The sequence below is a fragment of the Amblyomma maculatum genome, chromosome 11 (genome assembly GCF_055883805.1).
Source record: "Amblyomma maculatum isolate TAMU_Amacu chromosome 11, ASM5588380v1, whole genome shotgun sequence".
NCBI lineage: Eukaryota > Metazoa > Arthropoda > Arachnida > Ixodida > Ixodidae > Amblyomma > Amblyomma maculatum.
Window position 1 is genome coordinate 88,129,999 of NC_139354.1, and position 72,089 is coordinate 88,202,087.

At 46.5% G+C, this 72,089-nt stretch overlaps 2 protein-coding genes across 3 annotated transcripts in view; both read right to left on the reverse strand.

Annotated features, from left to right (window-relative positions):
• LOC146174335 (uncharacterized) overlaps window positions 1–6,905 on the reverse strand; it is a 24,763-nt gene extending 17,858 nt beyond the window's left edge. The window contains exon 1 of one of the 2 annotated variants that reach the window (XM_084585655.1): window positions 6,768–6,905. Coding sequence is in view for 1 of the 2 variants with exons in the window: in XM_084585654.1 (XP_084441780.1) it covers window positions 6,575–6,593 (19 nt within the window). In the remaining variant the exon portion in view is untranslated. The other variant, XM_084585654.1, reaches the window with a different exon arrangement.
• A 4,112-nt stretch (window positions 6,906–11,017) lies between these two features.
• On the reverse strand, window positions 11,018–47,415 carry LOC146174337 (uncharacterized). Its single transcript, XM_084585378.1, has 6 exons — window positions 47,357–47,415; window positions 42,340–42,559; window positions 31,884–32,063; window positions 14,642–14,830; window positions 12,174–12,411; window positions 11,018–11,310 (listed from the first exon to the last, which is right to left on the reverse strand). Exons 1-6 carry the CDS (start codon window positions 47,413–47,415, stop codon window positions 11,018–11,020), a joined length of 1,179 nt encoding a protein of 392 aa, XP_084441504.1.
• Window positions 47,416–72,089: the final 24,674 nt, after the last annotated feature.

Sequence of the window (72,089 nt, forward strand, 5' to 3'; positions counted from 1 at the left end):
TCCTATACCTTAAAATGCTTTTGTTAAAAACGGGCACTTGGTATAAGTCGCTGCAGTATGCACTGTTTATAGGGTCGTTTTTATTTTCAAAATTTTTATCCTTGCGAGCGAATCCTTGCAAAACAATTTGGAGTGCTCAGAGAAATACAGTACAGTAAACACGACAAACCGCCCTACCAAAGCCGCAAATCCCTGTGCTCAAAAAAGCCCTTGACAGAAGCCTTCTACACTGCACCAAAACTCCAAAGGGAGTCTCTTTCTATGACAAACTGTCAATTTTAAATTGTCAAAAAAAAACATATGACATCGATTGCCTAATGTTCTACTGAATTACCTACACCAAGCGAAGCTACTGAGCTAAAAAGGAAGAGTAATAATAATCAAGTGTTCATCTGGAAAAGGAACCTGTGTATTCACAGCAACACAGAAAGGAGCTCTAGCGTTACCAATTCATAGAAAGGAACCTTGCCGACCATTCACAAGGATGGCACGAATTGTGGTCCCCGGCTGAGAGATTATTTATCTAAGGAAGGGAGTGTTGAACGAAAGCCCCGTTTCGAGAATTTGGTTCTACACGTAGTGGGCCCCAGGCACGGGTCAGTTTCTATTAATTTGAGTGCCGCACAAAAATAGGGCGATCTGCAGACTGAACAGAAGCACCTTTACTAAGAGAACCGAAGACTATGACACAACCACGCATTGGCATATCTTTGAGTTCAAACTTGACAATCCTCTGGACTGGACAGGTTTCCGCAGCCTATAGCCTATGTTTGAACTAATCTTCCCTGCAATCAAAATGAACCGAACATTCACCGAGAAATCAACAAGAAATCATATGTTTTTACACTGCGTGCTCGGCGCCCCAATAATTTGTCGTCTTGACATGGGAAGAATACAAAATCTCACCGTTTCTTTCCCGAGCTACAAATGAAAAACACATCCTTAATGTAATTTCAATACTTCCTCAAAATGGCACAAAACTGGGCGCCTAGCTACGACCTTCAACACGTTTTGTTATGTAAAGGACTACTGATAGAAATATTTTCTGTCGCATTGAAACTTCTAAATAACAATTCTTTTTTAGAAAACTGGCCTATCTTCACGGTAGAAAAATACTGCACATTAGATGGGTATAATGAAGCCTTAGAAAACATTTTTAAAACTTTGCGTCTTTCGCGGATTCTTTTCGTTTTGTCTTTTGCTACAACCCAAGAACAGGAGATATTAGTAATTAAAAACATTTTTTTTAAGTATTTGTATGCAGCTCTTACATTCAGCCTGTGCAAGATTTTCCGCGTTCCTTAAGAATCTGAGAGTTACGCCGACGTATTCATTTTGTCTAAGGCTCAGGTTTATTGTAATGGCAAGTTCAGAGTTCTCTTGAAATGTTTATCTCCTTTATGTCAGCGCTACACGCCCAAGTTATAGCTCTGCTTTTCTATAATTAGTAAATACTCTGACTTAATATCCAAGCCAAAATTTTTCAAAATAAGTGAAGCGCCATCCTTCAGGACCTTTGATAAAAAAGTTTTACCAGATTTTCTCTTGGTAATTTGCAATTTGCGACGTCCTCTTGTTGGCCTAAGATAAACTACTTCTCGAATTCCAAATTGCTTCGTCTATCTGGAACTTTTTAACATACATAAACTCCATATACGACGTTTAGCGGACATCCCTATCCGAGATTCTAATTATGCCCTGTTTAGACGCTATCAAAGCACTCTTTGAGAAACAAGCCTTTTCTCAGAATACGTTGCACTTAGCAGCGATTTCGTTTTGTTTTCAGTGCGACATACAATGCTGTAGGTCACTAGTCTGATGATTGTTATTATAAAACTATACTGGACCTATTCAATCAGGATATATAGATTCATTGCTTTTATCCAACTTTTGAATATCCTCGTGAAAATCCTCTGCAAAAGAAGAGCGGGTTCGTATTTATTGAACTCCCATTCGGGAAAACATTCGATATAACACACTCCGCATAGTGCCCCTTCAAAGTGAGCCTCCCCGATGCCTCGCCCGCGATCACTTTTGTCATAGGAAGCCAGGTCGGATGAGCAATTTTGGCGCCTGCGGTAACGCTAAACCTGTAAAACTGACGAGGCGAGCATAGAGTCTGATTGCAAGTACTTTTTGTCAACGCAACAATGCTCATAATAATTTTGAAGATGCCGAAAACTGCACTCAAAGATATACGCAAGCGGAGAAAACTTGACAGTGCGCCCCCCTCTTCTCCCGGTACTCCGCATGTGCATGTTTTCTGAGGTTCCTGGTGCCTTTGAAATGACCGCGATCAGCTGCCAACTATCCCAACAAAAAGTTCAGTTAAGCAACACTGCTCTGGGCCATAGTTCATGCATTGGGTGTGCGGTGAAGCCAACCTAGGCTAGCAAAGTCTGGCGGAGACTCTTGCGTGGACTGCCTCGGTACTGCACGAGGAGATGAAGTCAACTGCGCCCTGTTTTCACTGCATTGAACCAAATAATAAAATTAGACTTGTTAGTTAATAAATACTAATAAAATATAATACTATGCAAACGACATAAAGTTTGTTTAAGGTTTCAAAGTCAGAAGAAAACCTGGGAGCCAGGTTCTCTAAGACGTTGAAAATATCGATGTGACTTAAACCAGTACCGCTTCTGCACCGCTTCTCCCAAGTCTGATTTAATTTTGATGCGTACTCGTATATTGTGTAGTCCTACTTCAAGAAGTGCAAAGGTGGTCCTGCGTTCGGAAATCAGTTCATGCTTTGTAGGTATCTCGTAGGGTTAGGCAAAGAATTCATGTCATTGGGAAGCCATAAGATGCATGAAGTATTGCCATAATATGCATGAACTTTCAGTCCCCTTCTGGTGTAACCTGTGGGCATAAGGTTGGTGAAAGTATTGCATAAATAGCATTTATGTTCTTCAGGGTCATCGTGTAATATTACGATTATGGTGTTCTTTTTTACCTGCAAATGTTAAAAATATCAGGCTGCGTTACTTGCAAAAGATAGGTAGTTAAAGCAAAATTGTGCTTAACGCATGTCTCGTAGACAGCATCGGTGCATTTCTCAGCGCGAGTTGACGTGAAAGTAAAATGCCGAAATCCTAATCCAGGTGCCTCATAAGTTTTACTGCTTATCTTGAGCTCCGTCTTTCACAGTATGTTACCGTGACAACGTCGGTCATCTGGGTATCTGGGGTAAGTCCATAGACACAATTAACCATCTTATACTTGAACGTTGATAATATCGATATTGAAATAGATGCAGGCGCAGTCACCCTTCTTGAGTTCCTGGGGTTTAGAGATAACAGTGGTCGGGTGAAGGAACCTGCAGTGGAAGCTAGCAAAAAACGAGTGAAGATTGGTGGCTTAAAAGCAGAAAAGTACCATAATGTTAGTATTGTAGAAACAAAAAATTCAATAAATGGCATGATGGTATAGTTAATCGATCTAAAACAATAATTAAGATATAGAAAAAAACGAGCACCACCCTCTTTCAAAGGGGATGTTCCTATATTCCATCCATCCATCTATCCACGCTCGGTACTGAAACGAAACGTATGCACCCAATAGTGACATACACGAAGCAGACTACGAGAGCCTGCCCGTCTGAGCATCGACATCCAGGCTCGCCAAAGCGAAAGTAGCGGCTATCTAAAAAGAAAAATGCATGCAAGCTCAAATCCGTCAACGCTGACTTAGGGTGAGGTCTGTGGAAGAGTGCCAACCTTTCTGCCTGCCAAATATTTCTAAATCAGAATGAAAGGAGCGATAGCACACACTTTGAAATCTTGATTGCAAGCACATCCAGTTCTAGGTTCCGCTTTCACATACCTATCCACAGAAGATATCCGACAAGCGTTAATAATTCACATAAAATGAATTCTGCTACTGTATTAGCCAGTACTCCGCATCCTCTTTAAGCTCGACCATTAAGGGCATGAGAGAAAACGTTACTGGCTCCGGTCGGAGACTTGCAGATCACTGTTCCCTTCCATGCACTTTGCAACTCGCCTAACTGATATTTCCCTAATGTTTAGTTTGGTTTGTGTGGTTTAGCGTCCCAAAGCGACGCAGGCTATAAAAGATGTCGTAGCGACCTTCGGAGATTTTGACCACCCGCAGTTCATTTACGTTCACTGACACCACATAGTCCACGGCTGCTTAATATTTCGCCTCCGTTGAAAACAGGCCTTCCCTGCCGGGGTTTGATCCCGCATCTTTGAGTACAGCTCACGAACCTTCCTAACTAATGTACCGTCAAGGCGGGAATTATTCCTTAATGCGTCCCAGTATATTTTACACATAATCATTGCTAAGTAGTCGTAAGCTGTATAGCTTCTCCTTTTTCCTTTTTTAAGAAATAAAACTTCAGTTGGTAGATTGCGCTTAACCTGAGCGTTTGTCCAGTTCTTTTGTTCATGTACACCTAATCAGCGCAGCATTTGTGAGAAGATGTTCCAACTAGCTCAATCTCAAGCACTTCTTAGCTATATAACATTGTGCCTCAGCGTGCTCTTTTCTGCCAACTCGGCCGAGCAGTGGCTTCTCATGATGTCATAACTTCACAGCCGAATATTTACTGGTCACGTTGCTTGCCAACCGCCGCCTTCCTAAGGCCGTCACGTGGTATCCGCTTGCAACGTCCACAAAGCCCAAAGCGAGGTGTTTGAAGATATTGTTTTAGAAGAGGTTCACATGCAGCAGGAGACATGTATGTGGGGACGTGGCGTTAATAACTGCTATAAAACTGAGAAATAAAGGTGATTTACTGCGCCATCGTTCAGCACAGAGCACCTGGTAGCGGACGGATTGTTAAGTCGAAAACCTTTAATGGCTCATAGTGTCGGCATTCGTTCGTTGAGTCACAATATAGCTTTCAATCAAATGACGTCATGATGACGTCATCACAAAAATAAAGGTTTGCCACCACAAGGAACCAAGCCTCCATCCCTTGGATCCCCACTCGGTGCTTCCACCAGGTGTGCCATGCCCGTGATTTTTTTTTATTGCATGCAAGTACTTCGAGCCCGATTTAACCAGGTCACATCCCGAAACCTGTTATACACAGTCGTACCAACATCGAGCTCTCACTGTGCCCACACATCGAAATTCCGGGAGACACATACATGCATCAAGTAAAGGTAACCGAAAACAAGGTTGGTCGTGCGTGGCATATACCCTGCACTATAGCACGCTGTTCTCTGAAAAGAGACTCCGATGAACGTGGTGGCTCTTCATTGCGATCTTTCACGCTGGCTCTTACATAGGCTAAAAAGTGCCATGAGCAAAAAAGATAACCTGGAACCTCAGAAGCATCTACTGTAGACAAAATTGTTTAATTATAGGGCGGAATATCAGTGTCCTTTTTGAGAGTCCGTTGAACATTGTCCTAAAATATACACTGCATCACGGCAATACACAAGGCAATGATCTGTACTTTCTGGTTGCTGACACTGGCGACAGTCCACTGACCATGGCACACAAGGCCCTTCTGCACGAAGCCGCGCTTTACAGGTAAGCTTGATGTGCCAAGCATAAAAAATGAAGTATTTGCAGCTGATGGTATATACATCCGTTCCACTCGCTTTAATACAATATTATTCAGATAGGAGAGCTAAGGCTGCATATATATCATTGCATGAAATAATGTCTCAATCAGAAAATTTCTCATCTGTCTGCCGGATAAACTGTATAGGTATAGTGAAAACCGTATGCTGGGAAAATGGAATGTGTCGGAAACTTTATTAGGAAAACCCCACAAAGGACCCCCACTGCTACGACCTGTGGGCGCAAACGAATTACTTATATGGGCACTTAAACGTCTAATAAACATAGCTAGGAGGAAGGGATGGCTTGCTGTTTTAAAAAGATAAACCGTGAAACAAGCTAATGAACAATCAAGTACTGAAGGCCAGCTTCAGAGGCCTCCAGAGGGAGAAACAAATGGTCTCGACGCGTAGGCTCCCATTGAGAGCGCCACACGAAAGTAGCGAGAATTCTTTAGAAAGACGGTACTTTGCACATTGCAACACCCGAAATACACAGATAAGCTCCGAAATCAAGAAGGCATTGCAAACTTGTGGTCGTGCAAATGGAGAGAGCTCCCTACCCATCCATGCCTGGATTTGCCGCCAAACTGATGAGATCTGAGAATCCCAGTGAGACCCACTTTTGCGATGTTGATGGAAAGGAACCCTCCAATTAGTGTAAGTCTTCGGCGTCCCACCTGATACCGGCAAAAACGTTAGGCTTGTACACTAGTGACCTATCAGGAACCCCTTTGATTTTTCAAGGTTTAGAGGCGCCCCGAAGTATCACAAAAGCACTCAGTTCCGCGCAAAACCTCACTCAGACTCTTTTTATCAAAACAGAAAATTGCAATGTAATCAGAATAAGCAAAAATCTTAATTTCATAGTGCGATGGTGACAAGCAACGAATTGCTTTGTTATCGATTATACTAAAGCATATCAGCTCGAAATTGAACGCGAATAACAAAGGCAATAGCAGACAGCCCTGTCGAACAGATGATTTCAGCGGAATAGGAATCAACAAATTTTAAAATATAACACATCGACTTGCCTTTCCAACAGCGGTTCATAATAATGCTGAGAAATAGGTGATATGGCAGGCTGTGTTAACACATAGCGTCTGCAGTGTTAAAGCACTTCCCAATTTGGGGATTGTAAGAACATCGTTTTCGGTATCTGAAGTTAGGTTAATTGCTCAAAACATCTGAACCATCAGGCGTGAATAGCAACCATTTAAGCAGTACCTCTCCTTGAAGGTTGAGAAGATCTAGCAGAGTTCGGTCTGTTTTCCAAAGAGCAGGAAAGGCAAAATTCAGCAAGTTCACTCTGGAGAACATTCGGATCGAAAACAGGAGTGCGTGTGCAAAGTGAATGTCACCTTTCTCAATACTTGCTTGCAGCTTAAATTTCAAGCAAGAAGGCCTCTGCTCCGGGACATCACAAATGACGTAGTCTTCCCTGCCTAAGACAATGGAACTGCAGCGGTCATCCCCTGCTAGAGAGAAAATGTCACCACAGAAACTGAAACTAGTCAGATACAGTTCTCAAAAAAGGTTGTCATTTAATCACAATATCCGAACAGAACGAAGTGTCGGTGTTGTTGAATTCAGCATGTGAGGTCTGGACGAAATGTATTGCTTCAATTGGTGTAGGACATCGTATTTCTGTCTAGTCATTGTTTACGCGTGGTTGTTTACGAGTGCAACCGACTCATTCGGTTGAAAAGCCGACGTAGTACCCCAGAATCGAGACATCGCGTTAAGTGCGAATTCAAAAAAATGTCGATCCAAAAATCTCACAGGTAATTTCATTGAGAAATTTTGCAATGTTCAGGGTCATATCGTACCATTACCCTTCCTACTTTGATTCATCTTCTAGTTAATTTGGGGCTCGTTTGCGATAACAATTTGAACCTAAGGCATATGTGTTTCATATTCTACGACGTTAGTTGTAAGTGCAGATATCCGCCAGAAACTAAGGCACATACTCCGCCTTCCTTTCCCTAAAGAGTAACTTAAAATAAACTACTTGAAGAATCAGTGGATAAAATGGCGATATTAAAGGGGAAGATTGAGCGTAAATCTCCTTAACTTGTTCGTACGATTTGCCATTCTCTCCCGACAATTTTCGAACGCAAAGCTCCGCTGCACCACCAACGTCATCGGAATTTACCGTTCAGTCGGAAGAAAGCCGGGACGTATTGTGGCCTCATACCACGTGACACAGTACGGTTGCGCCGCTCGGCAGACCCTATCGCGTCAGGGAACGCGTACCGGAGTGGAGCAGAGCTTTTTCTGCGTTACTTCATTTAGAAAAGTTAAAGAGTTTGTTTTTTTCTGAAGTTGCTGTGATAGGAATTTTAAAGAGGTCAAAGGGGCTAATTGATCTTTATATTCAAGGCACATGAGAACTACCGCTAAAGATAACGACAGAGAAGAAATGAACACATGAACACTAGACTTCAACTTGTCTTTCTTCCAGACACATTCAATATATAATCAACCCGTGTACAAAGCATCGCACGCCGCTTTTCGATGGAGGCGAAAAGCAAAGCGCCAGAGTGCTGTGCGTTGTCAGTACACGTTAAAGAACCCCAGGTGTTCGGAATTTCCGAAGTCCTCAGCTACGGCGTCTGTCATAGCCTAGCTCGCTTTGGGACGTTAAACCACACAAACCAAACCAAAGCAAACATAAAGCGAATGTGCAACGACACCTTCTGGTTTAAGAATTTTAATTCGTTGGACGATAAAGATAAAGATAGCTTGCTTACGCACGACTGTCGTTCCTTGTAAATAAGAACAACTTCCAGTATTTCACGCTTACTCAGGTCTGAAATTTAAAAAATAACCGGTATCTGGTTACATATGTGCGATAGAATAGCAGCAGCATCACAAATCTTCACATTTATGGTGGGAACACGTTGGAGCTACAATTGTCGCTGTATGGTTTTCCTGCACAAGGCCTGCGTTGATGGTGTGTTGCGATACAACTTACCGATTTTGCAGAGCACGTCCTCAACAAATAAGAGAATTCTGGAGGCAGGTCGAAACACCTGCCTGCCAATGGACTCCCAAATAGCTCCTCCATGTTGGGAACAGTTGCGGAAGCAAGGTGTCTACCGCTCAGTCATCTGCGCACACGAAACTATTTTTATTCATCTACGCCATGTACTTCAGAAAGAAGCACTTCATCCATCGAGTCAATATAACCCACATCAATTCCGGATTTGGTGAAGCTGTTCAGCTATCGCAACTACCTGCAATCAGTCAACCACGTCAATTGATGGCTCCAACCTTGCCTCCTTAGACGCGTTCAGCTCTTAAAATAAATAAGCTCATACCGGGTGTCACTGCGAAGAATGACATGCCGCAGCCTGCGCTGCTACAAGCTGCTTCGACATACTCAGTTGAACAATATTCGGTAGATACACACAGCTTCTACGATTGCTCATCTAACCACGACTCCTCATCACGTGGACTTTATGTGCCCTCCTTAGGTCAAATGCTGTCGTGGCGTCTACAGCGTAGAACATCCTTCACCACAGCTACCACAGCAGAGCTATTACGGAATAAAAGAAGCTCCCTCCTATAGTTTGCGCCACAACTCAGGCCGGTGAGTAATTTTTACCAAGAAGCAAGGCGCGCTACAAACCATGTCAACCTTATTGATGAGAAGAGATCCCCAGCCGATTTCCTGTCATTGGATACTTGCAAAAAGGATGTAAGTGAAGGTCACATAATTTTTCAATGTATTCCGGCTCATTGTGAACTCCTGGCCAAGGAAACGGCCCGCAAAGGTCTACTACATCACAACTATACCCATATCTACTTCACAAAATCAGATGCGTCTCAATTCGCCAAGCGATATAAACAGAATGAGAAGAAACGCCTCTGGAACTTGCTAAGTCATCATTATCCCTTTCTCCATTCCATTTACCCACATCTCAAATCAAGACTACAACTAGCGCCTTCGCGTCATCTAGAAACAAGTTATCATCACCTTCGTCTCAATGCTACCTTTACGAACAGTCTACGACACCGGTTCAAGCAAGCAGACAGTCCTCTTCTTTTTTTTTTACAACTGCGGCTCAATTGAGACTGTACTCCACATTCTCCGCGAATGTTCAGCGTACGCCAGCGAACGTGCGTGCTATGAACAACGCTTGCAGTCTGTCACCCAAATGCCGCTCACAGTGGACAAAATATTAGGTCCTTTAGGATGCTACAGACAGCAGCGCCGTGCAATGATATTCTTATTTGCCTATTTAGATGTCACTGGTATGTTAAACTCGAAATTACCCACCAACTTGATTATTCCGCTATACAAGCCCTATACTGAACTTCGGTCTTATCCAAAAAGCCATCCACCCATCTTCAGAGACTGCAATCTTTCCAAACCCTTCTTCCATCTTTATTGCCTAATCTCCCTACCCCATGTAGAGTAGCATGTCAGCGAGCATTAACGCCGGCTAAAGTGTCTGTTTTCATGAGACATCCTTCCCTCTCTTTTTTAAACAAACCATGTACGAAGGATCGCATCCCAAAGCGCATGTGTAACGGCACCTTCCAGTTCAAGAATAGTAGTTATTTGGATGATAAAGATAAGGATGCCTTCCTTACGCACGACTGTCGTTTAATGTAAATAACAAAGGGTTCCAGTAATTCACGCCTTTTCTGGTCTGAACTTTTACCGTTACCCGTGTCTGATTGTATATCTGAGCACAATTATACTATAAATTGGAGCACAATTATAGGAGCTAAAAGCATTTCATTTTTAATACTAGCCGAACCTCTAATGCTTACTACCTGCGGCATTTTGTACGAGTATAAGGCGGTTGAATTGAATGTATTGCACACCTACACCACCTACGCTTAGACGTGGCTGCAAGTCATGAATGCCACTGCCGCCAGGCATGAGCTGAACTTTGCGTGGTCGATATCAGTCCTGTAGCTTGCGCAATGGTGTGCGTGGAAGCCAGTGGAGAAGTATTTTGGAGCAAGCAATTTTTTTCCCGAAATAAATCGCGAAGTCTACTGTAAATGCGAGGGGGTGGATGAAATCTGAGGTGTAAACACTCACCATTACAAGACATCATATTTTATTTTTATCAATACAAAACCACTATCTCACTGTACTATAGAGATGAACTGTATTCCCTTTGTCAGCATTAAAATATTCGCCAGACATTAAAGCGTGAATAAAGCACATAATTGTGTGTATGGCAGCGCAGACAAAAGCAGCCACAACACTGTAGTTTATATCAACACGACTACAAATGTCAAACAGGAATATTGCAAATATAAAGCACAAAACAAATACTTAAAAATTTAAAAACGACAAATTCTATATTCAACACAGTTTTTCTTCATAGCTCCGGCGCAATATCGTACTAACAAAATAAATCACGTTAAAGTCCTTACTCCAGATCGTCGCCGTAAATAAACGACATTTTAACCACCATGTCAAAGCCGCCATTAAGTGACACATAATGTCCTCAGTGCCAAAATGGGCACCTGTGGCCGCTCCACATGGCCTGGTTGACGGTGCATCTGAACGCCCTGGCGAAAGGCGAAAAGTTCCTGAGCGCCCCGTTCACCACGACCGCCGCATTGCGCTCGCCGCAATGTCCCAGCGCCCAGATCACGAAGAAAAGTTCGGCGTTGCTGTATTCCGGGTGCAGCCGCACTGCTCGTCCCACTTCCTCGCGTAGCCGTCGGCTGTAGAGCACCAGCATCGGCTCAAGCACTCCAGACTCGAGGGCTGTTTCCGCGGATAATGCGTGAATGTCTGCGGAAATGCAGCAATGCCAGAGGAATAATTATTTGAATAAAGTATGTTATTCGCGTTGATCGACTGACGATAGATAGATAGATAGATAGATAGATAGATAGATAGATAGATAGATAGATAGATAGATAGATAGATAGATAGATAGATAGATAGATAGATAGATAGATAGATAGATAGATAGATAGATAGATAGATAGATAGATAGATAGATAGATAGATAGATAGATAGATAGATAGATAGATAGATAGATAGATAGATAGATAGATAGATAGATAGATAGATAGATAGATAGATAGATAGATAGATAGATAGATAGATAGATAGATAGATAGATAGATAGATAGATAGATAGATAGATAGATAGATAGATAGATAGATAGATAGATAGATAGATAGATAGATAGATAGATAGATAGATAGATAGATAGATAGATAGATAGATAGATAGATAGATAGATAGATAGATAGATAGATAGATAGATAGATAGATAGATAGATAGATAGATAGATAGATAGATAGATAGATAGATAGATAGATAGATAGATAGATAGATAGATAGATAGATAGATAGATAGATAGATAGATAGATAGATAGATAGATAGATAGATAGATAGATAGATAGATAGATAGATAGATAGATAGATAGATAGATAGATAGATAGATAGATAGATAGATAGATAGATAGATAGATAGATAGATAGATAGATAGATAGATAGATAGATAGATAGATAGATAGAGATTGATTGATTGATTGATTGATTGATTGATTGATTGATTGCATCAATGCCAGGCGCAGCGCTAACATCAGCGTTGTCATAAATTAAGTGCTGTGTGTTGTACTGTTCAGGCACGCACCCTCTGGAGAGCCAGCGACGTCGACACCGGGGGCGACGCAGTTGATGAAGGCCTCCAGGCGTCGCTCGTTACGTCTTCGCCATGCGTATGGCCCCGTGCGCGTAGGCATGAGCTCGCGCAACAGGGGCCGGCCCAGCAGTGGAACCAGCACTGGCTCGACGACAGGCGAGGCATCAAGAAAGAGCCCCAGCAGACCCAGGGGAATCAGCAGGGCATTGCGGTCTTCCAAGTAGCGAACCTAAGGAGCACCGAAAACTTAGACCTTTCGTCCGGCGTACCACTCAAGACAGCGATAGCTTTAAGCCGTTTCTAAAATGTGTGCATCGGCAGACCTCCGACACATAGTTGATGCATAATATCTGTATGCGGCACATAGTTCTCGATTAGTGCTCACCGAACGCACATCGTTCACGTGCAGTGCACAGAGCTCCATTATCTTAGCCCCTTCACTTTTCCATTTACGTGGTTAATGACGCGAGCCCTGTAGAAAACACCTTGTGTGCATCCAGCTATGACAGCGCTGCCACGTGATTTGTCACCGCGGCTGCGAGTACCTTCCCTTGCTGCTACAAAGTATGCTCACATAGTGGGCTCTATTCAACCAGAATATCGGGGAGCACTCTGTAACGTACCCTATCAAGAAGCTCTTGTTAGATTATACAGAATGCTATAGACAAGTGCAGGACATGTATATATCCTAAGTTGCAGAAGAAGAGGGGAAGCCTAACAAGAAAGTGATGTGGAATTCCGAACGGGGTAGATTAAAATCTCCAAACGCTGGGTGAAGAAGTAAAGGATGAGAGGAGGAATTATTTCAAATAGCGAAGAAAAGCACGCTCTATATCTTCACCAAAGGCCACATTACAAAGTAAACACAATAGGATAAATCAAGAGACAGCACCTTGCTATTTAAGGCGAAGTCTCGGAGTGGGAGTGGGGGTGTTTCGAGAACGTGTGAGACAGTGCCGAAATTAATTAGTCGGTAAAAACGATTTAAAATATTTGTCTACCGTCTCACAGTAGTCTAGTTGTCAATGCTAACTAAACTGACTCTTTCTGAATCCTTAGGATTGAGAGATATCAAAGGTGATGTGGATGAATGTTCAGCTAGCGTTACCAAACAACGTTTCGAAGATTGTTAATTAACACAGGGCCATAACGTATGGGCAAATAAGGAGAATGCAAAACTAGGTTTGATTCAAGGCCGGTGCATTAATTTGGGTTTAGAAGGAAGAGTGCCGACACCCACCCCCACCTCGTTTCAAAGGGACAGCTGCTAACATCTCTCCGTCAGTCCATTCATGCGTCCGAGAAATTAACAGGGCGGACTAGGCCACCCCGATGTCTGAGACCATCGTATAATATGTTACCGATAAAAAGGTGTTTCTCACCGCGGTCTCAAACTTATAGCAAAACTTCTTGTTTTTCAAAAACCTGTCTTTCACCCTTGGCAAGATATATACACCACCGCTCGTTACCCCTAATGAAAAGCGAAATTACGATTACTTAAATTGCGAAGCGCTGAATGCAGTATTGAACTGAATTCAACTTATTTAAGACATTTACGAAGTACAAAATACAAAACAAGCGCTAAAGAATAACGGGTGCACGTGCATTAGCTCTCAGTACAACTCCACTGAATTAGTCCTATTAGAATATGTGGTCTACATCGAGTGGAATGTTGTTGCTTATGAGGAAGCAGGGGAGACAAATTATCACTGAAAATAAACTACTTTCTCCCTCGCCTGATTACAGCATGCGAACGGCATAACCTCGCAGACTGTAAATAGCAAAAAGCGTTTGCCTTAATCTGCAAGAAGAAATGTGAGAAAATAAGCCTTTAGTTTATTCCATTTTCTTCTTTTGCAGGCTTCTAGCATTCAGTTTCTATGGTGCGCGTCGCGCCTTTATCAAAATATATCATTCACTTTGGATTCAGGTCAGCTTCGGCTTGCATCACAGTCCCCATAATTACACCGCACTATTAATGCATTCACGGCACGTTTGTGCCCGACGAACCGCGCGTAATGCATTTTGTCACCATCGATGTCTTCCTCATGGCCTTAAAACACCGCATATCGGGCCTTCACAGGGGTTAGAGAAATTCTTGCCTCAGCTCACCTCAATCGGAACCAGTATATGCCTGGAAGTGCCCTCTTCCTGTCATTACAATAAGGTGGTGTTGCCTGTGAAACTAACTCTTCTGGTTTTTCTGCAGTTTAGGTCTCTCTGTAAGCTTAACCACTTTATCCTTGCTTCTAGCGGTCAACATTCAATTAAAAAATGCCTGTTTCTCACTGATGCTGAAAGATTTAATTACTAAACAAGGATTCAGAAAACTACATTCACAAGACCAGCATTAATGCTTACTGCACTGATACAAAGAGATCGCAGAAACCGTGGGTTTCTTGGACACCATTTTGAAAACACTTAAACTGTAAGGTTTAACGCCTAATATGCTAACGTGCCTGCCACGAGTAGATGCTAGTATTTGGCACCAGTGGGCCCGACTCTTTGGTCACTAGGGCCTCTATCGCACTGAGCTGCTGAGCGGCGGGCTGCTTTGCCACGTCCCTTTCCAGTGCTTCGTCAAAGACGTCACCAGTCCAGTTGACGCTCTCTGTAGATAGCCACGTAGGCACCAGGTGGCGCATCACCTGCGAAAACGGAGTTGAACTCAATTTAGACACATCTGGATTACCGCTATTCCGGTACACGGTGGCCGACCACGAACTTAGTTAATCTGCCTTCTATGCGCTGCGAGGCATACTTGCTTACTTGAACAAAACATGTTCAAAATATTTGTGCCTCTCACGGGGTTTCTCAACTACCACATTTTCGCTTTGACTACTTCTATTATAGTGTGGTTCATCTTCCGCATCCGCGATTAATCTCTCTCTCTCCTGCACCTATCTTCATTGAACATATTACGCGTCTCTTCCCAAGCCCCCACTTAAATTAATTCATTTGAATAATAATTAAGTCCCTGCCTTCAGTGCCCTTCCTATGTTGCCACGCTTATCTCTTCAGTAGAGAAATATGTCCTTAAAATATCGTAACTTCAAGTTTCCATCATCATTCTCGGGCCTCAAATTTTATCGCCTTTTATTTTTGGCTTTAGAAATAATGTAAGCAAATCAGCTACCAAATTTGGATGCTGGTACTGCTATGTCTAGAAAATGTAGGACGAAATTTGAGGACTTGTCCGCATTCCGCATGAGGACAAAAAGGCACTTTTTCTTCATTTCTTGCCTTGTCTACCAATATGTTTGCTATGATTAGGTCCGTATTTGCGAAGTACATACTATTGGATCACTGCCTTGTCTTGAACTCGATGAAGTCGTGAGCTCTGCTGCGTAGGGCCACCCAAGACAGACAAGGTCGCGACAGAGAGTTTTAATTCTGATAAAATGTGATTCACTGGAGAAGGTACTGGCGACCCACTCCAGTATTTCCTACCAAGAAAACCTTGTGGCCAGTCACAATAGCAATAATGATATGGCGCCGGCAGATGAGCCCCTCAGGTTGGAAGGCGTCCCACATGTTACGGGGGATGAACAAAGGGCGATTCCTAGTAGCTCCAGGACGAATGAAGCGGCTGGGCTAAGCCAAAAGGACGCTCAGTTGTGGATGTGTCGGGAAGCGACCGGAAAGTCTGATGTTGCAAGGAGATATATCACATAGCAACATGGAATGTAAGATCTATGACGCAAGGTAAACTGGATGACGTCAAGCGAGAAATGGACAGATTGAACATTGATATCTTGGGTATTAGCGAGCTCAAGTGGACCGGAATGGAGAATTTAATTCCGGCGACCATTATGCCTTTTATTGTGGGCACGAATCCAAGAGAAGGAATGGGGTCGCTCTCATAGTAAACAGGAGAATGGACAAAGCAGTGCTAGGGTACAACCCCAAAAATGACGAATCATTTAACTTCGGATCCAAGGTCACCCTCTCAACATAACAGTTATCCAAGTCTATGCACCAACCACTACTGCTGAAGAAGCTGACGTTGAGAGATTTTATGCTGAACTGCAATGCCTTTTAGACCGCACTCCATAATCAGACGTCCTTTTTCTCATAGGAGACTGGAATGCTAAGGTGGGGAGTGAAGAAATGTCCGGAATTACAGGCACGTTCGGTCTTGGTGAGCCAAATGAAGCTGGGCAGAAGCTAGTAGAGTTTTATCAAGAAAACAACCTCACCATAGCGAATACTCATTTACAACAGCACAAGAGGCGCCTCTACACATGGACTTCACCGGACGGTCTGTACAGGAATCAGATCGATTATATTCTTTGCCGGCAGAGATGGAGAAGCACTATACAAGCAGTAAAAACAATGCCTGGAGCCGATTGTGTCACCGATCATCAGCTTCTTGTTGCCAAATTTTAGCTTTGATTGAGGAAAACGCAGAAAACTAGAAGACCTTTCAGGTATGATCTGGATCAAATTCCATCAGAATATGCTGTAGAATTGAGGAATCGACTTCAAGAATTAGATCTAGAAGACATATGGCCTGAAGAGATGTGGACAGATGTTCGTGATATAATACAAGAAGTTGCTACTAAGGTAGTTCCAAAGCAAAATAAATGCAAGAAAGCAAACTGGTTATCTGAAGAGGCTTTGCAAATAGCGGAGGAAAGGAGCATGGTAAAGGTTATGGGGGAAAGAAAGAGATACAAGGTTCTGAATGCGGATTTTCAGAAAATAGCAAGGAAAGATAAGAATGCCTTCCTGAACATACAGCGCCATGCAGTTGAGGACAGGAAACAGCTGGTTAAGGAACACAAGAGCTCTGTATATAAGACAATCAAAGATATCAAAGGAAGCTTCTGTGCTAAGCTGGGCGTGATAAAGGACAAACGAGGCAAGGACTTCACTGAAGCCTCAGAAATAAAGAAGAGGTGGCAGGAATACACAGAAGAACTGTACAAGAAGGACCCGGATGTGCAAACCCAACATAACATGGTTCTGGTTACTGATCTCGAGCCGGGCATCCTGAAGAATAAAATTGAATGGGCCTTCGCCAGCCTTGCTAAGGACAAAGCTAGCGGAACTGATGGCATTCCAGCTGAGTTGCTTCAAAACCTCAACCATGACGCTCTTAACATTCTGCATATATTATGTCAGAAGATTTGGACAACCCTGCAGTGGCCACAGGATTGAAGGAGGTCAGTTTACATCCGCATTCAAAACAAAGGCAGTGGCAAAGATTGTTCCAACTACCGCACGATCGCACTTATCTCGCATGCTATCAAGGTGATGTTGAAAATCCTCCAAGGCAGGCTGCAGCAGTATGTGTATCGGGAGCTTCCGGACGTGCAAGCTGCGTTTCGCAAGGGCAGAGGAACTAGAGACCAGAATGGCAACCTTCGCTGGATATGGAAAAAGCAAGAGAGCTCCAGAAACCCATCTACTTCTGTTTTATTGATTATGCGGAAGCGTGTGACTGCGTAGATCACAGCTGATTGTGGCAAGCTCTCCGAGAAATGGGAGTTCCAATTCACCTCATCTGTCTCCTCAGGAACCTGTATGAAGGGCAAGAGGCCACAGTCAGAACTGGGCATGGTGTTACTGATTGGTTTCCGATTGAGAAAGGAGTGAGACAAGGCTCCATACTCTCGCCCTGCTTTTTTAACCTATATGCAAAGTGCATCATGCGGAAGGCGGGTCTGAACGAGTCTTCAGCTGGAGTGATGATTGCTGGAAAACGTGTCAACAACCTTAGATATGCGGATGATATCACTTTAATGGTAGAAAGTGAAGTGAAACTCAAGAGATTTCTAATGCTCGTACAATAAGAGAGTGAGAAGTTTGGGCAAAAACTGAACATTAAAAAGACAAAGATCATGGCGTCCTGGCCTGTCTAGTCCTGGAACATCAAGGGACAAGAAGTATAAGCTGTGACAGATTTTCTCTTCTTGGGCTCCAAAATTACCCCGGATGGAGACTGCAGCCATGAAATTAGGAGACGCCTTTTTCTGGGAAAGAGAGCCATGGTAAGCCTTGAACGTCTAGTAGAGTGCAGAGACATTATTCTGCCAACCAAGATCCATATAACTTGTGCTATGGTCTTTCCAGTTCTTATGTTGGATGCGAGAGTTGGACTGTGAAGAAGGCTTGCCACAGAAGAATTGACGCGTTTGAAATGTAGTGCTGGCGCAGACTCTTGAGATTTCCTTGGACTACCAGAAGATGAAATCAGTCGATGTTGTCGACCATGACTGCTCATTTGAGGGTCAAATTCTAAAGTTAAAGCTCAGCTACTTTGGTCATCTGATGAGAAGAGATGAGTCCCTGGGGAAAGATTTGATGTTGGGAAAGGTTGAGGGTCGCCGGAGAAGGGGTAGGCAGCGAACGCGATGGTTAGATGGCATCCTCGAGGCACTGCAGATTAATTTATGTAATGTTAGGAAGATAGTGAGAGACCGGAAAGCGTGGCATGACATGGTCCATAGGACCACGAAGAGTCGGACACGACTGAACAACTAAACTGAACTGAGTATTTCCTCACGTTGTATTATTTTTACTTTTGCAATATATATTAGGCACGCAAAAATGCAGTGGTTCTACTTTGCAACTTCGCAAGAAACTATTATTCTCTACTGGGTGTATGTTTCTCGCCCTCCCCCCCCCCCCTCCTCCCATTCTATCCTTGATCTAACGCCATTAGGGAGGCCGTCAAAGGGACTAAAATACATGTTAATAATGCCAAATTCAACGCGGCTCAGGGTATATGCATATTAATATCTTTTAAACGTACTAGAACCAAGAATAGGTTTCGTGTAACGTGAGGTCCAGCATTTCAACTCGGAATTGCGTGATCTTCTACAATTTTTTTCGGAAATAACAATAGCTTCTTATATTAAGCTTACGTTTTATTATAGCTGATTCTGAAAACCGGCGTACAGTACAATAAGAACTGGTGAGAACTACTGTCAATGGTAAGGCGTGTGTCCCGAAGGGCTGATGAACCAGATGCCAGTAGGTGCGTTTCGGATGGAGTTGATGCTGTGCTGTGCCCGAGAGTACGTGGAATGAATTTCCCAATAGATAAGACTGTAGATACCTGCGTGAAAATGTTCTAGCATTGTTGACTGCAGACAAAGAAGGGGGTTTTGCTATACTTTCAAAGGATAGCTTGCAGCGAAGAGCAAATGGTGCGGTCTGCTCACTCTTCAAAGATTGCAGAAGAGCTTGCCTCGCAAAAGCCAAATTAAAGGCAAAACAGTAGTGGAAACAGCTACATTTAGAGGCGCTTTTATCCTCTATTGATAAGTGCGAAAAAGAAATCTAGCCTCGACATGTTTTTTAGCGCGAAAACTCACAAAATAGACGTGTCATTACGTGTGATCGTTTCAGAGAAGGGCACGTGGCAGAAGAGCCTTGGGAAGTTTTTACAAAATAACCTAGCCTACCTAACTATTGACGACCCTTATCAGGTATAGAAGTCGGACGAAGTAATTGAATTTCTGAAAACTGACCCGGCCAAGCCAATCCGCGCATTTTCCATTGACGTAAAAGACCTATACTAAGTAAAGCAACTGACGACTACGGAGCGGTAGCATTTCAGAATGCCTGTGGCATTTCTACAGAAGGCTGTTTAGACCTGCTGCAAGTGTACCTTCAGTCAACCTATGTAGAATGGGAAGGCACTGTTTTTATTCAAAAGAATGGGATCTGCATAGGATTTAGCATCGGCCCAGTACTAAGCGACATTTTTCTTGCCAAACTTGACCGGACACTCGAGCATTCGCTCATTAGCTCTACAGTTGCAAGTGTGTTCCGATATGAAGATGATTACCTTATTTTATTAGACTGTGACCCGGCTAGGCTCGCTTCAGAAGTGAATGACTTGTGCGCGATATTTTCTGGAGTGCTTTCGCCGCCGGAAACTACGCATGAAGTGGCTGTGAACGATCGCATTAGGTTCCTTGATCTAACCTTGTATTTTTCAGACTTCCATGTATGCTGGGCTTTTGAACCTAGGAGTAAAAAGACTTTACTTCCCTATAGCTCAGCCCATTTGAAGCTCGTGAAAAGAGGCATTGTGGCGTCATGCTTTCAAAATGCCATGAAAACATCCTGTCCACACAAGATTGATTAGAGTTTCTCTATTCAGGTTGATAGATTAGCAGACGCAAAATACACCCTTCATATTCTGGTGTCAGTAGCAGAAGGGATTTTGAAAAAGCTAAAAATGGGGGGCAACGATCTCCCTCATTCCAAACGAAATCTGACTGTAATACAATATGTCCATGTTGTATCCCACATTTTGAAGAGAATAGGTAAAAAGGCTGGAGTTGATGTTTTTTCGGCACCCGTAAGACTGAATGGCTTGTGTGTGAGGGTAAATGGCCCAGATAAAAGATCAGAATCTGGTCATGAATGCAAGAAAAACCACAAGATGATGTGTGTGTCATGTCAAGAAAAAGTGATGTATTATGTCCCGTTGACGTGTGGTGGTTCATACATTGGCCAAGCTGGCCGTTGTATAAAGGATTGACTTAGGGAACATGGAAACAACGTTGAGAACGCGGCTCGCCACATAGGTATTCACAGTCGTGATTTTTCATGTTTCCCCGTATTCAAAAACTATCAACTAGTTACCAAGCACAAGGATAAACTTGCACGAGAGATTATCAAGCATCTTAAATCATGAAGCTGGGTGATGATTGTAACAGCACGCCTTCCATAGCCACCTCGTTTAAAGAGCATAACTATTTGATATTGTATAATCGTTGTACACGCGAAGCGGTTGCATGCGCACAGTAGACAGTTTTAGTTTCACGTACGTGGGAGCTTTACGTACGTGAAGCGCCTACGTGTGACCAGTGCGCATGCGCAGAACGTGAAGAGTCTGCGGGAGTTTTACGGACGTACGTGAGATTCGGATTTTCACGTTGGGGTCTTCACGTTGCTAGCGTACGTAGAGTTGACAACATGGCGACGCCCTGCCCGCCCGCTTCACAGCAATAACAGCTTCGCCGCTAATTCCTCGGCGCGATATCGTGTTCTAAACTGTTGTATTCGCTTTAAGCTTACCCAATATTACCCTCGCGTAAAGTTTCAAGTGACAAATAGCCTTTTGTTTTTTGATAGAAGGACGATTTTTCAGCTGTTAAGCCTAACGCAGAAGCGTTTGTCGTCGTCATAGCAACGATCTCGCGAGGTCACGCCAGACCAGAGTTGAGCGAGAAGTGGCTAGAGCGCCAGATGCAAGCCGGCAGCCAACCAGAGCCAATCCGTTGTAGGGGGAAGGTCGCGAAGTTGTAAGCATGAGTTCTGTTGCCCAGCGAATTCGCTTTTCGAAAAGCGACGATCTGCATATGCTTCGCGACGTGAGAGAATGCAATCCATTCGAAGACTGCATGCGACACGCTGTGCGGTGGACGCATATAGGCATGCGTCTTGCTAATTGTTCACTGTAGAGCAACGACGTTGAGAACAGCAATTTCCAATTCGACCGACTCTTGGCTACGGCTGCAGCATGGCTCGACTCAAGGCAGCTCGACTGAACAAAATTAGTTTGGTTCATCTGTACTAGATGGCGCGGCATAACACGTACGCACAGTTTTTTGAGGCTTGTATGAAAGGTCCATACATTTTGCTTCACGTACACCACGCACGTGAAACTAAAGGTAGTCCTGGCGAAATTCGCGCAGCGCACGTAGACTTCTCACGTTTGCGTACGTAACTCTGTACGCACGTGAAACTAAAACTGTCTAGTGACTGGGTTGATTCTTTCCGCTCCTCTGTGTTTCTTTTGTTTTTTCGATTGTGCTAAAGTATATATATTTATGCTTAGCATCCGGAATAAATATTTGTTGTCAGTTCAGCGCTGTGTTTTTCCCTTTCTTCCTCTGACCATGTGCCGTTGCGCTGCTTCACTAGATAGGTCTTACAGTAAACGACGTGCGGCTCTTCATCAAATGCATATTATGTGAATGCATACCGCGTTTTATGACTACAAAAATCATAAAAGGCAGGCTTCTAAAATCCTTTTAACACTAAGATATACTACAGGAAGAACAAATTTTGAAAACCTCAAAGCAAAACGGAAGCCTAACGACGGAGGTCTCACTTAAAGCTAATTGTCAAGTAGATAGCGGGAGAATTTGAATCAGTGAATGAAATGGGAAATTATTTCAAAGCAAATCTATCATTCATCACTAAACTTTAAATCTGCTGGTGTATCTAGAAAGTAGAATATTTCCTTTGCTAAGGCATAGTCTAACTCCATTGGTGAACCTCTATGCGCAGTGGTGTGCAAAATATTGCAGATTCTGTTCGATAAGCCTTTTATTGCAGCTGCGGTACCTTATACCCAGGCGACCGACAGAAAGGCATAAATTAGCAAACCCAAACCCATTTTCAAATTACCGTATGTATTCCTTAACCTCATTGGTTGTAAATGATTGTTTCGTACACATTGATACGCTTATATTTGTTTCCAATAATGAAGAGAGATAACCTACTCACAGGCACCACTTCTTACGATAGGCAGATCAATGAGTAGACGACTTCTGCAAAACATTCATATTGATACGTGGCAATGTAAGTCCTAGAGATTAGTCCAATATGACTCCGCAAACAGCACACAGAAACAAAACACAGCAGCGTTAACCTGGCACCAACCGACTCTGCTCGCACGTCGTCTTCACCAAAACTCACGAGCTTCTTCTTCTTCCATCCTTATGCATGCTCCGCCTAATGTAGCACTACCCCGCCGGCTAAAAAGCACCGTCCGGTGCGTAGCGTCCAAACCAGGGTCCGTGTTGTACGGCTTTAGGCGTGCAACATGGACCGTCTCGGTGCGTGGTGTAGAGGTATGGCGTGCGTGATGCAAGGGCGCAATTTCGTACGTCACTTTTGTCACTAGTCGTAAAATACGGTAGGGTCCTATATAACGGGGCAAAAGTTTTTCCGATAGGCCGACGCGGCGAGCTGGGGTCCAAAGCAGCACGAGAGAGCCGCAAGAATAATGTGTGTTGCGATGACAGGAATCATAGCGACGTTTCTGTGAGTGCTGGGAGGCTGCGAGTCGGTTGCGAGCAACAACGCGGGAAAGCATCAGCTCGGGCTATGGCGTCACGAGCATATGAGCTGGCGGTGGCGGCCGAAGGCAGCAGGCTGTCAAAAGGAAGCAGAGGTTCACGGCCGTATAGAAGATAAAAAGGGGAGTAGCCGGTAGTGTCGTGACGCGACGAATTGTATGCGAATGTCACAAATGGAAGCGTTATGTCCCAATCGCGGTGGTCATCAGAAACGTACATAGACAGCATGACAGTTAATGTCCGGTTAAGTCGTTCAGTAAGACCGTTCGTTTGTGGATGGTAGGTAATCGTGAATGAATAACGAACGTTGCATAATGGTAGGATCTCGTCGACTATGCGCGCATGAAAACAACGGCCACGGTCGGTGAGCAGTTGGCGGGGAACTCCGTGGACGAGTATAACGTCGTTGAGGAGGAAAGCAGCGACCTCATTTGTACAACTAGTTGGTATTTCTCGTGTGACCGCATAGCGTGTGGTGTAATCAGTGGCCACCGCAATCCATTTGTTCCCCGATGGGGAGAGTGGAAAAGGCCCTAGAAGATCCAGACCCAGTCGAGAAAATGGGTCTATGGGGATGTCGATCGGCTGCAGTAGCTCAGCTGGTAAAATGGATGGCTTTTTCCGGCGTTGACAGTGATCACAAGTAGCCACGTAGCGGCGGACTGTGCGGTATGGGCCTGGCCAAAAGAACCGACGGCGCACACTGTCGTATGTGCGAGAGACGCCTAGATGACCTGCTGTGGGAACATCGTGAAGCTGTTCGAGGACGCTTGTGCGTAGGTGCTGAGGGACTACTAGTAGAAAGTCGGGGACATCAGGTCGCATATTGTGCGGGTATAAGGTGTCGTCGTGTAGCACAAACAAACGAAGGGAAGGGTTATGGCGATCGGCGCTGAGGCGATTTATAATTTCGTGAAGCTGAGGGTACTGGCGTTGCTCCCGGCGAATGTTAGAAAAGTCAGAAATAGAGAGCACGCAAGCGTCATTGTCACATTCAAGTTGGCTTGGCGGGTCGACTGGATGACGGGACAGGCAATCGGAATCTCGATGCAACTGGCCAGACCTATAAACTACTGAAAAATTGTACTCCTGAAGGCGCAAGGCGCAACGTCCAAGGCGGTCAGTAGGGTCTTTGAGTGTGGAAAGCCAGCACAATGCGTGGTGGTCAGTGACTACTGTGATTGGCCGCCCATACTACAACTAGGGCTAAGCACTCACGTTCAGCGATGGAATAACTCTGTTCGGCAGCAGAGAGGAGTCGGTGGGCATAGGTGATGACGTGAGGGGAACCGAGCTAATGTTGTGCGAGAACGGCACCAATTCCATGACCACTTGCGTCGGTGCGTACTTCTGTGGGCGCTGACGGAATAAAGTGAGCCAACACTGGCGGACCGGTGAGGTGGGCAACAAGAGCGACGAAGGCGGCCGTTCGTGGCCCCAGGAAAAGGAGACCCTTTTTTTCAGGAGTTGCGTGAGTGGACGGCGATTTCCGCGAAGTTTGGTACAAATCGCCGGAAATATCAGCAAAGTCCGAGGAAGCTACGCACGTCGGGTACAGGAAAATCACAGCGCGAATTTTGTCGGGGTCCGGCTGGATGCAATGGGTGTTGACCAAGTGTCCTAGGACATTGAGTTCCCGGCGACCAAAGCTACACTTCTTGGAGTTCAACTGAAGGCCAGCTCGTCGGAAGACGCCAAGAATAGCCGAAGCGTAATGGAGGGGGCCCTCAAAGGTCGATGAAAATACGATGACGTCATCGAGGTCGCACAGACATGGGGTCCGTTTGAACCCGCGTAGTAAAGAGTCCATCATACGCTCGAAGGTCGCAGGGGTATTACATAATCCGAAATGCATCACTTTGAATTGGTAGAGGCCATCTGGGGTGACAAAAGCTGTTTTTTCACGATCTCTTTCGTCAACAGAGATCTGCCAATATCCAGAACGGAGATCGATGGAGGAGAAGTAGTTGGCACCATGCAGGCAGTCGAGGGCGTCATCGATCCTTGGAAGAGGGTACACGTCTTTCTTGGTTATCTTATTTAGGTGGCGATAATCTACGTAAAACCTCCAGCTGTTGTCTTTCTTTTTATCGAGTACTACCGGAGACGACCAGAGGCTGCTCGACGGCTCAATAATGTTGCTGGCCAACATTTTTCCCGCTGCTTCCTGAATGACCCGGCGTTCGGAAAGAGCAACTCTGTAAGGCCTCTGTGACTAGGGCGGGTATATCCAATATCGATGCGATATGTGACGACGGACGTTTGGACCAGGGATCTGTGACCGAAATAAAAAATGTCGCTGTATAACCGCAAAAGACCGGCAAGAGCGCTTGCATATTCGGGACGTAGGTCAGAGGCAACCATTGCTGAGATGCGGTCCTCCGGACTATGTGACGGGACAGGTTGTGCAGGTACCTCGGCGTGACGGTCGGACAGCACTGCAGAAATAGTAAAGCTGGACCAAGGTGACAGCTCGGCAAGGAAAATTCCCTCCGGGAGAATTTGGCGAAGCCATGCTGAAGTTGAGTATGGGAATGTAGGTGAGGGTGTAGGTGACGTACAATATTATGAGGTAGGACGATGTTGCGCTGTAGAGTGACGTCGGTGATGGGATTGACAACGTAGTCGCCGTCAGGAAGGGAGGGAAAATGTGACATGGGCACGTATACTGCCGCCTCGGGAGGTAGGCGCGTAAATGTACTGGAGCGGACGTGAGGCTGGGATTGGTCAGCACTAGGGTCACGAACACAGTGGAGCAGGGCTAGGCGCAGCAGTCTGGAGGCACAGTCAATGAGAGCGGAATGGGCTGTTAAAAATTCTAGGCCTAAAATCACGTCTTGAGGACACGTAGTAAGGACGGCGAAGAGCACAGGGACGTGATGGCCGGCGATGCTGACGCGCGAAGTGCACATTCCGATGATGCCCTAGTGAAAAATCCCGTATCGCGACAAACGGGTTTGAACCCGTCCTGTATAATCCCGTATAAATTTGATAGCGGTGTGACCAGTCCTGTATGAAGCTTAAACGGGTTTATTTCGGACAGCTCATGTCCGGTACGAATCTCAATCCGGACGGTCCAGACCGGTATAGAGTTAATACAGGGCAGACCATTTCCGGGATGCATCTTATACATGACATCCCAATCCGGTATTGATGTGAAACATGTTGGACCAGTCCTGTATGAAGCTTAAACGGGTTTATATCGGACAGGTCATGTCCGGTATGAATCTCAATCCCGACGATCCAGTCCGGTATCGAGTTAATACAGGGCAGACCATTTCTCGTATGCATCTTATACACGACATCCCAGTCCGGTATGGATATGAAACAGGGCGGACCAGTCCTGTATTGAGCTCATATACAGGACAGGTCATGTCCGGTTTAACAGAAACCGGACAAATCCGATATAAATGAAACTGATACGGGACAGAGTATTTCCGCTTCTCAGTACAACTCGGGCGGATCGTGAAGCTCAGCCAGGATGACCACGTCGGAATATGCCTTCACGCTAAATAAGCATGAAACCATACATAATATACGTTAAAACGTTTCTGTATATGTGGAGTACGCGTTGTTTCGTACATACCTAGAAGATATGAAGCCGTGGATGTGTGCGCTAGCAAGTACATACATGCATCGCGTTTTGTTTTTGCGTGTGCAACAGTCGCTGCAGCTTGTACGATCTTGCGGTGCATCTTCATAATCTGCGACTGAAGATCTGCCACCTTCAACGCGAAAGTGCAAGCAAGAACGTAGCGTTTCGTTAGCGCGGATAAAATACGCTCGAGAATAAATGAAACATCGCTGACCATCGAAATATGCACAGGTCAGCCGGACATCGGGAGTCGCTTGCTCGAGTGTTTACGCATGCAAAACGCTTGGTCAGAAGTAAATTCATTGACGTCGCGGCTCCGCTGGCAGCAGGTGAAGCTAAAACAAGCAGTATTACAAGTGTTGGTGCACCGCATATATCTATATGTAGCAATAATTGCATGCTTTCGAAGACGATGACAAAACACATAAGCATTAGTAAATTGTGACATTCGGAGGTTTGTCTGCAAGAAAGCGATACATTGTAGAGATGCGGGACACGGATAACCCTTCATGATAGCCAGGAAAAAGATGCAGCGTGTTTAAAGGGCGATCGTTCAATTACGACCACAAATTCTACATCGTACAAAAATACACAAACTACAAAAGAGCAATCTCGACTACATAAGTAGATATATAACCGCCATCAACCTGTGCTGCCTTGGTGTAGTGGTTAAAGTGCGTGCTTGCCGGCCTAAAAGACCGAAGTTTGAATCACATGTAATTTTTTTTTTCCTTTTCTATTTTTTTTTTTGTTTTTTTTCTTTTTTCTTTTCTTTTTTTTTTGTTTTTCAAATGTAGTAGTGTTATGTATTATTCAGCCTGTATCAATTAACCAGAAACCGGACGAACGCGTCATTTCTGGAACTGATACCGGGCAGAGTATTCCGCTTCTGAACAGAAGCCGGGCCGGTCGACGAAGCTCAACCAGAATGACCATGCCGGACACGCCAGCGCACTAAATAAGCATGATACCAAACATGTTATACAACTGTTCTGTATATAAAGGGCGCGCTTCGTTTCCCAAATACCTCGAAAATGCGAAGCCGTCGAAGTGTGCGCTAGCAAGCATATACGCGCGTCGCGTCGCTTTTGCGCGTACAACAGTCGCTGCAGTTCGTACGATCTTGCGGTGCGTCTTCATATCTGCGACTGAAGATCTGCCGCCTACAACACGAAAGTAGAAGCACGAACGTATCGTTTCGCTAGCGATCACAAAAAACTGTTCGAGAAAAAATAAACAAACATCGCTGACCATCGAAAGATGCCCAGATAGCCGCACACCGCGCGACGCGTTCTCGAATGTTTACATATTGAAACCGCTCAGTCGGAAGTATATTCATTGGCATCGATGCTCCGCTGGTAGCACGTGAAGCTAAAACGCCCAGTATTACAAGTATTAGTGCAGCGGATATCTCTATGTAGGAAAACTTACAAGCGTTCGTAGGCGATGAAAAACACATCAGCACTAGTAAATTATGATATCTCGAGGTTTGCCTCCAATAAAGCGACGCATTATAAAGATACGCCACATTTGTGAACCCTCGTGATAACCTGCAAAAATATTCAGCGTTTTTAAAGGGCTATCGGTGAATTACGGCCACAAATTCTACGGCCAAGGAAAATATACAAGTACGAAAGAGCAAAAGTAGCTACATATACTGTGTAATAACCACTGTAACCATAAGCCGCCGTAGAGTAGAGGTTAAGGTATCCGTCTGAAAACCATAAGGACCGACGTTCGATTCCACATTCGGTACTAGGTTTTTGTTAATTATTTTTTTATTGTTTATATTATTTTAAATGTAGTCGTTTTATTTTATATTGTTGCATGCTTTTTCCACCCTGGCGACGCGTTTCTTTCCGGAAACGAGGGCCATCAACCATACAGGCCATTCCCGTATCAGGGCTCCGCGCGGTTTCATTCCGGACTTTCCAGGAGAGTACAGGAATTTGCTGAAATAGCCGCCAATCCTGTATCCCAGATCCTGTACAAAAAACCTGTATACGATTTCCTGTACGAATTTTATACAGGATTTTTCAGTAGGGTGGTAGCAGTGTTTCCATCGGCAACACGAACTGTAGAGGTGTTATCGGGCGTAAGAACGTTTTTGAGGCGCTGGCGGAACGACGAACTGAGGACTGAAATATGGGCTCCAGTGTCAATAAGGGCAGAAATAGAGACTCCGCCCGCAAGAATGTCAATGAGGTTACGTTTGGGTGTGGGTGTCGGTTCCGAGTTGACAGTCCGAGTCGGTAATGCAGCGTCACTCCCGGGCGCTGCACTCGCTAGTTTCCCGAGTAGGTGCCGGCGTATGGTGGGGAGGAGCTGCGAGGAGGGACCGGTGAGCGGGATCGATGAGCCAGTGGAGATGGAGATCGGCTGGTGCGACGGCCAGTGGGGACGGTTTTGTTGCGAGGCTGATCTGTTTGAGGACGACAATGTCCAGGTCCATCATAGGCGGGGCGGAGCTCCTCTGATTGGGCATGGAAGCATCGAGGTCCATTGTAGTATTAACGGTCGGCGTTGTAATAACAGCGAGAGGCGAAGAAGGTACGGCTACGGCAATAAGGAGATGTATGGCCGGCGCGACAGCAAATGAAGCAAATTGCCCTGTCGTCTGCGGTGCGCCACTCTGCAGGATTGCGGCTAAGGTAGCGACGTGGGGAAGCCTGGCTCGCGGTAGCAGCAGCCACTACAGGAACAGGGTGTGTTGGTGACGGTGGCGGCACGGGGCTGGAGGAGATGCCGACGTTGGCGAGTTCTTGGCGAACAACGGCCTGTATCATGGCCATAGTGTCGGGCGGCGGAGACGTGAGTGGTGCAGGAGCCAAGGCCTCGAGTCCTCTCCGGATGATCCGAGTGATGTTCGCTGGATGCGAAGGCTGTTCTAAAGGCGGCAGGTCAGCGCAGGATGATGTAGCCGCCGTATTTGGAAGGCAGTCAAAGCGATATACGACACGGCGTTGTTTAGCCTGCTCGAATTTTCGGCAGACTTGAAGTACCGAGTCGACGAGCGCAATCCGTACAGAAGAGGATGTTGAACGTATCATCCGCTATACCCTTGAGGATATGCCCTATCTTGCCAACTTCTGGCATGGAGCTGTTCACGTTGCGGCACAACGAAAGGACGTCTTGAATATAGGCAAGGTAGGACGCCGTGGGGGATTGGGTGCGAGTGGAAAGTTCTGTTTTTGCTGCGCGATCCTGCCCAATCGGCTTTCGGAACAAGTCCTGTAGCTTTTGTTTACAGATTTCCCAGGTCACTAGCCCTTGCTCGTGATCTTGGAACCACGTCCGAGCTTTTCCCGCCAAATAGAAGATTATGTTCGCCAGCATAATGGTCTCGTCCCAGTGGTTGTTTCTGCTGCAGCGCTCGTACTCATCAAGCCAGTCGTCGAAGTGCGGCTTGTCTTCGCCATTACAAATGGGAGGGTGGCGGATCTTCGTGAGTACCACTGGCTGAGCTGCGAAGGTAGAGGATGCCTCGGAGGTCCTAGTGGTCGTTGCTGACGTCGTTGTCGGCCCAGATAGGTGGCGGCCACTGCGCAAATCCAGCTTTTCTGTGCTATTTTGCTCTTATATTTTGTTCTGAGCGCACGGGGTTCTTGAGTCGCCTCCACCAAGATGATACGTGGCAAAGTAAGTCCAAGAGATTAGTCCAAGATGACTCCGCACACAGCACACAGAAACACAGCAGCATTAACCGGGCACCAACCGACTCTGCTCGCACGTCGTCTTCACCAAAACTCACGAGCTTCTTCTTCTTCCGGTATTATGCAGATGCCAGTGCATGCACCGCGTAATGTAGCAATATCATTGGAGCTGCCATTTTGACGAGAAACACATATTTTCATAGCACATACTTATTGAACAGACGTTACGGTACGCGGCACGATAAAAATGTCTCACGTCTCAAATAAGAAGAAGCTGTACAAGCTTGATTCCGTTCAGTTCGGTCGTTCAGCTGTTTCCGACTCTTCGTGAACCTGTGGACCATGTCACGCCACGCTTTCCGGTCTCTCACTGTCTTCCTAACATCACATAACTTCATACACTTGGTTACATACTTGGTTACATACAGCAAAATATTACATTGCTTACCTCGATAAATAGCGGTTTGTTTTGGTTACGGCTTTTAAAGTCCCAAAGCGACACAAGCTATAAACTGAGGCTATTAGAGACGCAGTAGTGGAGGGCTCTAGAAATCGCGACCACCTGGGACTCTTTAACGTGCACGGACATCGGCTCTACCGAAAAGCGACCGCCGCTGCCGGGACTTGTTCCGCATCTTCGGGCGCAGCAGTCAAGCGCCCTAACGACAGCGCCAACAAGGCGGACCGGATAATATATTATTTGATACCATATTATTCCGATAATGAAAAGGCGGTGTTAAGGCGCTATGGCACGTACACAACACGTAGCTTAAGCGGCTTCCTGTTCTTTACGTGCTTATTTATTCATAAATTTGTCAAGCAAACCGAGCAAGCGATCTGAATTTTTTGCGTCCATCAGTCACAGCTAAACCACCATCCACAACTTTTCCAGAAAGTAAGACAACCAGAGCAGCTGGAAGTTTCCTTGGCCAAACCTAACCTATCAACAGCTGGTGGCACTAAAGGCATGTCAACTTAGTAACAACTGCAAATGTCTGAAGAAAATGCATACTGTTGTTTTCTAAGTACTTAAGCGCCATTTAGACCCAACTGCTGACAACGTTTATTCAATTGTAGCGTCAGTTGTCTCCACTTATATAGAGGACAATACCGAACGCGTTAATATTCCTGTTAGGGCTAACCACTCGGAGAGCTAAGCGCCCCATGCTTCAATGGCGATTTAATTTTCTAAGACGTTATCAGCGCAAAATAATCAACACAGGAAGAGTAACAGACACTAGGTTGCGTACCAGGGAGCATCGCCCAAAGTCGATTGGAACTATCTCCAACTCACTCAGTTCAACGCACTTCTCTCTGCTATTTTAACTAGTTATCTCCGTATTTACGTTTTTCTTGTAAGGTTAGAATTCCCAAGGGACCATGGGCCGATGACGCTTACCTGCCGCGCGTCCCAGGCGAAGTGAGCAACGGTGTCGTGGAGTCCGTCCACCGCCTCTAACAACGTCGATCTGGCCACTTGAATCGTCCTGCTCCTGAACACATCTTCGATGACCCGAACACAGGCTTGGAGCTGAGGCTGCGGTAGCTCCTGGTATGCCTTCCTCACCAGGGGCACGGACTGCATCAGCCAGAATGACAAGGAAGTTTCTAGCGTTAGATCATGTTCGCATCTCTCAAGGTCACTTTTTTTTTACTGAAGAAAATTTCTTGAAAAACATAAAAACCCAAAACACAGGAACAATATGTGAGACAAAAAGTACACATTACTAAACATATAAGGCAGGCAATAAATAGAATACCGTAGGTATCTGGCCACAATGTGTATAATAATATTGCGAGCACAACAAACTCGTTATCCTCATGAATTAGATGAACTGGGGTGCCACGATAAACATTTATACTTCCGTCCAGCAATTATAGTCCCGTTTGTGAACAATCGAGGTAGGATCACTGAGCACCACCATTCGTGTAAATGTTACGGACAACCTGTTCGACGCTGAAGTTCAGAAATGGTGTGCAGCGGTATCAAAAAATTTATTGTGCTACGGATTCGAATTTACTAGCTGAGTATCAACCTAGTATACGCTACTGACTTTTGTCCCAAACCATATATGTCATGCGCCTTCGTATGCCCCGTGCCAGATGCAGTGGAGCAGTGGAGACGGAAGTCCAGGTTGGTGGTAGTGGTGAAAAGCATTTATTACATTAAAGACATGTTGTTTGGATAGCCGCCCGTAGTGAGCCGCTCCCCATACAATAGTAGGCGGACCCCTTATTCGGGACCCTACTGGTCTGAGCAGCCACTCGAGCTCATTGGACCAGTGCTTGTTGGACCGGTAGGTCCTGGCTGCCGAGCAGGGCCGCCTCCAAGTTCTCTTGGGTAAGGGAACAAGTTGTGAATTCGGCTGGCATGATCAGATCATGTTAAAGGTGTCAGTCACCTCTCCACAGGAAGGGCAGAAACCATAAAAGAAAGGGTCGAAATGTTTGAGTACTGCCGTGCGCAGTAGAGTATTATTAAATAGGCTAAGTATTCTTTCGTCCGCTTTCTCTAGCCCCGTGAGAGGACCCTCTGCGAGTCCCGGTTAAGCAGAGATGTATTAAAAATTTAACAGATGTCATGTGTCCTGATTCAGGTCAGTAGGGTCTACGTCGGAGTCCCATTTAGTGAGCATGCGGGTGGCCGAGTTGGCGACATGATTCCCTCGTAGACCCTGGTGACCTACTGTCCAAATGAGAAAATGGGTCTGGTAATCCTGATCTCGAGCAGCTCTCCGACGTATTGGTTGTGCTATAGGCGGTATCCAGCCAAGCTCAAAATTCCTACAGGCTACTCGCGAGTTCCATAAGATGAATTTATATTGCAAGTGGGAGGCCGCCAGGGTGATTTGAATCTCCTTTGCGTGAGTTGCGCTAGGGGCCTTAAACATGAAGCCGTGCCCCTGTTTTTCCTCGTGAAAGACTGCAGCCGTGTGCCATCCTCCCTAGGAATGATGAGGCCTCGCAACGTCCACATAGAAAACAATGTATATGGAGCCATAGTGGTGGTGCAAGGGCAATCGCCTGCGCCTGACGCCGTCCATTGTGGTCTTCTCTGTCCATTTTGGTAATGTCTTCTTCACTAGATCAAGCACAGCAACCTTGGGAAAAGTTGCTAATGAATACCTGGTGAAATTGTCACGGTGGCTTTTAAATAATAAATTGATTCTAAATACAAGTAAAACAAAGTACATAATATTCAAGCCCTTCAAGTTCTTCATTTAGACAGAAGTACTATAGGCGATTAAGACATATGCTAGGAACTCCATCACGCCTGAGGGACCATTCCACCAGATATATTTATTTTGACCGCATCCTCATCATCAGCCTGACTATACCCACTGCAGAACGAAGGCCTCTCTCATATTTCTCATTTAAACCCGGTTCTGTGCTAGCTGTATCTATTGGACCCCTGCGAACTCCTTAACCTCATTCACCCACCTAACTTTCTGTCGCCCCCTGCTACGCTTTCCTTCCCTTAGAATCCAGTTTGTTACCCTAAGCGACCATCGGTTATCCTCTCTTCGCACATGTTCTGCCCATGTCCATTTCTTCTTCTTAATTTCCGCTAGAATGTCGGTAACTTGAGTTATTTCTGTGACCGACTGTGCACGTTCCTTATCTCCAAACGTTACCTCTACCATTTTTCGTGCCATAGCCCTTTGGGTTGTCCTAAACTTAAGTAGAACCTTCTTGGTTAGCCTCCACGTTTCAGCCCCAAAGGTCAGTACAGGTGAGATGCAACTGTTGTATACTGTCCACTTAAGCAATACCGTTAAGTTGCTAGTCATAATCTGCGACTGCTTACCAAATGCGCTTGATCGCAATCTTATTCTTCTTGTTATTTCCTTTTCATGATCTGGATCTGCGGTTACTACCTGTCCTATGTAGACGTATTCGCCTGCTACTTCCAGTACTTCGCTACCTAATGTAAACTGCTGTTTCTTCCAAGGCTGTTGAACACTACCTTAGTCTTCTGCATATTGATTTTCAAGCCTGCCTTTCTACTTTTTTGCAGTTCATCTCCCGAGTTGCTTAGCAAGGCAATGTCATCAGCAAATCGCAGGTTACTGAGGTATTGTCCATCTACCCTTATCCCTAACTGCACCATTCCAAGTCTCTGAATAGTTTCTCTAAGCAAGCTATGAATAGTACTGGGGAGATTGTGTCTCCTTGCCTAACTCCTTTCTTTATGGAAATTTTGTTACTTTCTTTATGCAGAACTATGGTTGCTGGGCAACCACTATATATATCTTCCAGCACTTTCACGTACGGCTCGTCTACCCCCTGATTTCGCAATGCTTGCATCACCGCCGATGTTTCAGCTGAGTCAAATGCTTTTTCGTAATCAGTGAATGCTATGTATAAGGGCTGGTTATAATCTGAGCATTTTTCTATCACCTGGTTGGTGGTATGGATATGACCGATAGTAGAGTACCGTTTCCCAAAACCTGCTTGATTGCAGTATAAGGTTGTCCTGATTCTATTAGCGATTACTACAGTAAATACCTTATACGTAAGAGACAGTCAGCTGATTGGTCTGCAATATTTAGGATCCTTAGAGTCCCCTTTCTAATGAGTGAGGATAATGTTTACATTCTTCCATGATTCCGGTACCGTCGATGACACTAGGCACTGCGTATACAGGGTGGCCAGTTTTTCTAGCACGATATCCCCACCCCGTACTTCAACAATTCTGTAGTTATCTGATCCTCTTCAGCTGATTTCTCCCTTTTCATAGTTTCTAATCCTTCATTGGCTTCGTCCTTCGTCACTGAAGGAACGTCGTTCTGTTTTTCCCTACCGCCAATTTCATTACGGTCCTGACTACTTTGGCTACAGTAGAGATCTGTATAGAACAACTCGGCTACTTTGACTATCTTGTCCATATTCGAGATGACGTTGCCCGCCTTGTTCTTTATCGCATACATCTGGTTTCTGCCTACGCCCAATTTCTTCTTTACCGCTTTAAGGCTTCCACCATTCTTTACAGCATGCTCAATTTTCTCCATGTCATACTTCCTTATATCGGCCACCTTGGGCTTATTGATTAGCTTTGATATCTCGGCCATTTCTATCTGGTCTGTTGGGTTGGAAGCTTTCATACTCTAGCGTTTCTTCTCCCAATTTTTCGTCTCCTCAGACACCTTACGGGTATCCTTTCTAACTATCCTACCGCCTACTTCTACCGCGCACTCAGTCATGATATCTCTGAAATCATTGTTCATTGCTTCTAGGGTAATATCACCATCCTCGGTTAGAGCTGAATATATATTTTGTAGCGAGATCCTGAAATCTTCTGCCCTCCCGCTCACCGCTAATTCGTTGATGGGTTTGTTTCTTACTAATGTGTTGCGTTCCTTCTTCTGATTTAGGCTAATTCGGGACCTCACCATCCTGTGGTCACTGCATATATTTGTATCATACTCAACGTGTAAATAGATATGTGCGAGCAACGTCTTTCGTTGTCACTGCAGGGAACTACCTCCTGTAGAGACGTAACCTTAAATTAACTGACCCTGCAGAATTCTGTTTAGGGCACAGCTCACAACGACTCTGCAATCAGCGACGATGTGGAGCTTGGATAAAGCAAGAGGTATGCATTTTCTAGTGCTGCAACAGTCATGGGCTGCCCAAAAGCAGCAGCGGAGGAGAGGGCACGTTAGCAGATTCGCTGAGCCAGCGTTGAGAGCAAGTATGGATTTGAAAGGTTGCTGTTGCGGTGGCGCCGAGTCACAAAGACCTGCTTCGGACTCCATGACGCATGCCAATGATGGGCGACAGCAGCAGGTGCGGTGGAAGCAGTCAACGTAAACCGGCGCATGGTGCTTGTAAGTTTCATTTTTCGAACTTCTTGCTGCCCTTATTGTGGGTTTAAGCCGGTACTCATTTAATCAGCATGCGTCGCAATAGTGAGCACAGTGTTGAGTCCGAGGTTCCAGTGGTCCCAATCTCTATGATCAGCAGGCGTGACTGCATTTGAGTGACCACCCATTCGGATACCATGTGTTTCAGCGAAGGTGGACCAGAAGTTTTAAAACTGCTTTTTGTGATATTGGGATGGTTTCAAATTGCAATTGTTTACATCAGGATACAGGTTAATCAAGCTAATATGGTGGTTAACTAAACTCGTAACAATTTAATTCTTATTGCACTTACGTAATCAATATTCGTGGTTTCCTAAGCTTGCAAGTGCGAGATGCCGGGCTAGTCAGTACTGCATTCTTAAAGAGCAGCGCAAGGAACAACACGGAAACACACAGAATGGGTGGACACTGGCGCTGACTATAATTCGTCTCAGAAGATGCTTGCAGCACTGCGAAAGGCAGAGGCACCCCGGGGTAATCCGGATCACGCACACTACAATAAGCTAGCAATTGTGCTCCTACGCGGCTCTCGCCACCAAATTGGCGGGGGTGCCGTATATGAGCACAATTCTCTATTATAGTGTGCACGGCCGAGAGGCACTTCGGAGCACAATTGCAAGGGCTCCTCTGCCTTTTGCAGTGCTACAGATAACTTGTGAGACGAAGAACAACTGAAATTTCATTACCGAGCAAAACATATATAAGCATGCATAAAGAGGTGGAGCCAGGGCGGTTACTAGACTGTTTTCGGTGATCGCACAGCATCACCTTGGCTTCACACCTTTATGCATGTTTATATATGTCGTGCTCCGAAATAAAATTTCAGTTGTTATTAAGCGCCTGTGTACGTCCATTCTTCTGTGTGTTTCCTTGTTGTTCCTTGCAGTGTTATTAAGGCATACCTAAGTTTGGTCTAGTTTTGGGACATGTCCTTCAAGAGTTATCCGGCGTTGAGAGCTTGCGTTTTGATTATTGTGTCATATCCTTTCTCCTACAGTAAAACCGCCTAACAGAATCATGTGCACAGCTTTGCACTTTAGGCCAGTTCACGCAGCTTAATTTTATGTCTCATAATGGACATTTTTTCAGTAGCTTGCTGCGATTACACAAAGCCCCCTCATCTATCATTTTTGATGACCATGCTTCCTAAAATGGAGGAGTTTTCTGAGCGTGATTTTCCACGAACGTCCCCCCAGTTATCGACGCCCTGGCCTGCTGCATAATAATGGACCTTTTCTTAGTGACGCACCCCTCTTGTGACCGACGGGTGAAGTACCCTTACCGAGGTTCCCTCGCGTATTTCCAGCAAAACTTTTTTGACAATAGTTGAGTGGGCTTATTTTCTGAGCAGTAGTTGAAGGCAAGGCTGTCATGGATGAAGCAGGCCAAGTGCAGGGGGAAGGTATATCATGGTGCGTCCACAGATGCCTCGAACATCACCACACATGCTAGCTGAAAGTAGCCCCGCACTTAACTATACTGCTTGGAAAATAGGCCGGCACCACTACTGCGAACGAATTTGTGCAGAACAAAAAGGAGCGATCCTCGGTTACCCGCCCCATCAGACTTTCCTCGCTTGCCGCGCACAAGAAGGGTGCGGTTATGGAAAAATGTTTCCCATATGAGAGAAAGCGCTTGCTGTATCTGCAGCCGCGACGCGGTTCCAACACGCTTCCATTTTTTTTTTTTTGCCACGTCGCCGCAGTTTAGTCGCCGAGGTGTTTCCATTGCTTGCATGTGTATACATTTTAAATCTGTGTACTCCCTCACATCTCATTTTTCTCTCGTTTTTCTCTCACACAGGTTCCCACGGAGTATGGATCCAACCACGACGATGACAAAAGACTGCTCAGTTATCCTGCCATTTTCAACGCATAAAAAGTAAACCCTGCCTTCCGTCCTCGTGTACTGATATCAGTGTGCGAACTGTACCCTGAATGGCTACATGGCCCGTCACAAATATGTCGCTCCAGCACGAAGAAACCAACAATGCGGAAGTAAGGGCGTCTGTGACCGGCTGACGAAGACATCATACATCTTTTCACCAAACGCTTTTCTTCTGAATAGGGTGTATGTTAAGGCTGTCTAATGTTGCAGCGGAGGCCGCATTACCACACATATGCCAAACGGAGTCGCTTGCGTTGCAAATAAAGAAAATGTATGTCTCGTATCGCTTCGAAAGCGGCGACGTCTTGTGACTGACTGCACAATCAGTCGAAGTGTGGTAGTTTTCAAATTACTAGCGTACCAGTGGGCGCCTAGAGTATATTTAGAAGGGCGAAAACATACCCTTCGAAGGAAAAGAACATTATCTTAAATGGGTGTAAAGAACACACTAAATTATGAATTTATTTTATTCCTCTGGGTGGTAATATTACCCTTCATAATGAAGCATGAATATGAACTTAAAAGTGCAAAGTTACGCCCATTCATACGGTGCAAAGGTACACTTACGAGGTGCTGTAGTAAGCTCATTATGCTGGCATAAATGCAGACCCTGTGAGGGTAAGTTTACGCCTTACGATTAAGCATAAGCTTATACCAGCGGGGGGCAAACATGCACCAGATCTTAGAGCATATTTTTGCACCTTCATGGCCTAACCTTTAGTCCTTCTGAAAAAGGGCAACATTACTCCCCAGAAGCATATACTTGCACTTCCCCATATGGCATAACGTTGACCTCGTGGCCGCGTAAACTTTACACCACACACACTTAAGCCCCAGTCGAGGGTGTAACTTTGCACCCAAAGGGGGTCCCCAGTGCGTCAGTGGACTTACCCCCCTAAAGGGGTAAGATCACACCTTTTTTTCTTACAGTGTAATTACGATGCCTACCATCCTCTCCTTAATGATATAGAAATCATCTGTATTACCCGCTATATACTTATAGACAAGGAAACCTACTCCTACTTGTCGCCTCTCCGGTAAACCTCGATAACACAGTACATGCCCATCCTTCAGTACAGTATATGCCTCATTCGGCCTCCTAACCTTACTAAGTCCTATGACATCCCATTTCACACACTCTAGCTCCTCTAACAGCACTGCTAAACTAGCTTCACTAGCTAGGGTTCTAACGTTAAACGTTGCCAGGGTCAATTTCCAATGGCGGCCTGTCCAGCGGAGGCAGGAATTCTTAGCACCCCCTGCTGCGTCACAGGTCTGACCGCCGCCGTGGTCAGTTGTTCCGCAACCGTTGGTGACTGAGGGCTGGGGTTTTATGGAACTAATCATGAGAGGTTGCGGCCAGTTACTACACCAGGGTGACCAACTCCTGTTCTGGCGAGGGAGTGCGTTGCTGCAGCATGGAGGGGTTCACCGGCATCAGGTCGCACCCCAAACCTTCTTTATGCAATTCCATCGGCAAGCGGATTTGTTGTTTTTTAATCCGGTGGAGAATTGTGCGGCGCCGAGATTTGAGTCCCGGTCCTCTTGCATTTGAGGCGGATGTTCTTCCGCTACGCCACCGCTGCACCCTTTTTGACCATGTTTTCGGTTATTGCATATCCATTGAATTTAACAATACTCTCTTTCCAGAAGTGTGTGTTGTACGCCCTTCATGTTTTTCGCAACAATTTGTCTCTCCGCAGTACTGTTCTCTCGCAGTTGCAAGACAAACAGGCATTTGGCGGCAGGGAGAAGTGCCAATTCGTACCCTTAGGTCTGTGCCTGTCTGAATATTATGGCTCAAAATGCATTGGAATATGGTTGCTCAGTCCTACCACATTACAAAAAAAGGAGCCAAACACTACCTAACATCTGAGTGAATATTTTAGAAATTCTGCGCTAGAGGAATAACGTCTGGCAGCGCGTACTGCTTGTAGGTTGTGGAATAATAAATAATGGACAATGTCGGCGCCCACAGTGAACTGCAGTGTGGCTGAGACTGTGCAGATACTTACAGGAAAAGCAAGGATGTTTGGATTTCAAAAAAAAAACACGAACTAAATTTCTGCAGCTAATGCAACATCCGTAGCGCTGGAATATCGGCGCATAGCCGGGGTGGCGCCACCTTGGACTGCAGCGCCATCTCAGTGCCTAGGAGCAAAGCGCGGCTGCTTTCGGAGGCGCAGTTCCAGAAATGAAAAGGATCTATAAACGATGTGGCGGGCATACCATAGAACATGAATCAGCTGTAGTTGAAATAGATAGTTCAGATTTACACGATAGAAGCCGTTTGGCGGTGAGGTCTTCGGAAATAGATGAAAGCAACGCCAATGGAACGCAAGATTCCTCCGTTACAAATCTCAAAGCTGTGCCTAAGACTTCTACTTTTATTATGCCTCGCTAGGTGGCCCCACTTGCTCACTAATTTCAAAACTGAGAGAAAGTTGAGGAAAACCGACCTCCTTTAAGGACTGGATTTTGCGTCCAAGTGATATGTTCGTCTTAGATGATGTACTTTCCATAGCTAGCAAAGGCCTTTATTAATTTATTTGTTACTCCGAATGGTTGGTTGCAAAAAAAGGCGCCTAATGCACTGCTCTGCATTCTAACAAGCCTGAAACCTGGACCGAAATGGGTACAAATGCATTTCATGTCTGTGTAAAATCGAAGTAAAAAAATGTTTATTTTTTTGCAAGGTGTCATTTGGAACGATAATACAAAACTGAATTTGCTGGTGAGCATGCACACACCGTTCTCACAGAAGCCTTGCTCAACTTTATGCGCGAATAACCGGCCTGACATGATATCACGTTATGTTTCTGATGCAATTTATGTTCAGTGCACTCAGAGTTTACGTTTAGTACTATGCAGTGTCGTTAACCTCCAAGTCAGTAGTATTCGTTTTGTTGCGCGGTGATTGTGCCGTATTAACGTCGCTAAAGGATCGCCCCTGTTAATGCAAAAATGGTATTACACAGGTTTGTTTGTAAATAGCAATCGTGCCATGGTGAGGTGACAGATGCCAGGCTCCAGTCCCATACTTTCCGGGCTAGACAATAAAATTTGCCAAGCGTTTGCGCACAAGGATAATGCAGCCGAAGCTTTCGCTGCTTCATTTTGTTTACTTATTTATGGGAATTTATGAAAATAAATGTCATAAAGGCATCATGTGAAACGAACCCCTCACCCTCCTTTTTCACCTCACCCCCTCCTCCCCTCCCCCCCCCCCCGCCCCACTTTCAATGCTCTGGCGCCATCCCTGGTGGTAACCCGGTGAAATAGTCGTCGTATTAACTACACTAAGTGAAAAAAAAGAAGGTGCAGGGAACTCGAAAAGGTGAGCTCCCTGCTATATTTATTGGTCCAACTAATTTTCCTACGCACTAAAGTCTGGTTCAGCCATTTCAAATATTCCTCTAAGTACGGCCCCTAGTGCACATCTGGGATATGTGCGCCCACAACATGGAAACATAGAAACAACATTTACGCATTTTTTTTACAGAGCAAATTTCAAGGCAGTTCACGACTGCCAAATAAATTCGCGTAGTAGCAAAGACAAACAGTACGATTCCTAAAACGCTAGGTTTAACCAGGTTTAACCAGCTCGTAATTATGGTGATGCAGTTTCTTTTCCAGAAAATTGACCAAGCGCAAATATTCCTTCCGGGCTCTTATTGTCAAAAAAAAAAAAGACGGCTGATTAGAGGAAAGGGTCGGGTACGTACGAAATTTAGATTTTATTTTGTCACTTTACTAACGGTACCAAGTCTTGCGGGAAAAAGCATAATCAAGCTTGAAATGACTCTATCGAGCAGAACGATGTCTTTTCTTCCTGGGATTAAGTGTTCGACTAAATGATGCCTCTGCTGAAGCTCCGTTTACATTGAACATCAATCATTTCAAATGCACGTCAACACAACCTTTCTTCCAATTAGGCGGAGTTCAAACTAAAAGGAACCATGAGGAGCTCCGTTATTACACTCAGATGTTTGCAGGACAAAATTGCCTCTTTCAATGAACCATAGCTTTCAAATAAACGACTTGCAAATCGAGAAATTGCAGTGAGCTTGCGCACATGTAAAGTACAACCTGAGTACTCGCCTGATTCCCCATGAAAGGTGCGAAGTACAGTAGCTTCCACAGTAGCTGGTACAGGGATAGATGTCCGTAGCCCCGAGACCGCACACTACGCTCCAAATGGCAACGTGCCGAGAGCTCCACCCAGCGGCAGGCCTGTGGGATCCAGTTTCTGGGGAACTCTCCACCTGCGTCAGTGTCCCTCAAGTGCAGCCGGTGCTCGAAGTTAAGCCTGGGAGCCACACTGCAAGAGGATTTGTTTATCTCAATAAGCGCAGTAACATGCACAGAGCCTCTGAGCACCAGCAATTGGCGTAATCTGTTGCCCGCCAGAGCGGACACCCTTTAACTCAATGAGGACCAATTTCTGCAGCTTTGAGAAGACTAAACAATGCCGAAAGAGTGTCCTTACGTTAATTATAATGGCTACCCTTACTTGTTACCCAAAATCATTTCCATAAATTACATCCAGCGTTTTCACTATAATGTTTGTACAGCCATAAAAATTGGATTAGATGTGCCGAAAATATGACATTTATGCCGCTATCCTGAGTATCCAGTACCATGCGGCACAGAGTGGCAAACGGGGAAACTGGGAGACTTTGGCCAAAATGCCTTGCTTTTTTGTCGTTAAAGAGAGACAAATGGGTGGGCTCGAGCTCATGGAATCCTGATATCATCTTACAGTACACTAGAGCTCATTTCTCAGAGCATTGCCTAGGTCTCATATATTTATCACTGCTGGTACCAACATCACCATAAATCGACTTTTCCTGTAGAGCAAAACACCTATTCCTGCGATCATATTCTGCGCCCATTGCGGCCACCACATCCCACAACTTTTAACCGCATCCCTCCACCTTACTCGCCCTCTGCCTACATCTGGAAATCAGAACGTCACGCTAAGGAAACGTTTGACATCTACTCTACTTATTTAACTCCCCTCCCATGCCCGTGCCTTCTTTATCTGAGCAAGAATATGTTTATGAGATGTTTGTTTCCTTAAAGAAAGACTAACTGGTACCTTGATTTGCTAGAACACGCACTTCAATAGAGAGCTTTAGAATAGCACACTGGTGCTTTAGTAGATAGTTCAGACTGCGGGATTTGAGCATATTTAAGCTATCACGCCTCACGAAAGGTACAGGAAAGGAACACTAAACAATGCTGCCTGCCTTGACTTAATTTGAAGTGAAAGAAAATGAATCATTTGGTAAGACAAAACCTAGGACAAAGGCAACTCACTGCGTAGGTTAACAATTTTGTACATATGTCGCTGGCTCTTCTTTTGTGTTACAGGAGAAATAAAGCCATATGGCGGCATCTATTGCATTATTGGACAAACCACATTCTACAAAGCCGCTGCAACCATGTCAAAGCACCTGAGAACTTCAAAGAATTTTGCTACGAACGAAGGCATCTGCCGACTAACAAATTCAGGAGAGTTAGCTACAAAGGTTGTTAACTTTATAGGAAAGTTTTCTTCCTGCATGGCCGAGCACCATCACGCTACAGTTCCATACATCACCGTTAAATATCGATCGCGTCGTGAACACAGCTCTTCTGCAAAGGGCTTTAACAAAAGCGCTCTTTTCATCATCCGCAGTCCCAGGTGCTCACATTTGTGCAAGCTATATGAAACATTCATAATTGTTTCAGCCACATAGTACACAAGGGCGTAGGCAGCTTGTTTTGTGCAGACCTCCGTTACAGCCTGTATACAAGACGATGCGTACTGCGGAAGCATATATTTCGGATGCTTTGTACCCCGAATTGCTGCACCCCGTAAATGCCTAATGTTGTAGATGTAGAACAGCACATTATATCCCAGTTGCTCGAAACGCTTAATGAATAAAATATTTCTCCTCGCAGAGTGCTTTCAAAATGCTCTAACGTTCTCTGTAAAAGTGTGGCGTGCTGTATAATGTTGCATGCTGTATGCGTTTTGCGTGCGCTTAGGTAGATACGCCCGTGTTTTCCATTAGCATAGAGAGCAAAATCAGCCGCGCATACCATATTACTATTCCGCACAGAAAGCAAACGAGATTAGGTCATTGCTTCATAAGAAAAAATAAAGTGGCTATCAATTAACGTATTAGGCATCCAGCAATTACTCCATCAACTTATTGTCCTGCATGTAGAACGTTTCAAAGTGGGAGTTGAGAATGAAATTCCCACCAATATGATGATGATTTCGAATTCTGAATGGAAATAGGCGTTTTATATGAAAACATTTAAATATTTTGCTTCCTTCACGCTTAAACATATATGTCTAAAGCAGGGCATTCCAAACTGAAGAAAAAAAATGTTTTTGAAAACATTTCTCCGAGTTTCACGTGAGCGCAGACGTGCTTCTGGAATGTAGTGTATCCATTTGCTTTTTTGGCACTGTTTAGCGTTTTCAGAAGCCCTAAGGAAAGCTTAATTATGCACAGCTAGAAGCAAAATGAAAGGAAACATGGGAGCGCGTGGCCTCCGCGCTTTGCAAAGCGCTGCCACCAACACAGGACGAGAATGGGTAGCACGAAGTGTACGTTCGGAAAGAGCAGCCGACCAAGCTTACTCTGGATGCGTCTTTGCCACTGATTCTTATCACGTGTCGGTGACAACGCATTTGAAAGCCTGGAGGCCACGCGCTCCAGTGTTCCCTTTAATTTTGATTCTAGCTGTATATAACAACTTGTTGCGCAAGCGGGTGGAAAGAAGCAAAAATTTCACCCTGAAAACAGCATAGACAAGAACTTTATCATCGACAAAAACATGACAATTATTACATTTGTAATAATAATTTTGGGTGAGGTCTAGGCCCTTCTCCTGAAACAATTAAATTGTGAATGTTTTTTTCTTCTGGGGCATATTTTTTGACAAAAGGGTAAATAGGCCACATCCGTATCGAACCATTTGTAGCCTTATTATTCACAAAATAATGTGGTTTCAAGCATTCATTGTAGTGTATTTAGTAGTTGAACATTTCATCCTAAACGTGCTCTAAATAGCATTATGGGCGTTAATAAGTTCATCATAATGCCGACATTGAGCTTTTAACTAAACTGCTCTGAAGTTATGATCAGCAATTCAGTACAGAAAATGGAAGGGCATTACAACTAAAATTTGTATTAATTTCAAAGAGAACCTGCATTTGTCATAGCATGAAGTTGGGTTAGTTAGCTTTCCAAGACTGGAAATTAGCGCAGAGGACGGGACAGGAAAAAGAGAGACCACTATAGACAAGAACAAAAGATTACCGACGATTACGTTACTTCCTAATGTGAAATTTGAGCGCAGCAAATAAGCTGTTTCACCTTTTCGATAGATTGAGGCAAAGAAATCGAGCAACACATGTATGCGCTATCACAGCATTTTTTTTTATTTTTCACACGTATTCCTTTAACAAATATTCCCTTCTCGGCGGCGGCGATGAGCTTCTGCTTCAGCCTCGCTTACACCTGGTTGCTCTCGGCGGTGGCGATGAGCCTCCGTTTCGGCGGTGCGAACGGCAAGGTCTTCTCGACGGCGGCGATGAGCTTCTGCTTCAGCCTCGCTTACTGCTCTGGATTCTGGCGGCTACGGCGCTGGGCCTCTGCTCTGGCAGCTCGTTTAGCAGCAGCAGCAGCAGCAGCAGCAGCAGACGGAGGACTTCCACCGGTCGTCTCGCTCATGGCTCAGAAAGAACTGGCGGATAATTTTGCAGTGGCGAACGGCAGCGGCAATTTCGGCTCGAGCGGTGCACATATACAGATCCGCCGCCACCGATCTGGCTCTCTGATTGCCACCGCACAGGGGTTGCATTGGAGGAGGAGCGAAGAAAGGAATTAAGTTCGAGCCGGCGCTTTGACAACCGGAGACTCGCAGGAAGAGGGGGGAAGGGGCGGCGTGTACACCCAGCGGCAAAAGATGGGGGCAGAAGCGCGCGCAGCAAGCGGACAACGCGATAAAGGGAGGAGGGAAGAGATAGCAGCGACAAACTGATGCTGCTGACGCCGATAGTGAGTCAACCCCAGCTGCGGAGTTGGTTTCAGGGACAACGCCGCCGATGCCGACGCAAACAATATGATACCGTCGCTTCCGCAGCGCCAAGAACCAGGTCTAGCCGTGGGAAGGTGGTCACGTATTCGTCGACGTGCCGGGGCCTACGTGAAATAACCGGCGCGTCGGCAACTGAAGAGCACCCTATCCGCCACACAGGAACCGGGGGGGGGGGGGGGGGAACCCTCCCCTCCTCTTTCTGCATGGCGGCGACGGTGTTCTATGCAGTCTGCCCCGCCGAGGTTGTGCAGTGGTAAGACGCCAGACTACTGTGCCGGAGTACCCGGGTTCGAACCCGACCTCGGCGGCTGCGTTTCGATGGAGGCGAAACGAAGAGGCGTCGTGTGCTGTACGATGTCACTGCACGTTAAAGATCCCCAGGTGGTCGAAATTACTCCGTAGCCCTCCACTACGGCTCCTCTTTCTCTCTATCCACTTTCACTCCCATCTTCCTCCCTTCCCTTACGGCGTGGTTGCGGTGTCCACAGAAATCAAGTGAGACAGTTACCTCGCCTTTCCCTTCCTATAAATAAATCAAAACTTAAATCAAATCTATGCAGTCACGTTATCTTGACTCTCTAGCGGCGTCAGCGGCATCCAGCGGTATCAGTCGGTCGCTGCTAGCGCTGGGGGGATGAAAGGGGGGCGGAGCTGGTTACGAGGCCGACGACGACGCCGACGCGAAACCCAGGAACGGACGTCAAAGAGCTGCGCTCTAAAAAACAACATCGGGCCTCTGTGCCAGGATTAATAAGGAGGTATTGGTGACCAGGACGACCTTATGTGTAAACGATGTGAACGTTCACAGTGATAGAGGCGCTTAGTCATTAAAGACGATAGCCTCAGAGAGCCCACAGCGCGCCATTCTTAGTTTTACTCATGGTCGTATTTCAGGCGAAGCGTTTCGCGTACTCATATCAAATCCTCCTAAACACCTGACTCTCCTGATATGGGCTCCAGCCCACATTAGTCTCAAGGGTAATGAGAGAGCACATGAGCTAGTTCGATAGCTCACTTTAAGAGCAGCTTATCATCCCGCCCCAACATGCCTGCCTTGGTGAGGAAGGACGCCATAATCACTTCACGCGACCTGCTCCAACACTAAGTATCGTCTTTCTCGCCAACTCTATCCAGTTCACCACCAAGAACTTACAGACAGAGGAAGTCATAAGCACCAACTCCAGACGAACTCCTTTTCCAAACCCAAACGATTCCATAATATATTTCCTGAACGGTATATACCGATGTGTAAACACTGCAATATCCCAGCAGACCTCCTTCATATGGCCTGGACTTATCCATGACAACACACGCCAACACCCACACAACATACTTGGAAGGCCCGTCTACGCAGCTCTACCCTAGATGACCAACGAGCGCTCATCGGTCTCGCTCTAGAGGCTGCCAGATTTCAAGGAGTCTTGGCTGACCCCTGGATATGGGCCTTCGGCCCCTTGACTGTGTTCCGAATTTGCAGGGTCGCAGCGGAGCACCAGATCAAGATTACCAGCGTGGCAGGCTTCTCGTTCATAACAGCCCGTGCCATGTCTGCGCTCCGAGCACGCGCTGTACATATTTATTTTCCGCTAACACGGGCTGGTAACGCTGATCTCAGCGCCTCCGCTTTATAGCGTCGGCGGGCGCTATAGGGCCCCCCGCCCAGACGGAACGGCGAAATGTACGCACCGACGGGGCAGAGATGGGGGCGCCACGGTGGCAAGCAGGTCTGCAGCTAAGCCGGAAACATCTGAGGGGAGCTCCTGGGGAAGTGTCTCGAGGTACGCGGGTTTGAGGCGATCTAGAGAGACGACCTCTTCACGACCATCCAGCAGGATTGTCGCTGACTTTGTCGTCCTGTTGAGGTCGCGGTACGGGCCGTCGAATGAGAGGGTAAAAGGCGCTTTTACAGCGTCTCGGCTGAGGAACACATGCTTCGAGGAAGCAAGGTCTGGGTGCACAAAGATTTGATGGGCAGATGAGCGAGGCGGCACTGAGCGCAGATGCTGAAGAATGTTTACCAACCGACCAGCCTCTGACAGCAGCCTCATTCTACAATTTATAAACTGACAGGATGGGCAATGCGAGCCGAATCTTCAAGGCTGCAAGAACCCAACTGGGATCAAGTGACGCCCGACACTGCTGCAGCATTTGCAATGAATAAAATGGTGTCGAGTTTGTTGCTGCTCCTACAGTAGCATAGATATAAAAGCGCTGGCCTATCTTCACCTACTTTTGTATTTTTTAAGAAGAAAGTCTTTCTAGGCTCATAGAATGAAATGCCGTACACAGCAGTTGTACGCGAGATCTGTCATAATCCGTGAGATTCCGCGAGATGTGTTCTTGTCCGGCGTTCCTGCCATCTGCCATCCCACACTTGAACACGCGCCAAGGAACGCCAGGCGAGAAAAGCGATGGTGTGCCTTCCAGACACGCCGGAGAAAGTGTGACAGGTACTCCGCCTTTCCTTTTCTTTAAACCAATTCTATGTAGCACTGAAACGATAAGACAAATGATGAGTGGCAAATAATAGTAGAGGAAGGGCTTTCGTCATTCCCCTCTTAAATAAGATCTAAAAGAGCCTGTATTTTTTTTCTTGTCGCGTAGAAGCAATCTAACGCAATTGTGCAGCCTTAGATAGAAATTCGGTCCATGGAAGCCTTGTCGCCATTGTGAGCAGCAGCATAATCATGGCGTTGTCGACAGGGGTTCACTGCCGTGGCGTGTAAGATGCATCGGCACCTCAAAACGGGAGACTATAAGCGAATCGACTTCATTATACGAAACGTAGTTAAAAAGGCGCTGGGCCTGCCCCAAAGCACTTCCACAGAACGTCTTTTGCAATTAGGGGTGCACAATACAGCCGAAGAACTGCTTGCCGCCCAACGCGCCACCCAGATAAATCGACTAGCAGCAACCCGCACGGGCCAGACCGTTCCTATGGACCTTAACCTGACTAGCCCGCAAGGTATCGTACAAAAACAGGCCATACCGCCCGTGTGGTCAGACTCGTTCATAGCCAATCCCCTACCCCGCAATATGCATCCTCTGCTCCACCAAGGGCGCCGGAAGGCGCGGGCCAAATACATCCAGGAAAAGTACGGGACGGACACTGAATCCTACTACGTAGACGCAGCAAAGTCAGAAGCGCGGTACACGGTAGCGGTTGTGATTCACCAACAACAACTGGTTGATGCCCTCACCATCTGCGATGATAATATAGAAATGGCGGAGGAGGTGGCCATTGCTTTAGCCGCCACGCATACCACCTGCGCCTATATAATAACAGACTCTATGGCTGCCTACCGCAACTACATCAAAGGGCGAATATGTCCCCAGGCTGCCAGAATATTGAAAAATTATGGACACCCCGAACAAGACAAATGCCTCGTCTGGACACCGGGACATCAAGGCGTGGAAGGGAACGAGTGCGCCCATGCCGCTGCCCGAGCTCTCCTCCCCCGGGACTCGACCCCTCATCCTCCGCACCGCCCTATCCCGGCCCTCTGGCGACGTATGCGGAGAGGTTACAGCACTGCAGACTCTCTCGCAGAAAATATCCACCCCCAGCCAAGGGGCTCTCCAAAGCGGAGGAAGTTAGATGGCGACGCCTACAGACAGGTACATATAACACACCACCCCGGGTTCTGCGACCCCAAATGCAATTATTGCGGGGAAAAGGCAGGCCTGCACCACATGGTGTGGACCTGCCCATACAATCCTCCAGATGATCCGAATGCAGTGCTAACAATTGAGGGGTGGGAGGCTGCCCTATCCAGCTCTGGACTAGAGGCACAACGGGCCCTCGTGACACGTGCGCGGGTAGCAGCGGCAGCCGCTGGAGTCCCGGACTAGGGACCCCACCTACACATCCCCCTCCCTTGAATATACTTAATAAAGTTTTTCAGTCACTCACTCACTCACTCACTCCTGCCGTGGCGTGTAAGATGCATACTGATCACAGCTATGGCAATAGCGGTAGCGAATGAAATTATAGCGGTTGAGATGCATATGAGTCCACTAATAAAGAGAATTTATTGGGTACATACACACATACGAAAACGCACATTACTCGCAAAACAAAGCACTATACAAAACACTATAGGTTACATATGCATAATAAACTAAAAATAACATGATTCCCCAGAGAGGGAAAAACAGTATAAACGAGGAGGGTTCCAATAAAGGACGACAGGCATCTCAAGTCTGCTGCTTCGTACAGCATAGAAGCGCGTGGGACAGCGCCGCATAAACCGCGTCTCACCGTCCGTTTCAAACTGTGGGTATGTGCCATTTCGCCATTACAACTAGGGAGAAGAAGAAGAAGAAGAAGAAGCAAGCTACAAACGCGCACAGTCTCGTACCCCATCCTTCACGCGCGGAATTCTCCGCTAGGGAGCCAACGGAGGCGCATGTGCTTCGTGTGGGCTCCGCGTTTCGAGCACCTGCTACAAGGGACAACACCCGGATACGTCGACTGCGACACACGGACAAGAACCGTGAGTGTACAAGGCACATTTCAAGACCTTTTTTACGCAAATCGGAGCTCGGGAGACCGAGCTCCGACTGTCTAAATCCAGCGTCGCTCCGGCGCCCTTGCTTACCCGAACGCCAGGCCTAGTGCGGCGCGAACGCCACGGCGACAGTCATGGAATACGCCGTAGTTGGGACGAACGCTTCTCCAGCCGAATTCGAAACACCAGACTGGAAGACAATTGTTTCTTACCGTACCAAGAACCCCAAAGCTGAGTCATTAACACCTCAGAAGAAAAATGAGCAGTCCGAGAAACCGAAGGCGAAACCTCTCCCTCCGCTACATCCGAAGAAACCGCTACCCCGACTCCCGGAGAAGGACTATAAAATCATCTACAGACCAACGGGTGGCGTAGACATCACGCGCTACACCGAGAAATCTATCAGACAAGCGATCGCAACAGCGAGCGGCGTCACCGCGTCCGCGGCCGAAAACGACCAATCTAGAACCAACTCTGCAAAAAATGTGATCACCATATCGACGCCGGTGCAGGCAAACGCACTACGCTACGTCGCAGTCAAGCAAATCCAAATAGAAGGCAAAGACATTGTTATGACGTCGTACATCGCCCCTCCGGACAGGGCCCTGCAAGGCATTATCTATAGGGCTTACGATGGCGAAACGCACCAAGAAATGATGACCGAATTCCGAAAAAGAAACCCGGACATCGTTCAAGCACGCACCATGGGAAGAACATCAAAGTCCCTCCTGCTTCACTTCGACGCGGACGGACTTCCAGATAGCATCGTCTACTTTGGAGTCCTGTACCCAGTTTACCCCTTCATTCCTAAAGTAGAGGCGTGCACAAACTGCAGAAGAGCCGGTCACAGAAGAGACGTATGTCCGGAGCCACCGCAACAACGGTGCCCGTACTGCGGAAACCATCACCTGAAAGAAGTCTGCGACCCGGTCTGCATTATCTGCGGAGGAGGGCACCGCACAGGCGATAACAGCTGCAAGAAGCGATTTCAACGACACCAAAAAAAAATGTCGGAGCACCAATCAAGACCCAAATCACGGACATGTGACGACCCAACATCTACCGAAAGGAAGGACCGCTCGAGCTCCTTCCCGTCCTTGGACAGCGGACGCAGCAGCAGCCGTAGCGGACGGAGCAGCAGCGGCGGACGAAACGGAAGCAGCAGCAATGGAGGAGGCGCCAGCACTAGCAGCCGGACTCAGAGCCCCGGGACGAAACAGGTGAGCTGGGCAGGAGTGGCCTCTCATGGGAAGGGGATGGAGCTGCAGACATTACAGTCTAAACTAGATCAGGCACTCCATCACATTCAAATTCTCACGGATAAAATCAAACACTTGGAGGAGGAAAATAGTAAACTAAAAGCACCCGCCATATCTAAGGACCCACCTCCGAAGCCACTCCCATTGCCGGAAGTCACAGAAATGGAAACTACTGTGACCGCCTCAGTCGAAACCCCAGTAAGCGTAGTTAGCAAGGAAGAAACACCTCGCAAAAAACGAGCAGTAGCAGCTGACGTAAGAAATACCTCAGTGGAGGATAGAGTCCCAAAAATCGAACAAAAAGTGGAGGAGCACAGCCAGAAACTCGATAGTCTAACCCAAAGAGTTGATAATTTAACACAAAGACTCGAACAACACATACAGGATGTAAATCACAAATTCGGAGTAATTGACACAGTTTTACAGGAAATTTTACACCGGCTTCCCCCTTTAGCTCAAGGGGCGCCAATCGATCTATCCCAGCAAAATGGCCAATCCTAAAACCGTAACAATTTGGCAGTGGAACTGCAGGTCTATGCGCAACAAAAAAACAGATCTGCAGTTACACACTCAATCGCAATCCGAAAAACCTGACGTTATAGCGATTCAAGAACCCAGAATGTCTCGACTAAAACTGCCAGGGTACCGGGCGGTTCTGCCATGTCACATCAAAGAAAAGCCTTTAACCACTACGTTGGTACATAGAAATCGTACCGTGGTTAACCACGAGATTGAAAACGTAGAGCTCGATTGTATATTAATTGAAATTCTGCCTAGCAGAAGAAACTCCTCTTCTCTGTTCGTACTAAACGTATACAGCCACCCCAGGGAACCGGCTGGACCAGCGAAAGCCGCTATACTCAAAACCCTCCAAATCGCAGGCCAAAACCCAACCCTAATTGTGGGCGACTTCAACGCTCAACACGTGCAATGGGGACACGCAACCATGTCCAGGAAAGGAACGGCCCTAATGGATTTTATCCAGCAAAGAGGGCTCACCCAATACACGGACCCCATGCAACCTACTAGGATAGGAAACAGCGTGACCAGGGACACGTGCCCAGACCTAACGATAGGCAAAAATCTCCCAGACTTAAGCTGGAGCAACACCAGACAAAATCTGGGAAGTGACCATTATATCATAATGTCTAAAATTACGATTGCCAATCTCAAACCCCAACCCAGAAAAAACAAAATCACCGACTGGGACAAACTTAGGACTATCCGCGACCAAAACAACGAACCAATCATAGACTTAGAACACTGGACACAGACCCTCCTATCGGATGTGGGAAAGGCCACTAAGGAACTAGTACATGACTTAGGCGTAAATACGGTTGACAGCCGACTTACGCACATGTGGGAGGCAAGGCAGAGCCTAGAAAAAAGATGGCTTAAGCAAAAATATAACAAAAAGCTTAGAAACAGGATCGTCACACTCACGAAAGAAATTCAACACCACACCGCAGAACTAGCGAGACAGCAGTGGAGCCATATTTGTGAAAATGTGAATGGCAATCTAGGCACGAGGCAGACGTGGAATCTTCTGCGGCATCTCCTTGATCCGGAATCCAACAAAGCTACCACTCAAAAGGAAATCACCAAAATTTTAAACATAGACCCAGGCACGGATCAAGATATTATAGACACGCTACAGCAGAAATACTTCTGCACAACCCGTGAGACGAAGTCCCTGCCCAATTATAAAGGAGAGCCTAACTCCATCCTGGATGCTGACATAACAATGGCGGAAATAAGAGCAGCCCTCTTTAAGGTACGTACAACATCCGCCCCAGGGGAGGACGGCATTAACAATAAGACACTCAGAAATCTGGACGACGCTTCTATCACAGCCTTCGCGGATTTTGCGAACGTATGTTGGAGGGAGGGAAAACTCCCAGCGTCTTGGAAACATGCCATCGTTAAATTCATCCCAAAACCTGGCAAAAAGCTCGCGCTCGAAAACCTCAGACCTATTTCGCTTACTTCTTGCATAGGAAAACTGATAGAGCACGTCATACTAGACAGACTCCAGTCCCACATGCAAAAAGAGAATTTATATCCAAACACTATGGTCGGCTTTAGACCACATTTATCAACACAGGATACGATGCTAAGACTAGCAAACGAAGTCCTATCTCATGAGCAAGAAAGGAGTACCAGGGCAATCCTAGCCCTAGATTTAACCAAAGCCTTTGATAACGTTAAACACAAAGCTATCCTAGATTCTCTTTCACTGCTGAATGTAGGCGCAAGAACGTTTAACTACATCAAAGACTTTCTCTCCGATAGGACGGCTAAAATTCAAATTGGCACTATCAAATCCGACACCTTCACTTTAGGAGATAGAGGAACTCCGCAAGGATTGGTCCTCTCCCCCTTTTTATTCAACATAACCCTAATCAAAATGGCACACAAACTCGCAAGAATCCCAGACCTAGAACACTCTTTGTACGCGGACGATATCACCCTTTGGACCACCAAGGGGAGTATTGGCACGATACAAGATACGCTACAACAAGCGGTAGACGTAGTCGTAGAGGAGGCACAAGCCGCGGGACTCGCGTGTTCCCCCCAGAAATCTGAGTTACTCATTCTACACCCAAAGCGTCAAAGAAAGAATAAAGCGCCTGCGATAAAAATCTACGCGGAAGGTGCAGCCATCCAAGAAGTGGAAACACTAAGAATCTTGGGAATGCTCGTACAGTCAAACCAAAAAAACGACACACTAATTAAGAAACTGAAAACCACCATCAACCAAATTTCCCTCCTCCTCAGACGAATCGCGAATAGGCGTGGAGGAGTTGAAGAAGCTGAGACCAGGAAACTAGTAGAAGCCTTCGTTCTTAGCAGAGTTATCTACTCTACACCATACGTCACCCTCACAGTTAGAGAAAGAGACGACCTGGATTCACTAATTAGGCAGTCCTATAAAATTGCGCTAAACCTCCCTCGTCATACCCCAAATGAAACACTACTAAAGTTAGGAATTCATAACACCTTAGCGGAAATGGTGGAAGCACACCTCACCGCACAGTACGAACGACTGTCAAGCACTGAAACGGGACGTTTCATCCTAAAAAAAGCAGGAATACAATATGAAGGGACCCGGGCCCACACTTTGCCGATTCCAAGACACGTACACGAGCAATTAATAGTCCGTCCTCTGCCTAAAAACATGCATCCAGAATATGATACGGACAGAAGAAAGGCTAGAGCACAAAAATTACACGAAAGATTTTCAGTACAGAAAGACACGGCGCACGTGGACGTGGCAGAACATGCGGACAGAGATGCCTTTTCCCTGGCAGTTGTCGATCATCGAGGTTCTCCCCTCGCATCGGCGACAATCAATAAAACAAACTTTCCGGAGGAGGCCGAAGAGGCTGCCATAGCTTTAGCCATTACCTCCACCACTGCCAAATACATCCTTAGCGACTCTAAAACCGCAATTCGAAATTTTGCAAAAGGAAGGGCCCACTCCGCAGCCATCAAAATCTTACAAAAAATCTCCCATACCCGCCTTATCACATTGATCTGGGTCCCTGCCCATTCGGACCATCCTGGGAACGAGGCAGCGCACCAATTTGCCCGAGGATTCGTAGTTAACCGGGAGGTGCGCTGCCCTGAGCTCAGGTCGGCTAGGGAGCGGATGACAATCTACAAAGAAATTACTACCCACTTCAAGAAAGAAAGACAAATCTTCCCAGAACCACATCGATCTCTAAGTAAAACACAAGTCACCTGGCGCCAGCTTCAAACAGACACTTTCTTTAGTCCGTACATGTACTCCATGTGGTTCCCAGAGTAGTTCAGCCCTGTCTGTTCTCTCTGTGGACATCAAAAGGCAGACACACCACACATCCTATACTCATGTAATCAAGACAAGCCACCACAGAGTCTGCAGCTCTCTACCCAATCTCAGTGGGGGGCCGCGCTGCTCAGCTCCGACCCGGAGGTTCAACTCCGAGTCACGGAGCGAGCCGAAGAGGTCGCCGAACGACATCGTCGGTCGGCCACCTGGCGTCCGGCCTAGAAGAGGAGCCCACCGCGGGGACGGGAACGCCAACCCACCCCGCGCCTACGACCTCTTCTTTAATAAAGTTTACCTCCTCCTCCTTCCAGATGACGAGGCGCCTCTGCAAGGCTGGGTACATTGCTCGGCCGGGAGTTCGGCGCGCCTCAGCGAGGCACCTGTGACGCCACAACACAAACAGAACGGGGGACAGGTAGGCCACCTGCGCTTGCGGCGGGGGCTAGCCTGTGACCGAATTTTTATCTGTTGTAGGCCGTCATTGCACCCGCCACCGCTTCGGTGGTGGACGACTGCTGTTGTTGCGGCGCGCGCCTTTATTTCGCTCTTCCTTTTCTTTTCTCTCTATTTTCTCTTCTGTCTGCACGAGGCAGCGGAGGTGGCTCAGCTACAGAGCCAGTAGCAGGCCCGTGCATTTTCTTTTCGGTCTTCCTACAGCCACAACAACAACAACAAACAGAACCACATTAAACACAAGGTGTTCAAAAGGGTTGCGCCGTCGCCTGACGCCGGGGTTCATGCGGACGTTAAACATCCTATATGCGAGCCGCCACATTGTTCTCGCTACTACACATTAAAAAAAACATATGCGCGAGGCTCTCCGGAGCACCGCAGTTGGCACACTGGTCATTGGGTACAATACCCCATCTGGCAAGGCGCTGTCTCGTGGGGAGGACGCCCCAGCGCCTAAGTCAACTTTTGCGATATCGCACAAGGAGCGCGTATCGAGTTCCTGCAAAGAGCCCATACAACCGTATACTTAATGGAGAAACGCCATGAACTCGTATGAAACCGCAGTAACCGACTGGGTTCTAAATTCCGACCGCTCATAGAGTTTCTGCAGCTTCGACTGCCTGCGCCGTGTGGCGCTCTGCGAGCAAGTGTGTTAACACTTTGATGATTTGAAAATAGCCACAGTCTCTTTCGTACCGCACTTTCTACTCGATTCTCCTCGCGCAGTGGTTACGAGCGCTGCACATGACACCTTACAGACGATCACGCATGCTACGTGGATGTAGCAAGACAGAGCGACAATCTCTATGTCATGCTACGTGGATGTAGCAAGACAGAGTGACAATCTCTATGTCGCATGCGTAGCCACGCCACACTCGACACTTGCTACTGCGGCCACGGTTAGCGCTCGCTCTCCCACCGCGGCGGAGGAAACTGCGATTGCGTTGGCCATCGCCGACACGTGTACACACCAAGTCCTTAGTGACTCTAAACGTGCGAATCAAAATTATTCGAAAGGCCTTATATGCCTAACCGCCGCACGCATACTCCACGGCCGCACTCTCGATCACAAAATCCACTTGGTATGGTACCCGCCCACGCGGGGAACTATACCTGGCGGGCGACTCCGGGAATCCAGAGGCCTTCGCCGAGGCCTCCTTGACTTTTGCCGAAATCGTTAACCTACACAGAGAGACAAGACGACACTTCCCGCCTCCCCATCCTGACCTTGACAGAGCGCGCCAGTATGCTGCGTGAACTTCAAACACATTCCATTCTCAGCTATTCGAGATTGGCAATAATTACAGACGGGGACTACGACCCTATTTTCCCCAATTGCGACTGTACAGTAACGGCCACATTGGCACACACCCTTTAGGGATGTAAGGGAAAGACCCCCCCTCGTACCTTACTGCCAGCTCGCTCCGAGGAGGGCTGGGACCAACTTCTTACGTGCTCACACAAGACGACGCAGCTGGCGCTAGTCTCGTGGGCCCAGACCGTCGCCCTCACCTGGGGGCCACGCCAGGCCGATATGCCTTAATGTTACACTCTTTCGGCAATAAAGGTTGTTTCTCTCCCTCTGTCACACACACACACGACACGCATTGTCTCTTTAGAGCCCGACTGCAAGGCCGTAGTAGTCAATGGAGGCCCCTGACTTTGCGGCCAGGTCTGCGCTCGTGTAGTGTGCAATGTTTTTTTAAATGACGATAACAATATTTATGGTATTGATGCCTGAGCGTGAGAACCATTGATACACTTCTCTATAGAAAACCTGCCTATTATATATAACTATATATATATATATATATATATATATATAAAGGAAAGAAGCCAACAGTCGGCGAGGCCAAGGCCTCGCCGACTGTTGGCTTCTTTCCTTCATGTATTATAACGAGCACCCTCATTTCCCCTATATATATATATATATATATATATATATATATATATATATATATATATATATATATATATTTGTGTGTGTGTGTGTGTGTGTGTGTGTGTGTGTGTGTGTGTGTGTGTGTGTGTGTGTGTGTGTGTGTGTGTGTGTGTGTGTGTGTGTGTGTGTGTGTGTGTGTGTGTGTGTGTGTGTGTGTGTGTGTGTGTGTGTGTGTGTGTGTGTGTGTGTGTGTGTGTGTGTGTGTGTGTGTGTGTGTGTGTGTGTGTGTGTGTGTGTGTGTGTGTGTGTGTGTGTGTGTGTGTGTGTGTGTGTGTGTGTCGTTTTTTTTAAGTAACAAAGCTGAATAGTTTTCTTCTGTGCCCTGTACCAGAGCCTTTACGGTGCCTATTACACTTTAAATGACATCTTCGGTAAGGAGAGTCCTCCTATTTAAATATTAAGACCTTTCCTGTCTTTTAGTGTGCTTAAAGCTGTGCTATATTGCTACCGACGAAGCCGTGAAGCCTGCTGATTTTTGGCTATACCGGTACTATATTTATCTATATAGGTATAAAAGAAAATGCATTCTGCTAATGGCATCAGGACTGCTTTAATCATCATCATCATCATCAGCCTGATTGTACCCACAGCAGGGCGAAGGCCTCTCCCATATTTCTCCACTTAACCCGGTTCTGTGCTAGCTGCATCCACTTGACCCCTGTGAACTTCTTAATCTCATCCGCCCACCTAACTTTCTGGCGCCCCCTGCTATGCTTTCCTTCCCTTGGAATCCAGTTTGTTACCCTAAGCGACCATCGGTGATCCTCTCTTCGCACTACATGTCCTGCTCATGCCCATTTCTTCTGGAATTTTCACTCGAATGTCGATAACATGAGTTATTTCTCTGACCCACTCTGCACGCGTCCTTTCTTTTACCTTATCCCTACCATATAGCCCTCTCAACTTAAGTAGAACCCTCTTGGTTAGCCTCCACGTTTCATCCCCATAGGGGAGTATCATGAGCTCCAAATATTAGCCACTGGCCATGAAATAAGCCAACAATTTTGGAACGGGTGTTTCGTGCCATATTCATGCATCGTTCTCGAAATGGCAACACGTTAGTTTTGCTCGTATGATTGTTTGGCCAGTTACTATGAAGTCTATTTGCGAAAAAAGTGCGTGAATAATTTTTTCAGTGTAACAGTCCTGTTGCCGTGCAAGCTAACTGCCAACCAAAGAAAGCGTGGGTTTGGTGAAGCGAGAATTATGAGCACATCTATCCATTGACAAATACTTTCCAAGGGCTCAATTGGAAATAGCTGCTACATGCTTCATCCCTTCTACACACATCGCATTTTTATGGATGATGGCAGTGATTAGGGGCATGACACCTATGGCTATCTTTTGTGTTAGGGGAGAGAAAAAAATTACAAGGCTTCAACGCTGCTGAACCAAATATTGAGCGAAAGCATTAGCTGCGGGTGACCGAGCGTTCTTGTTCTCTTTTTCTTCTTCCTCAGCCCACATTTAAAGCCCCGCTTTAACCAACCCATATGAACGTACCTAAGTGGCCTATAGGGGTAACGTGAATGCAAGTGTCCTAGCAGGCTGATCCTGACGTAACCGTCCCATGTGAAACGAGAAATCCAAGCTGGCAGCTCCTGCCAGACAACACCCTAGTGTCACGTGTGGTGTGACGTCACAGCTTCAGGTGGGTAAGACGTGGCTATCGGCCGCGCTACGCTGAAGGCTCGAAAACTATAGTAGTATTTCTTTCGCAATAAAATAACAGGATGCGTCACCTCTGCACGAAAGTCAAGAAGTCGTCCACGCTGGCATTGGGGTGCTCACGGAAGAAGCCCTCCGAAAAGCGAAGGGGTGCATCGGGAAGTGACTGGGGGCACAGGACGCCGTCACCTCCCCGGGAGGCGCTGCAAAACAACATTTCTTTCATTTAAGGAAATGGCCGGATTTCTTCGGCAATGTCAGACGCGCATGTCGCTTTGCTAAGGTACTTACTCTCAGTACAGCCAGAAAGGGGAGCAAGAGAAGTTAGACAATAATAGCAAGCAAAATATATTAGTCTAGGTCATTCAGTAAGATATGCACTAGCTTCGGCTCGAGTAGCCTAAGGGGATGAGCTTTGCTATAACGGTGAAAGCTTGGTGGAGCATGTGACATGTAACGCTGGGACTTGATAAAGGCGATAGTAGAGCCAGCAAGCAATCCCGCTGCGCCATCGCTTCGGCGCTCCCTAGGTACCGGGTGCGAATAATGCATGCGCTTCTTCCGCTTTTCCGCAAGCATAGTCTTGTGTCGTGGCTTGCGTAATGGCTGCCGTTTGCTTCTTCCAGCTCCATACAGCTACATCTAGACGCACCTCTGGTTCCTCTGTGCCGCACTTCTCAAACAGACATGTTTCGTTTGCTCTTTCAGTTTTTCGCCAGGTCCATGGGTGGCCTTGTCACCAGTATTGGTAAGACGCCCGACTACTGTGCCGGAGTACCCGGGTTCGAATCCGACCTCGGCGGCTGCGTTTCGATGGAGGCAAACGAAGAGGTGTCCGTGTGCTGTGCGATGTCAGCGCACGTTAAAGATCCCCAGGTGGTCGAAATTACTCAGTACCCCTTCACTACGGCTCCTCTTCCTCTTTTTCCACTTCCGCTCCAACGTTCCTCCCTTCCCTTGCACGGTCGCGGTGTCCACAGAAAAACAAGTGTGATAGTTACCGCACCTTTGCCTTTCTATAAATGAACCAGTTTCTTGTCACCAATAGAATATAATTGGTCCACTGGAAGGGAAAGGGGCCCTATCTGTCACACTTGTTTCTGTGGACACCTGAACCAAACCGTAGAGGTAGGGAGAAAGGTGGGAATTAAAGTAAATAAATTGGTTAAATTGGTTCACAGGAAGGGAAAGGCGCAGTAACTGTCACACTTGCTCTGTGGACACCCGAACCGCGCCGTAAGGGAAGGGAGGAAGGTGGGAATGAAAGTGGAAAGAGAGAAAGAGGAGCCGTAGTGGAGGGCTACGGAGTAATTTCGACCACCTGGGGATCTTTAACGTGCGCTGACATCGCACAGCACACGACGCCTCTTCGTTTCGCCTCCATCGAAACGCAGCCGCCGTGGTCGGGTTCGAACCCGGGAACTCCGGCACAGTAGTCGGGCGTCTTACCACTGCACCACCCCGGCGGGGCAGGAATTAAAGTAAAAAGAGAGAAAGTGGAGCCGTAATGGAGGGCTAAGGAGTGAGTTGGGGGTTTTTAAACTGTATGAAGCAATTTTTCACTTGTGTATATATGGTTGGTCGGTTGGTTTTGGGGGTTTGATAGCGCAAAGCAACTCAGGCTATCAGAGACGCCGTAGTGGAGGACTCCAGAAATTTCGACCACCTGGGTTTCTTTACCGAGCACTGACATCGCACAGCTCACGGGAGCGTTGCTTTTCGTGTTTCGGTGACGAAACGGGCGCCGATTACAGCTCGTCATACACGGGAGAAGCAAATCCCACTCTTGACAAACCCATTACTATAGAAGAAGTCAGACACGCTGTTATGTCTGCCACAAAAGCACCACCCCAGGCAAGGATGGCATTACCAACGGCATGATTAGGAACTTGGACGAGAATTCAATCCACAGATTTACTGAATTCATCAACACACACTGGGAGCAGCGGACCATCCCAAAAGACTGGTCTCATGCGAAAATAGTAATGATTCCTAATCCGGAAAAACTCCCAGCCTGGAAAATCTACGACCCATTTCATTGACGTCATGTTTGGGAAAGGTATAAAAAAAGAATTGTGCTTCAGAGGTTGCAGACCCACCTGGAGGACAATGACCTCATGTCGCACACTATGTTCGGATTCCGAAAACATCTATCAACACAGGACATCCTCCTGCAGATCAAGGAGGAGGTGCTTAACACGGTCCCGAAATACGGAGAAAACATCTTGCTCGCGCTCGACCTCAAAGCGGCATTCGGCAATGTCAGTCACAGGGCAGTGCTAGACGGGCTCTGCAACTTAGATTGCGGGCAGAGAATACACAGTTACGTGAAAGTCTTCTTGAGTAACAGAACCGCCACCATTGGAATAGGCGGCATCAGGAAGGACATCTTCCCGACCCCCAAAAAGGGAAGACCGCAAGGCTCAGTGATATCCCCTATGCTCTTTAACATTGTTATGATCGGCTTAGCAAAAAAACTCGAAGAAATTGAAGGAGCCAGACATGCTATCTATGCTGATGACATCACGATCTGGGTGACCAGGGAATCCTTAGGAGAAAAGCAAGACTGTCTGCAGAGAGCAGCAGGCGCTGTCAACGCATACGCTCGACATTGCGGCCTTAAATGTTCTCCGGAGAAATTTGAGGTGCTCAGAGTCCACAGAAGAGGGTACGATCTGCACAACTCCATAGAGATCTACATAGGGGAAAAGAAGATCCCGGAAATATCGCAAATAAAAATCCTAGGCATGCGGATACAAAGCAATTGCCGTTTAGATCAAACAATCAGGCAGCTAGCAAGTGCCACCGCGCAGATCACGCGAATGATAGCAAGAATCTCCAACAGAAGACGAGGCATGTCCGAGGAGGACACATGTAGGCTAGTACAGGCCCTCGTTGTAACCCGAATTACATATGGCGTCCCCTACCAAATTCCGCTCGAACAGGAAAAAGAACAACTGGAGGCAATCCTGAGGAAAGCCTACAAATGCGCTCTTGGACTACCGGTCAACACCTCGACCGAAAAATTCAATAAACTGGGCATAAACAACACAACAGTTAGCAGCGGTAGCGTAGCGGTAGAACATCCGCCTCGCATGCAAGAGGACCGGAGTTCAAATCCCGGTGCCGCGCAATTCTCCACCGGATTAAAAAAAAATCCGCGTGTTGATGGAATTGCATACACAGGTTTGGGGTGCGACCTGATGCCGGTGAACACCTCCGGCAACGCACTCTCTCACCAGAAATGGAGTTGGCCACCCTGGTGCGCCCCGCCGGGGTGGTGCAGTGGTAAGACGCCCGACTACTGTGCCGGAGCTCCCGGGTTCGAACCCGACCGCGGCGGCTGCGTTTCGATGGAGGCGAAACGAAGAGGCGTCGTGTGCTGTGCGATGTCAGCGCAAGTTAAAGATCCCCAGGTGGTCGAAATTACTCCGTAGCCCTCCACTACGGCTCCTCTTTCTCTCTTTCCACTTTCATTCCCACCCTCCTCCCTTCCCTTACGGCGCGGTTCGGGTGTCCACAGAGCAACTGTGACAGTTACGGCGCCTTTCCCTTCCTGAGAACCAATTTAACTTAACCCTGGTGCAGTAATTGGCCACAACCTCCTATGATAAGCTCCATAAAACCCCGGCCCTCAGTCACCAGCGGCTGCGGAACAACTGACCACGGCGGCGGTCAGACCTTTGACGCAGCAGGGGGTGCTAAGAAAGCCTGGCTCTGCTGGATAGGCCTCCATTGGAAACAGACCCTGGCAACGTTTAATGCTAGAACCCTAGCTAGTGAAGCTAGTTTAGCAGTGCTGTTAGAGAAACTAGAGGGCATGAAATGAGATGTCATAGGGCTTAGTGAGGTTAGGAGGCCGAATGAGGCATATACTGTACTGCAGGATGGGCATGTACTGTGCTATCGAGGTTTACCGGAGAGGCGACAAGTAGGAGTAGATTTCCTTGTCAATAAGTATATAGAGGGTAATATAGATGAATTCTATAGTATTAATAAGAGGGTTGCAGGCATCATAATTAGGCTTAAGAAGCGGTATAAACTGAAGGTTGTACAGGCCTATGCACCTACATGTAGTTATGATGACCAGACAGTTGAAAGCTTCTATGATGATGCAGAATCGGCAATGCGAAAAGTAAAAACGCAGTATACTGTACTAATGGGCGACTTCAATGCCAAGGTAGGAGAAAAACAGGCAGGACACAAGGCAGTAGGTGACTATGGCATTGGTTCTAGGAATAGCTGGGGGGAGTTACTAGTTGAGTTTGCAGAGCGCAATAACTTACGAATCATGACTACCTTCTTCAGCAAACGGAAGAACCGGAAATGGACATGGAAAAGTCCTAACGAAGAGAATAAAAATGAAATCGACTTTATAATGTGTTCAACCCCCGCCATTGTGCAGGATGTAGAGGTAATCGGGAAAGTGCGATGCAGTGACCACAGGATGGTGAGGTCCCGAACTAGCCTAAATCTGAAGAAGGAACGCAACATATTAGTAAGAAAGAAACCCATTAACGAATTAGCGGTGAGGGGGAGGGCAAAAGAGTTCAGGATCTCGCTACAGAATAGGTTTTCAGCTCTAACTGAGGAATGCGACATTACCCTAGTGGCAAGGAACAATAATTTCAGAAATATCATTACTGAGTGCGCGGTAGAGGTAGGCGGTAGGATAGTTAGAGAGGATACCGGTAAGCTGTCTAAGGAGACGAAAGATTTGATTAAGAAACGCCAGAGTATGAAAGCTTCCAATCCAACAGACCAGATCGAATTGGCCGAGATATCAAAGCTAATCAATAAGCGCAAGGTGGCCGATATAAGGAAGTATAACATGGACAAAATTGAGCATGCTGTAAAAAACGGGGGAAGCCTTAAAGCGGTAAAGAAGAAATTGGGCATAGGCAAAAACCAGATGTATGCGATAAGGGACAAGGCGGGCAACGTCATCACTAATATGGACAAGATAGTCAAAGTAGCCGAGGAGTTCTATACAGATCTCTACAGTAGCCAAAGTAGTCAGGACCGTAATGAGATTAGCGGTAGGGAAAAACAGTCAGACGTTCCACCAGTGACGAAGGACGAGGTCAAAAAAGCACTAGAAACTATGAAAAGCGGGAAATCAGCTGGAGAGAATCAGATAACTACAAATGCTGAAGGACGGGGGGATATCATGCTAGAAAAACTGGCCACCCTGTATACGATGTGCCTGGTGTCATCGACGGTACCGGAACCATGGAAGAACGCAAACGTTATCCTCATTCACAAGAAAGGGGACTCTAAGGACCTTAAAAATTACAGACCAATCAGCTTACTGTCTGTTACGTATTAGGTATTTACTAAGGTAATCACTAATAGAATCGGGACAACCTTAGACTGCAATCAAGCAAAGGATCAAGCAGGGTTTCGGAAACGTACTCTACTCTCGATCATAACCATACCATCAATCAGGTGATAAAAAATGCTCGGAATATAACCAGCCCTTATACATAGCATTCATTGATTACGAAAAATCATTTGACTCAGTTCAAACCTCGGCGGTGATGCAGACATTGCGAAATCAGGGGGTAGACGAGCCGTACGTGAAAGTGCTGGAAGATATATATAGTGGCTGCGCAGCAACCATAGTTCTGCATAAAGAAAGTAACAAAATTCCCATAAAGAAAGGTGTTAGGCAAAGAGACACAATCTCCCCAGTACTATTCACAGCTTGTTTAGAGGAACTATTCAGATACTTGGAATGGGAGCAGTTAGGGATAAGGGTGGATGGAGAATACCGCAGTAATCTGCGATTTGATGATGACATTGCCTTGCTAAGCAACTCGGGGGATGAACTGCAAATAATGATTGATGACCTAGACAGAAAAAGTAGAAAGGTAGGCTTAAAAATCAATATGCAGAACACTAAGGTAATGTTCAACAGCCTCGGGAAGGAACAGCAGTTTACATTAGGTAGCGAAATACTGGAAGTAGTAGGCGAATATGTCTACTTAGGACAGGTAGTAACCACAGATCCGGACCATGAAAAGGAAATAACAAGAAGAATAAGATTGGGATGGAGCGCATTTGGCAGGCACTCGTAGATTATGACTAGCAGCTTACCGGTATCGCTCAAGAGGAAAGTATACAACAGTTGCATCTTGCCTGTACTCACCTATGGGGCTGAAACGTGGAGGCTAACCAAGAGAGTTCTGCTTAAGTTGAGAACAACCCAGAGGGCTATGGAACGAAAAATGGTAGGGGTAACATTAAGAGATAGAAAGCGTGCAGAGTGGGTCAGAGAAATAACTCAAGTAACCGACATTCTAGTGGAAATTAAGAAGAAGAAATGGACATGGGCAGGACATGTAGTGCGAAGAGAGGATAACCGATGGTCGCTGAGGGTAACAAACTGGATTCCAAGGGAAGGAAAGCGTAGCAGGGGGCGGCAGAAAGTTAGGTGGGCGGATGAGATTAAGAAGTTCGCAGTGGTCAAGTGGATGCAGCTAGCACAGAACCGGGTTAAGTGGAGAAATATGGGAGATGCCTTCGCCCTGCAGTGGGTATAATCAGGCTAATGATGATGATGATGATGAAACAACACAGTGCAAGAGCACATCGAGGCCCACCTTCTCGCCCAGAAAATAAGACTCATGCAGACACAAACGGGAAGGAACACGCTAAATATACTGGGCATGAGAAATGCTTGCAGAGAAATAAACAGCACGGGCAGCATACCGAAAGAAATAAGAGAGATCATTAACGTCAACCCGATTCCGAAAAACATGCATCCGAAAATACACAAGGCCAGAAGAGAGGCAAGATCCGAGGCACACGAAAGAAGCCTCGCAAGAAGAAAAAAAACATATTGTACGTCGACGCGACCACATACAAAGAACAACGCGGAGCGGTAGCCAGTGTGGTTGATCACCAGCTTAAAGAAGTAAACTGCGCCTCGATCAAGAGCAACAACATTCTCGAGGCTGAGGAAGTGGCAATCGCTCTCGCTATCACCCACCAGGGTGAGGAGGCTACCACAAAAATAATTACGGACTCACAAGAAGCATGCAGAAGGTATAGCAGCGGACGCATATCCACTGTGGCCATCCGCATACTCAAGGCAAGAAAAATCACCTTTTCGAGATGCTTCATAACGTGGACACCAGGCCATGAGACTGTCAAATGTAACCAACGTGCCGACGCCAATGCCCGAGCATACGCCAACCGGGGGGCGCGCAACGACGGGGAACCGGACGCAGTCACTAGACGCTATGGAGCCATCCTTGAATATCAAAGAGCCTTAAGGAGGATCTATCCACCTCCCCACGAAGACCTCAATAGAGAGCAGTCGGTTGCCTGGAGACAGCTACAGACTAACACATGCCCAAATCTGAGTCTACTCAGTAAAATCCACCCCACTACATATGAAAATAAATGCCCACTATGCGGAGAACCCCCTACACTCTACCATGTTACATGGGCCTGTCAAGAAACACAGGTAGCACCAATAAACACCACACCAACACCGGAGCAGTGGGAGGCTGCGCTGTCCTGCTCGACGCCTGACGACCAGCTCAAGCTGACAGAGCGCGCAAGACGGCAAAGGCCACTGGGTGCCTGGACTGAGGGCCCCACCGACGCCGGGAGAATTCCCTTTGTGTGAATAAAGTTTTTCATTCATTCATGCATTCATTCGCCTTCATCGAAAAGCGGCCGCCGAGGCCGTGATCCGATCCCGCGCCCTTGGGAACAGTAGCCGAACGCCGTAACCACTGCGCCACCCCGGCAGGGTACTTGTATATATATATATATATATATATATATATATATATATATATATATATATATATATATATATATATATTTCCCTTATTGATCTGCTTATATATATATATATATATATATATAAGCAGATCAATAAGGGAAATGAGGGTGCTCGTTATAATACATGAAGGAAAGAAGCCAACAGTCGGCGAGGCCAAGGAAAGCGTTGGGGATGGTACTTTATGTCTTTTTTTTTAATTGTTTACTTGGATAATCACAGAAATTAGTAATGTAGCGTTTAGGGTAAAGATAATTAAACACAAAGTAGAAGAAAAAACAACGTGCCGATGGTGGGAACCGAACCCACGACCTCCGAATAACGCGTCCGGTGCTCTTCCAACTGAGCTCCATCGGCCGCTGTCCCCCCTGCTACTTTCTTGGGTATTTATGTTGTCTGTATACGAACCTTGAGAGTGTTCACCAGCGCCACCCTCAGCCACCCTCTTCTACTTTGTGTTTAATTATCTTTACCCTAAACGCTACATTACTAATTTCTGTGATTATCCAAGTAAACAATTAATAAAAGACATAAAGTACCATCCTCAACGCTTTCCTTGGCCTCGCCGACTGTTGGCTTCTTTCCTTCATATATATATATATATATATATATATATATATATATATATATATATATATATATATAAGTAGGTGACACGGTGGAAAAATACACTTTATTCCGACGTTTCAGCCGGGGTCCGGTCTTTCCACCGTGTGTCACCTACTTTAAGTTTGCGCCCTACAGGGCCCATTCGAGCTTCTACCCCATCCCTAAATATATATATATATATATATATATATATATATATATATATATATATATATATAGGGAGGGGGTAGAAACTCGAATGGGTCAAATCGAATGTACAAATCAACCTTTACGGTTCTCTTGCCAACTTATATATATATATATATATATATATATATAAGTTGGGAAGAGTACCCTAAAGGTTGATTTGTACAAGCAACGTGTATCACATTCACTACTTGAAAACACGCACCGCGTGATATCGTCTTTGGTTACGACTGCTGCGCCCTGCAAGCACCGCTTTAACAGAACTCCGTGAACGTTTTCCGGATCTTGAACAGCGCTGCCTGCCTCCTGGTAGCTTCCGCTTCTGGGTCCAGTTTGTCCGGCCCTCCACCCCGTCATTTTGGCTGCCACGGCCGCCATTAGACGGGCGACACCGTCCTCGTACACAGAGTGGCTCCGGCCGCCACACACGTGACCATGGAAGTCGTCGCATGGATCCGCGCTGCTGTGGCTGTGATTATGGCCCGAGCTACTATCGACTCCCCGTCCTCCGGAGCGCAGGTAGGCCTTCAGCCAGAGGCAGCCCGAGCTATTGCACAGGTCCTGATGGTGGCGGCCATCCATGGAGCTCATGCCAGGGTGTGTTAACTCCTCCTGAGTTGTAAATGAGGCAGATCAGACAGGGTACTCTTTGTTCTTTGAATTCCGATAATTTACCCTTCCACGAAAAGTGCGAGCATTATACGAAACCCTTACTCTTTTATTTCTGCCTGCGCAGTGTACGATTGTTACAGGCAGCTATAATCACCGCTTACTATCGACATTATAAGCCGACAGGACGCCAGCGGCAAGATAAAAAATACTCCAAATACACAGCTGCTTTACCGTCACTAATGGCCACAACTTGAAGGGGTCACGCGTAATCATCAGCTGGAAATCATCATCATCATCATCAGCCTGACTATACCCACTGCAAGGCAAACGCTTCTCCCACATCATCAGCCTCACTATACCCACTGCAAGGCAAACGCTTCTCCCATACTTCTCCAATTAACCCGGTTCTGTGCTAGCTGCATCCACTTGACCCCTGCGAACTTCTTAACCTCATCCGCCCACCTAACTTTCTGCCGCCCCCGGCAATGCTTTGCTTCCCTTGGAATCCAGTTTGTTACCCTAAGCGACCATCGGCTATCCTCTCCGCACTACATGTCCTGCCCATGCCCATTTCTTCATCTTAGTTTCCACTAGAATGTCGGTAACCTGAGTTATTTCTCTGACCCAATCTGCACGCTTCCTATCTATTAACGTTACCCTTACCATTTTTCATTCCATAACCCTCTGAGCTGGGAATAATACCAAGCAAATGCTAAGCAAAAGCAGCCATTTTTATTCCCAACTAAAACTATCATGCCAACTTTAGGAGCAACAGCTGCAATTTATTCTACCTTCCAGTACTCCGGCCTCGGTGTGACACTGAGCCACCCTCATTGGTCAGCAAGCAGTAAAACTTTACCAATGACACCTCAACGCGCCATACTAATTAGTCAGCATGAACTGACACCCGCACACGACACAAGCGCTCCCTGGCAACAAACCAATCAGAGTAGTTGAAACGCACTGCCGTAACGTGTGCAGCGTAGTGACATCACGCGCACTTCTCTTGATAACACACTCGTTAAAAGGGCAAAAATCTTGTATCCATCATCACCAACGAATATCGCTAAAAACAATCATTACACTGTGACAACTGCTCGATAAGTGGTTCAGAAACTATCTGACGTAAAACTGAAAGCTTTAACATATGCGAATGCGGTTTCTATTGCCTATGCCAACTTGTGAGATATATCTTATATAAAGACAATGCTAAAATCGGTACCTTCTTGCACAGTTAGCGATCAACTAAAGAATGCTTTCACATTTATAAAATTCTGCGGGTTTAAGCATAGCTTGAACCCAGTGATAGAGCAAAAGCTGCTACTATTGCAGTGATAGCCAGTGTGACACCGCCTTTTCAATTCGCAGTATTGTCATAATTTTTCTTCTACTTGGTTCACAGGATGGGTGAGGCGCAGTATCTGTCACACTTGTTCTGTGAACACCTGACCCGCGCCGTAACGGATTGAAAGAGCGAAGAGAGAAAAAATTACCGACGATTACGTTACTTCCTAATGCGAAATTTGAGCGCAGCAAATAAGCTGTTTCACCTTTTCGATAGATTGAGGCAAAGAAATCGAGCAACACATGCATGCGCTATCACAGAATTTTTTTTTTATTTTTACACGTATTCCTTTAACAAAGACTCCGCTAACAGTTCTTGACAGTCATGAAGGAAGCTTTGTGGTCGAAGAAATAGACTGATATATGTTCGACTTGGTACACCAATGCTTGATTCTCAAGACGAGATCTATACAAGTGCCTCACGAGGTTGTCACAGCCGTGGGACGCGTTACGAGCGAGAGGAACGGGATACGAAGAGGCGTCCGTGTGCTGTGCGATGTCAGCGCGCGTTAAAGATCCCCAGGTGGTCGACATTACTCCGTAGCCCTCCACTACGACTCCTCTTTCTCTCTTTCCACTTTCACTCTCGCCTTCCTCCCTTCCTTTACGGCTTGGTTTTGTGTCCACAGAAAACAAGTGAGATAGTTACCGCGCCTTTCCCTTCCTATAAAAAATAAATCGGTTTTAGAGCGCAGCTCTTTGGCGTCCGTTCCTAAGTTTCGCGTCGGCGTCGGCGTCGTCGTCGGCCTCGTAACCAGCTCCGCCCCCCTTTCATCCCCCCAGCGCTAGCAGCGACCGACTGATACCGCTGGATGCCGCTGACGCCGCTAGAGAGGTAAGATAACGTGACTGCATAGAACACCGTCGCCGCCATGCAGAAAGAAGAGGGGAGGGTCCCCCCCTTCCTGTTCCTGTGTGGCGGATAGGGTGCTCTTCAGTTGCCGACGCGCCGACTATTTCACGTAGGCCCCGGCACGTCGACGAATACGTGACCACCTTCCCACGGCTAGACCTGGTTCTTGGCGCTGCGGAAGCGACGGTATCATATTGTTTGCGTCGGCATCGGCGGCGTTGTCCCTGAAACCAACTCCGCAGCTGGGGTTGACTCACTATCGGCGTCAGCATCAGTGAGTCGCTGCTATCTCTTCCCTCCTCCCTTTATCGCGTTGTCCGCTTGCTGCGCGCGCTTCTGCCCCCATCTTTTGCCGCTGGGTGTACACGCCGCCCCCCTCCCCCTCCTTCCTGCGAGTCTCCGGTTGTCAAAGCGCCGGCTCGAACTTAATTCCTTTCTTCGCTCCTCCTCCAATGCAACCCCTGTGCGGTGGCAATCAGAGACCCAGATCGGTGGCGGCGTATCTGTATATGTGCACCGCCCGAGCCGAAATTGCCGCTGCCGTTCTTTGTTAAAGGAATACGTGTGAAAAATAAAAAAAAAATTCTGTGATAGCGCATACATGTGTTGCTCGATTTCTTTGCCTCAATCTATCGAAAAGGTGAAACAGCTTATTTGCTGCGCTCAAATTTCCCATTAGGAAGTAACGTAATCGTCGGT

Bases quoted from the DNA above. Each gene is read 5' to 3' on its own strand.
- LOC146174337 (XM_084585378.1), bottom strand. From the start codon at position 47,415: ATGGCGTCCTTCCTCACCAAGGCAGGCATGTTGGGGCGGGATGATAAG. The intron at 32,064-42,339 runs GCGAGTACTCAG...TGGCTGATGCAG, and splicing joins CACCTTTCATGGGGAATCAG to TCCGTGCCCCTGGTGAGGAA. The intron at 14,831-31,883 runs GTAAGCGTCATC...CCGTTTTCGCAG, and splicing joins TCGCCTGGGACGCGCGGCAG to GTGATGCGCCACCTGGTGCC.